The sequence below is a fragment of the Hippocampus guttulatus genome, chromosome 16 (genome assembly GCF_054856545.1).
Source record: "Hippocampus guttulatus isolate MCC_2025c chromosome 16, RoL_Hgut_1.0, whole genome shotgun sequence".
Lineage (NCBI taxonomy): Eukaryota > Metazoa > Chordata > Actinopteri > Syngnathiformes > Syngnathidae > Hippocampus > Hippocampus guttulatus.
Window position 1 is genome coordinate 15,371,695 of NC_141276.1, and position 57,107 is coordinate 15,428,801.

Below are 57,107 nucleotides of genomic sequence, written 5' to 3' on the forward strand. Positions count from 1 at the left end.
ATCTCTGTGGTTGAAGTCACCGATGTGGTTAAAAAGCTTCTCGGTGGCAAGGCCCCAGGGGTGGATGAGATCCGCCCGGAGTGCCTCAAGGCTCTGGATGTTGTGGGGCTGTCCTGGTTGACACGCCTCTGCAACATCGCGTGGTCAACAGGGAGAGTGCCTCTGGATTGGCAGACCGGGGTGGTAGTCCCTCTTTTTAAAAGGGGGGACCGGAGGGTGTGTTCCAACTACAGAGGGATCACACTCCTCAGCCTCCCTGGTAAGGTCTATTCAGGGGTGCTGGAGAGGAGGGTCCGTCAGGAAGTCGAGCCTCAGATTGAGGAGGAGCAGTGTGGTTTTCGTCCCGGCCGTGGAACAGTGGACCAGCTCTATACCCTTAGCAGGGTCCTCGAGGGTATGTGGGAATTCGCCCAACCAGTCTACATGTGTTTTGTGGACTTTTGACCGTGTCCCTCGGGGAGTTCTGTGGGGGGTGCTTCGTGGGTATGGGGTACCGAACCTCCTGGTACGGGCTGTTCGGTCACTATACCACCGATATCAGAGTTTGGTTCGCATTGCCGGCAGTAAGACGGAATCGTTTCCAGTGGGGCTAGGACTCCGCCAAGGCTGCCCTTTGTCGCCGATTCTGTTCATAACCTTTATGGACAGAATTTCTAAGCGCAGCCGAAGCGTTGGGGGGGGTCCGTTTTGGGGGCCTCAGTATTGCATCCCTGCTTTTTGCAGATGATGTGGTGCTCTTGGCTCCTTCAAACAGGGCTCTCCAACTCTCACTGGAGCGTTTCGCAGCCGAGTGTGAAGCGGTTGGGATGAAGATCAGCACTTCCAAATCTGAAACCATGGTCCTCAGTCGGAAAAGGGTGGAGTGCCCCCTCCGGGCCGGGGAGGAGATTTTGCCCCAAGTGGAGGAGTTCAAGTATCTTGGGGTCTTGTTCACGAGTGGGGGCAGGAGGGAGCGGGAGATCGACAGGCGGATCGGTGCAGCGTCTGCTGTGATGCGGACGTTGTATCGGTCTGTCGTGGTGAAGAAGGAGCTGAGCCAAAGGGGGAAGCTCTCAATTTACCGGTCGATCTACGTTCCAACCCTCATCTATGGTCACGAGCTATGGGTCGTGACCGAAAGAACGAGATCCCAGTTACAAGCGGCCGAAATGATTTTTCTCCGCAGGGTGTCCGGCCTCTCCCTTAGAGATAAGGTGAGAAGCTCGGTCATCCGGGAGGGGCTCAGAGTCGAGCCGCTTCTCCTCCACATCGAGAGGAGCCAGATGAGGTGGCTTGGGCATCTGATTCGGATGCCTCCTGAGCGCCTCCCTGGTGAGGTGTTCCGGGCATGTCCCACCGGGAGGAGACCCCGAGGAAGACCCAGGACACGCTGGAGAGACTATGTCACCCAGCTGGCCTGGGAACGTCTCGGGATCCCCCAGGGAGAGCTGGAAGAAGTAGCTAGGGAGAGGGAAGTCTGGGCTTCCCTGCTAAAGCTGTTGCCCCCGCAACCCGGCCCCGGATAAGCGGTAGATGATGGATGGATTTTAAATCATACTATTCGGGGGCTGCACGGCTCAGTGGTAGCGTGGTCATTTCTCAACCCAGATGTTGGTGGCTCGAACCCCAACCATCGCGATCATGTTGACGTGTCCTTGAGCAAGATACCGAACCCCGAGTTGCTCCTGACCTGATGCTATGTCATCAGTAGGTGAATGTGGCAACAGTGTAAAGCGCTTTGAGTACCCAAGGTAGAAAAGAGCTACATAAGTGACAGCCCATTTACCCATTTTACAGCATTATACACTATTTTAGCAGAGGAACTGCGAACATAAAGTCATATGGAAGTACTGGTCACCAATGCAGTCTTGGTTTTACAAAAAACACATTTCAGAAGCGAAGAATGCAGAGGCAAAGAAACAGGAGAGATCGCAATGTAAAAGAAAAGGCGGGGAAGAGGCTGTTTGCTCGAAACAATTTGATTCAATTTTCCGCTCAATAAAATGCAACCATCAGCTCTGCATGTCCATGCGCAAACACACACACGAAAAAACACACACGCACACACACACTGAGAGGGCACGGGAGAAAGTCTGTCTCTTGAGTGGGGTTTTAATTGAAGCAGGTTACGGTGGTCTCTTGATGAAATTGAAAAAATTAATCAGCTGTAAAATGGTGCCGTTTCTTCCTTCTGGCCTTCCTACTATCTCTCGCCTTCACTTGCTCTATATCAGTCTAATATTAGATGCCACACAGGATAATTTGTGGCAGCCAGCTCAGTGGGTGTGGGTTGGTTTGTTTACTGTGTGTTAATTACAAATATTTGCATTTCATATGATGTAAATCAATGTCTACTATGACATAGAGCTTCAATTCTCAGCGAGTTTTTGGGGAGCTTATCTTTCTGTCCATGTATTTCCTCTCTATCATCTATTGACCCTTCCAAAAGATTTTATCCTGTCAACATTCTATCACCAACTATAGTTCATACCATCACAGTGGTACTTAGAATTATCATAATTTCTAAACACAAAATAAAATCTTGGAATTTTGGAACTGACACATGAATGGTCTGGTTCTCTGTGTGGTGTGAAATAAACATGTTTGCAGAAATCCAACTTCGCTTCTTGTGGTCCATAACCCTCCCACTCCATCAATCACTGGAGGACTCCAACAACAGACATCCAAAAGTTTATGAACTGCGGAGTGGTGTGGGCAAGGTTCACCAAAGATCTAATTTCATACAGTCCTATGACACAGGTTCCAGTTTTGTAGAATCAACCTTCAGGAGAAGGGTACCGGTATTAAGCCACATTTTTAAGTCAAAAGGATAGGTGGGCGCATGTGACAGTTGGCTTGTACCTTGGATATTGAGGAAGCACTGAGCAGAGTGGAAGGTGCTGGATTCCAAACTCTGGAGCAATGACGGATGTGAGTCTCAACGGATGGGACGAGGGAAACAGAGGAGGTTAAAACCCAAGGAACACTGAAAAATGAGGAAGTGTGTTTTGAGCTTAGTCAGTCAGATGAGGGGCAGCCCGGTGGTCCAGTGGTTAGTGTGTCGACCTCACAGTGCAGAGGTTGTGGGTTTGATCCCAGCTCCGCCTTCCTGTGTGGAGTTTGCATGTTCTGCCGGGCTTGCGTGGGTTTTCTCCGGGTACTCCCGTTTCCTCCCACATTCCAAAAACATGCATGGCAGGCTGATTGAACACTCTAAATTGTCCCTAGGTGTGAGTGGGAGCGTGGATGGGTGTTCGTTTGTGTATGCCCTGCGATTTGCTGGCAACCGGTTCAGGGTGTCCCCTGTCTACTGCCGAAAGACAGCTGTGATAGGCTCCAGCACCCCCGCGATAATTGTGAGGATAGAGCGGATTAGAAATCATGAAACCCTGACTGTGGATGGTATGACAAAAAATGACTTCTCAGTTACAGAACGGATTATGAGCTTAGATAGGTGCATGTTGGCCCACTCTTTGACCTTTACATTCCTGATCTAGACCAATCAGTGACAGCTGTTACCCTGGCTAGATTGATTTCTAGCTTCTCATCAGCAATGATGTAGTCGAGAAACATTACTGTGGGAACACGGAACCCACACTTATCGGCCTTCAGTTTGTTCTCCAGGAGTCTTTGAAGTACCTGACACATGCACTGCTCAGATTTAGAGAAAATGAAAATGTCATCCGACTTAACGAAGATGAATATGCCAATCATGTCTCACGCGCTGTCATTAACAAGGTACTTGGAAAACAGCAGGACCATTTGTTAGTTCAAATGGCATGACCAGATACTTCCACTTGTGTTCTTCTCGAATGCAGACAAGACAGTAGGTGTTGAAATCTGGATGCGACAATGTGTTTACAGACAACTGTGTCAGTCCAGGCAAGTAACAAAGGAGTTAAACTCAATTGTGCTTTTCATGAAACTAATGTAAATTCCTTACAAATAGGGTGTCATTTAAAGAAATTCAGGAAAACTGCGTTGTCAACCCTTAACGTTTATTAGCAAGAAACATCATTATAACACAGAAATAAATGACCAACACAGTTAGCCTCATTTTCATGGAGTCTTATCCTGAATTGAATCAGGTTAGCACAGGGATGCCCACATTTTTTCAGCATGCACTTATAAAATGGCCCCGTCCAAATGCTGTAACTGCTGTATGTATTTATTTGTTTGTATAATTAGAATTCTTTATATGTGCAGCATATATTGGTGTACCTCACGTAACTTTTTTAACATAACATCTTGTTTTATGTTGTCTTGAGAGGGAAGAAAGTTCATCAGCACATTTGACAATAAAGTTGTATCCAATCCAATCCAAAACTGGATGACCCATGTGTCCAGTACGCACCAGGGGTGCTATCGGCATGTAACAGGCCAATGACTGGCTACCCTGTGTCAGGTTCCGGATTTCTTCGGAAAGAATGGGATCCCACAAACGTAGACAAGGATAAAAAACGTTTAATGATAGAAAAACACAATACTGACAAAGTACAACTAAAGATGTTGGCAACAAAGAGCCAAGATAAAACTAAATGAACCAAAAGTGCCTGCAAGAAGAATAAATCACATGTCATAAAAAGACAAGGAAATGTAATAACGAGAAACAAAACGAGTGGGATTATATAACAAAAAACACTATTTATAGCAGAAAACCAAGTATGTGAACAAAATAGCTGTGAAACATGGACTTGAATGTCCAGAAAATACTAATACTTGGCACTAGAGTCGTGAGCAAGGTTGAATAATCTGACAAGTAATTGGCGTGACAATCCTTTTAAAGGCAGATGATTGCAATACGATACAAGTCCAGCACTGGAGGGTACACCCTCCAATCCCACCAGAAACTCAGAACAATCAGAGCCATGATACCCTGCATGTGAGTCAAGTGACAAATTTCACAATTGCTGACAGGACTTTTTTTCATGTTTTGTTTGGTTTTTTTTTTTTAAGAATCCAATCATTCAATCACATGGTAGGGTCAAGAAGGGTCTGAAAATGGCTGGCACTGAATGAGTTATTCACTCCTGTTGACAGGTAGCTTTATCATTAGCATAGAACTGGGAGGACTGGCAGTGATTGAGTTAATGCCATGAGAGCCATCAACACTCCCTTTGCGAGCTACCGGTAGCTCACGATCTACCCATTAGATCCTAATAGGAACCCCTGTATTGGGGAATGCCATTTCATTAGCTTTCACACAGGTGGAATATTCCTTTTGCCAAACCAATCAAGGTCGCTTCAAAAGACCTGCAGAAAGCAAACTCTCTGAACACAAACTAAAATCCGTATCCTGCAAAAATTGTGAGAATATATTGACATATTTTGCATGGAACCAGAATAAATAGTTTCATGTTGTTTGGTTGATAATGTCCTGCTCTGTGGTAACATTGCCAGCTACCGCTGTATGGATGAGTACAATGTTTGAAACGTTGCTTTTGTCTGTCATTGTCTTTCTTCTGCATACAACAAAACAACAAACAAGTCAACAAACATGGCCCAGTTGGAGAAAGGCCACGCTTCTGAGATTAAATCATATCAGCACCAGCAAATGAAAACGGAAAGAAAGGAAGAAAGGAAAGGAAGGAAAGACAAATGACAAGCAGCGATGGACTGGGAGAAAGGAGAGAACAGAGATGAGCTCAACTGTGTCCTCATCTCATTTTCAATCTCGACCCAATTAATTGGTCTGAATTAATCTCACAGTAGGCCTTGCGCATCCACACCACGCACACCCAAAGACACTTTAGACCTTAACATAAACACAAACGCTTGCCCTCGCATGTGCGCACGTACACACGATCACCGTTGGAAACACAAAGACACCCATGTGAATGAGCAGGCACACACACACGAACCCTGCTGTGAACAAAGTGGCAGGTTGCACAGTTGGACATGAAATACTGTCCAATAGCATCATCCATCTGCTTTCTTTACCCCTCCTCTGCCTCCTTTTCTCATTCGCTCTCCATCATCCATCCCTCTATCATTATACTGTCATCTCTTCCTCCCTTGTCTTCTCATTAAAGGTTCCCTTCATTCACCCCCCGCCCCCACTGTCCTTCATGGAAACACAGTATGCCTCCAGAGAAATGTATCTATGATTTTGCGGATTCTATGATGAAGAGGAAATAATACGAAAGTACTGTATAGCAGCGTTCCCCAACCTTTTTTGCCCCACAGACCGGTTTAATGTCAGACAATATTTTCAGGGACCGGCCTTTAAGGCCGGCTAAATACTACAAAATAATATGATTTGACCTGCATGAAAACTGCGGTATTTTCGAAACATAATAATAAACACGAATCATGACACGAGGAACATCCAGTCTGGCCGCAACGCTCTCTGGTTGCTAAGGTAACGTTTAAATGTGCCTTCAAAATAAGATGCAACACAAATACAAAGTGCATGAAAAATACGACTCACCAGAGTGAGCTCGGTGCGTGGGAGTCTCCCCTTGAGATAAATCCGTATTTTAAGTCAAACTCCTGATACTCTCTATTAAATGTAGCCTTCTTTTTCTTGAAAGTCTCATGGCTGGGCCTTTTTTCCCCTCCCAAAGAAACTTTCCAAAGACGTTTGTTTCTGACTCACTTTGCTAGCTCCTGGGTTTCATTTTACCGGTCACGTGACCGAGAAGCGCGCCTTGCCCTGCTGCCGCTAACATACTGTAGACGGATGTAACAGAGAATCCGGTAATTTTTCAAAATAAAGCATCTTTCAGATTCCGAAATGAATAAAACGGAAGTAATGTGTGGCCCAGAACCAAATGACCCACGGGCCGGTACTGGGAGTTGGGGACAGCTGCTGTATAGGTTTCATGTGTTTTATTTTTGTATTTTGCATACCAAAGGTGTAGTTTCTACCCTTGTGAGGATAAGCGGATGGATGGATGAAAGTGTAGGTTCTGGAGTAGGTATATCGAGTACATTGCAACAAAGTACTTAATTTGATCATGTAATTCATTGCACATGATTAAAATGTGGGTAAACTGGCAGAATTTTCCCCTCCTCTCCTTGAAAATATGTGTTCATTTAACATTTTCATCCTGTGCCATCGTACGTGATAGAAATAAGTACTTTCAAATGACTTTTTTTCAAGTGTTTTTTATTTATTAAAATTTATTATAGAATGTATTATAAATTATAGTATTTATAATTGCATCCTTAAGTAGTGCATATGAAATGTTTGTGTAGTGACTGGAGCCAATCAAATAATCCTCTCAGTTGAAGAACAGTCAAAATTAAAAGAGGGTTGATTATTTACATTTCCAATTAATGTACTGTGCTGGTGGACCATGTAACATTTTATTTCTGTGCAAGTGTTTTTATGTGTTCTTTCATTACTGTCCCATCCCATTACATTACAAGGAGTTGCCTAGCAACAAGTTGCCATCAATTTTTCATCCTCGGCGAGACTGCCAGCACAATACAGTCTGATAGACCTTGTCTTCAATAGACTTTTTAGGCTTGACTTCAAAGTACAACATTCGTCATATCTTTATTAGTATCCAATGATTTTCTCCAGACGTCAAACTATTTTTTTGGTTGTGTGTTTTTCTTATTTTTGAATTTAATTTATTTTAATTTTTATGTTTGTATAATTTAAATGACACATTTGAAAATTGTTACAATAATAATACCTGCTAGTGTTGAGCTTTCTCTACAAGAATAGTTAAAGTTTGATATCATACACGGTTTGGATTTTTTATCGCACTCATTAGCCCAATTAACAGTGTAGATTTTTTTTTAAAAGTGTTTTCTCTTGAGTTGCATTACCTTAAAGAGAAGATTAAAAATATAATAACTCTTTCAAAGGGGCGGCCCGGTAGTCCAGTGGTTAGCACGTCGGCTTCACAGTGCAGAGGTACCGGGTTCGATTCCAGCTCCGGCCTCCCTGTGTGGAGTTTGCATGTTCTCCCCGGGCCTGCGTGGGTTTTCTCCGGGTGCTCCGGTTTCCTCCCACATTCCAAAAAAAACATGCATGTCAGGCTGATTGGACGCTCTAAATTGTCCCTAGGTGTGAGTGTGGGCGTGGATGGTTGTTCGTCTCTGTGTGCCCTGCGATTGGCTGGCAACTGATTCAGGGTGTCCCCCGCCTACTGCCCGGAGATGGCTGGGATAGGCTCCAGCACCCCCCGCGACCCTAGTGAGGATCAAGCGGTTCGGAAAATGGATGGATGGATGGAATAACTCTTTCAAACAAACATAGGAGCCATTAAAATTGACTGTTATGCAAATACCTGAAGACCAAAATGTCAAAACAGAACAACCTGAAAACTGCTATTGTACTTACATTATTTTAACGGGCTCTCTCCTCCATTTTTATCCAGACCAATCCAGCACGGATAAAAACAAACAAACATGGTTAACTCACTTACCATGAGATTAAATGACTACATATTCATATCACATCATAAAATAGTTGTCACACAACACCAAGAAGGAAGTGCGTCGCAACATAACGGACGCGACAGGAATCCCGTGTGAAAATTCCATTCTCGTGCGTCTTTCTGATGCCACCTGCTGGTCAAAAGTCCACTGACATCACCTCAAGTCATCAACACTGTACGTCGTGGACCATATGTTTTCCATATATAGGAACTAGATAATGTAATAGGGTGTTTTTTTCCCCAGCTACCCACAGGTTATACAAACCCTATATATGGAAATTTATAGCACACCCTCTTCAGACAAATGAATATGTTTTTTGTCAGGCCTACAACAGAGTATTATTTTAATAAAATGAGAATATTTGTATGCACCAGTATATATGGCTCGAGGGGGGAAAATACCCCCACCCAAACTAATTAAATTCTCTATATGCTACTGTATATTTTTTTCTGCAAATAAATATTCTGATTTGGAATTTGTGAATTATGTTGTCAGTAGTTTATAGAATAAATAAGTGTCAAAATCTGTAAATGATCCCATTTACAATTTTAATTCATTTTGCAACAGTCTATTAACTTTTCCCAAATCGGTCTTTGATAGTCTTATAAGATATAAAGTGTTTGCAAGCACAAAAATAAATGTAGATAAAGAGAGCTGTACACAGTTCAATATACGCGCAATATAAATATAGATACAGATATATATAAGCATATATGCAACTGGTATAAGGTGGCTGTGCTATTTACAATTGTTTCTGGTTTTCCACGTATTTTATTTTTTATTTAGCAATCTGACAGCAGTCGGTAGGAATGAGCGGCGATATCTCTCCTTCTTGCAGCGCAGGTGTAACAGTCTCTGGCTGAAGGAGCTTCCCATACATAACATACAGTATATACATTATGTAATGTAACATCCTTGAAAGTATCCTTGGAGCACTGATATATAGATAGATATCTGTCTCTCTCTCTCTCTCTCTGTCTATCTCTCTCTCTCTATTTACATTACGTGAATATAAAGTGTGAAAAGTCTTACAGTACAGTACACAGAACAATTTCAAAATAACAAAATGCTATGCGTCCATCCATCCATTTTATCCTCACAAGGGTAGCAGGGTGTGCTGGAGCCTGTCCCAGTCGTCTTCGGGCAGTAGGAGGGGTACACCCTGAACTGGTTGCCAGCCAATCGCACGGCACACATGGACAAACAACCATCCGCGCTCACACTCACACCTATGGACAATTTATAGTGTTCAATCAGCATGCTGTGCATGTTTTTGGAATGTGGGAGGAAACCAGAGTACCCGGAGAAAAACCACACAGGCACGGGGAAAACATGTAAACTTCACAGAGGAAGGCCGGAGCCGGGATCGAACCCACGACCTCTGCACTGTGAGGTTGACGCGCTAACCACTTGTTCACCGGGCCGCCCTCCAACTATACTTTTGACCTAAAATTGTGGCTAAGTACCGGTACCCTTCTCCTGAAGGTTGATTCTACAGAACTGGAACCTCGTGTCATAGGACCGTATGAACCAGAGTACCCAGAGTGAACCCACGCAGGCACAGGGAGAGCATGCCAGCTCCACACAACGAGGCCAGAGCTGGAATCGAGCTCTGCACCTCTCTGGACTGTGAGGCTAACGTGCTAACCCGTCGCCCTCTGTGTCGCCCCAATATAATACTACAAATTTCAAAATACAATGACAATCTTGTGTCATGTGTAACCTTTCCCCTTGTATGCTTGACTCTCCTTTTTCTGACTTTCTCTTTGTCAGTCTTGTCATCGACCTTTTGAACTCATGACCGGCTGGTAGATTTACTTGTATGCACACACCCACAAACATCCACAGACACACTCTTTGACCAGGGTGGTCATTCAGTGATCATTTGACATACGGACACATACGCATGGATCCAAAGCCCTGAGGTGAGGTCAGTGGCTGGCCACAGTGTCTGTCAAATGACCATGGTAACCAAGGCAAGAGTCACTTAACGGTCAAACAATTGTTCTCAGGTCACTTGATCAGTATGTCTATATAATACATGCACATATACGTGCATTATGTTAAGCAGATATGCAGTCTGCAAGTTTATTGCATTTCATTGTATACAGTATATTATATTGTACGTTGCATGCAAAGTTGACTGCGTTAATGTTGTTTCGATAAATCAATGACCTTATGTACATTACTCCAATTACTGCTGTTGTTTACTTTTTACTTGCAACAAATTGGAAATCATTGAATATGTATATGTGGGTGTGTGGCTGGCTGCCATTGTTTGTTTTTTTATTTTAACGTTGATGTCTTGTACTAGGATTTGTCATTTTTGAGGCTTGAGCACAGGGCAGCAGTGTGAATGCCCTCTTGGGAGTCATGAAGTTGTGGTGTTTATGATTGTTCTTCCTGCATTTTCTTGGAACCTCAAGATGCCCGAATATTCACTAACTCACCCAAACTCACTCAGGTGCACCCAGGTGAATGTTAGAAAACAATTCCATCCATCATAACAGGACACAGAAGTAATTATTTGAATCCGTTTTGGGGGGAATTCCAAAGATACTTCAAGCCTGATGAGTACCATAGATTGGCTAAATGTACTTTAAATGCCAAATTGCAGAGCTTTTTTTTTTTTTACGATGCCATCTAATGTGGGCTTTCGAATTTTGAGGATTCATCATGAAAAAGTGGGTGCGAGGTACTGCTAGGCATTGCTCGGAGCTGTAATTATACTTCCCCCCCCCCCCCCCCCCCCCCCATAAGGCAGAAGGTTATAAAAGTGCACTTTTTGGACTGGTGACCTGTAAGTATGCAACGGGAGGCGCTGCACTCACCAAAGTGAATCCTCCAAAAGGACAGTGACCTGGCCTTCACCTCACCTCTGCTTTGGGATAATGACCCAGTCTTCAACCCTGACCTTTGACCTCAGCTGGGTTCACCCAGGGGTCGTCTCTCTCGCGAACGTAGTTCAAGACGGGGTCGGATGGAAGCAATTCAAGTGCCGTGTGATCCACAGAAACTTTTGATCTATCCCACATACTCCCTGACCTTTAATATCTTTTGATTTGGAAGTGATTTGTCCTATGGATTACATTACATTGGACCCCATTTGAGGGTTTTTATACGAGTGTATGTATACAAAGTAGTTTCACATATGGGATTGAAACTGTCAATAGATTTGCTAATATTATTGATAATGCATCAAACATAGTATGGTGTCCCAATTAAGTATTTATAACATATCAAGTGGACACAAGCACATTGGGAATTATCACAATTATAAATGTTGCGTTTTGGTTTGCATCGACTTTCCCGATTGCAGATTTGAGCTACACACACCCCGCGGCATTTCAATATTGTCAAAGAGTTCATAAATTTGCTCTGTGCTCTTCTGGCATTCCACTAACAAGCGTGTTAGCAAGTGCAATGAAATGACTCAGAAGCTATTGAAATGTTGCTTTTGTTTATTTCCATTATGCCTTGTCACATTCAAATATATACTATTATATATAAGTTGAGAAAAAAAGTGATGGAGAGTGTAAAGATACGGGCAAGTGCATCACACACACATTTTTCATATATATATATATATATATATATATATATATATATATATATATATATATATATATATATATATATATATATAAACAAATCATTACAATCAATTGGTCCTCTTCCTTTGTTGAGTAAAATGAATGGTTGGATCTGTGCAACGTGTGGTTACCACATAAGTATTTTGGGAGAAACTGGAGGATTTTTGAATTATTTCATTTTATCATTTATACAGTGCACAGCATTTTGCTCCAGCCACGGTTGTTGTTAAAGTGCTTTTGAAATAAAGTTGAGTCAGCAAAGGTTCATTGAGGGTACAAATTCAAATTCCCCATTAACATTCATGAACAAATACATGAATATAAAACGGCCTAAAACAATTACAAAACAAAAGTCATAATTCTTGGGCTTCAACAATATCGCAAAAATAATAGACTGTTGATAACAGAATGTATAACAAAATCCAGTCGAGATGGACAAACTATAATGCCATTTGATCAATAATGACGCTATCTTCACTGGACTGGAGTCACTTGCTTATCAAATACAATTGTGTAAAATAAAAAGATAAATGTTTTGAAATTGCTGGATGTTCGCTTTTTTAATATTATCAATAATACTGATAGTATGCATGTGTGCAATTGTATGTCTCAGTTGTTACTTTTACACAGTTAAACAAAGTTTTTCTCTTTGATCATCTGAAAATTATTGAATTTATTGACATCAACAGCAAAATATTTCTATTCAATGCCTTTACGAGAAAACTGATTTTGATCGACAGGTTTAGTTTCATGCAACATGAAAGGACATTTTTATTGATTTTATTTTAATTAAGACAACAGGACAAGGACAAAACAAGTGCAGGAAAACCAACTCTTTCACGCAAGGCTGTAGAAATGGCGCATGGATTTGTTTATTTTAAAATAAAAAATAAATAAAATAAAAAGTTTGCATCACACTATTTCAGATAAACCAGGTGAAAAGAGACACACTCACACCGCTGTGTTTCCAGACTTCTTTCCAGTCTTCTTTCAGTTTATTTAGCGGAGTTGGAGTTGAAAATGTTCCTTGTGAACAAGCTGTATATATCCGACCTGAGAGATGAAGGGCGGCACACATTGTGAGTGGGTTCAGCACCAGGGTAACGACTCCCTTCCTATTTTTCATCTCATACACACAACTTGAGGGCACAGTTTCATTTAAGGTGTGTGGGGAATTTAGAGCAACCAAAATGAGTGACCTGAGCAACAGCAAACAAACAAAAAAAATGTATTCAATGTCAGTATAGAGTTTATTATTTCGTAAGACACATAGCGCATTTTTATTTTTCTCCCGCGGTCTGACCCCCCCTCTTCGATGTTTCTGTCTCTGTTCCTCTTGAGCTCCCTCCATACTTTGCCGGGTCATTTTAAGGTCAGAAGGAAAAATGAGACTGCTACCACTGATGATATTTTGTTTTTTTTTCTTTTGCTGGTCCCTCATGTCACACATTTACTCTTATCTGCAATTTACACGTTCTTCACGCTAGTCTTTCCTGTCTAACAATCCTCATTAAAACTCTCCTTTCGAGATTGTCCACTGTGCCAGCATTTACATAAGTAGCTATAATTATTGTGAGTAGTTGTAGTACTCGTGGTAATAATAGTATATTCATCAATGACACAATGACAATTATTATAGCATGTAAACATAGATAAACAGTAAAAGCCATTGGTAGCTGTATTTCTGCAGAGCTCTGCAATTAACACTAAATCACATCAGAATTAATACTGGCACTCGTTTATATTTGTCATGGTTCTGGTTTGTTTTGTCTCCAGCAGGTGGCAATAGAGGGCTCTTCTTCCCGTTCCGCACCTGTTCCTCGTCACGTTATCTTTATATTATCTGTCACCTGTTTCAAGAGGACTGTCAAGCCACCAACACATTTTGAAAAGTTATATCCCGATCTATTATTGATCATATTGACCCTGACTTTACGCTTTACTGAAAAAAATATACTGTTTGGCTTCTTCAATAACAATGAAAAACTGACGAAACAAGTCTTCATTATGAATGTAATAATTATTCGAGATAAATTCTTCCATCTCCACAAATCTAAATGTAGTCGTTCAAAACCACTTTTCCTAATCTTTGAAGCAGAAACTAAGCAGTACCTGAATTCCATTATGGATTCCAAAAACAAGAAAGCGGTTAAGACTTTGGCTATATGCTCTTTATTTGGAAAAATTGTTTAAAATTCCCAGGCTCTTACTTTTATTTATCTCTGTGTATTCTGTACATGTGTTAATAACGTGTTCGTTTTATTTCCTGTGAATTGTAACTTGATTTGTTCAATAAAGTTTTTTTTAAAGACTGTCAATCCATGACCAGTTGGCGATAGTTCGCCTTGCTCTCGTCGAACGTTCAAGTGCTTATTTTTATTTTTATTTATTTTTTACATTCGTCGCTCTCTAGATTGTTCCTGGTCGCGTCGTATTCGGGTTTGTTTTCTCTTGTTTACTTCGTTTTTGTTTTTGTTTTTTTATGTTGTTATCCTCGTCTTTTGTATTTGTATTATTTATTGATTGGCTTTTCCTTGTCGTATCTGGACAAGTGATTTTGCGTGAGTTCTTTTTTTTTTACAAGCTCGTTTTATTAGTAGTACTGTATTATTTTACCCTGGGTTACTCCCAGCGAGTTCTGTTTGTCGGTCTTCGACCTTATTTTAGAAATAAACATTTTGGACTCGATCTTATCCTTATCTGTGTTTGTGATATTCGCTCTTGTTGGTCCGGAACCTTCATAATATTTTGGCCAAACGTGATTTGAACGTACAGTATGCTGTACAGTAGTGTATTTCTGCGTCGTGATCGACCTGATTCAGGGGCCACTGAATGGATTTTAAACGGCAGTTCATTTTTGTTCTACAATGCCAGGTTGTCTCATGTTAGACGACAAGGACAACCCCCGATTCGGCGCTTAGACGGACTGTAAATAAGCCATAATTAAACAGAAAAGGCCACCACCAGTCGGCGCATTCATCAAAATGTGATGCGTGCTTGGAGTGGGGGGGGACAAAAAACGAAAGGCAGCGCTATGAGCAGCTCCACTCACTGCAGAAAAAAGACTTTTAAGAAAGGGAAAAAACAAACCCACTTGTTTCAGAGAAATGTGTCTCTCTTATTTTTTTTGCCCAACAAGAAAAATAATCTTCAAAAGCAAATTTTACATTGGAAAAGTAATCTCAAATTAAGGAAAAATATCAGTTTTTCTGAACGTATATCAGAAAACAGGTGAGCCGTGTCAGTCATGACTTGCAACACCTATATTGATTGATGTCTTGAACAGTTTATGCCAAACTGTTATTGTATCGGTGCACAACTCCCTTTTACAAAACCACAAACACAATTACAGTTCAAGAACAACGTATCTGGACCAGTTATTTCGACTTGTGTTAGCTACTAACTCGAACATGATTTGCACAAAAATTAACGTAGTTCATTCAATGAACATTTTTAGTAGGGTGCACTTATCCAGGTTTACAGTGAAAGCTACAGGTTTGACCACCTTGATTCAAGTTGAAACATATTTTTCAATGTGGATGCAGAAAAAGAGTATGGATTGTTAAAAAATGTTCTGCCAAAAAAATCGATGTATTGCTTTATTTGAGTATGTTTTTTCTGCGATAATTTAAACATTAAATGCGTTATCAATACATACTGAAAAGAAGAGTGTTCATTCGATACTTCCCTTGAAGCGAGTGAGTGCAAAAAGTGCTGAAGGTTTTAAATCATGATGTGAAAGTTTGCAATTGTACGCATAATCATTTGGTTTGTATTCACTTTGATTTGGAAAAAACACATTGAATTGTGCATTGAACTAATCTAATCAACTGGCATGAAAAAAAGTATGTGATGACATATAATTAAGTCAATGTTGTTATATTTGTGTGTGTGCGTGTGTGTGTGTGTGTGTGTTGTGTGTGTGCCTCGATGGGATCACCACCTTATCGTGGTGAGGCACTTTGCGCGTCTCCATGACCCCTAGAGCTATGTCGGCAGGAGTCCCGCACTCCTGGCAGGGTCACCCAAGCCGAACAGGTCGAAGGGTAGAGGCCAGACAAAGAGTGATCCCAAACCGGCACCTGGGGGCAGGCACAGGCGGACTCCAACAGACCGGACTACCGGCAGCCCCCTGCAACTCTTGCCAGGAGAAGGTCGTCATGGGTACCCTCATGCCACCGGAAACCACCTGGCAGGAGTGAAGATGGTGGGAGTGAGGACTGTGCGCCCACACCCTCACCTTAATCCGAACCTCTGCGCAAGCTTCTTGCCCCAACCCCACACCCAATCCCCCACCCTGCATCCCCCTAATCCCCCAAAGTCCTGTGGCGATGTGGAATGGCGGTGGGCACAGGCCAAGGATGTGGCTGGGAGTGCCTAGCCAAACCATGCACACAGGCGGCAATGGAGTGATGGTCGTTGACACTGCGGGATGGAGCAGCGCATCTCTTCGGCAGCTTCCATTGTGACTGAGCAGCTCCACACTGCTCACCCCTGTGATGGGGAGGGACCTAGAAAAAATGGTCTAAAAATTGTCTGCTCTCCACACTCCGGACGGTAAACCGCAATCGTCGGAGCATCCCCCTTGCGGTCGAAAGGATAATAAACGAAATAGAAAAAATCTATGCATAGCTTCGTGGAACGTCCGCACACTGCTGGACCTGGCTGAAACTCCTGACAGGCCCCACCGGAGGACAGCACTTGTGGCCACAGAGCTCGCGAGGTATAACATCGATATCGCAGCTCTCAGCGAGACCAGGATACATGGAGAGGACTCCCTGACAGAAGTTGGTGCAGGGTATACCTTCTTCTGGAAAGGGGTCCCTGAAGGCACTCGTCGAAACCATGGAGTTGGCTTTGCTGTGAAGTCCCAACTGCTGAAGCGCATCCCAGAATCCCCCACCGGCATCAATGAAAGGCTGATGACATGGCGCATTCCCCTGGCAAAGGGACGCTTCGCCACACTCATCAGTGCCTACGCACCAACTCTGAATGCTGAGCAGAATATAAAGGAGGATTTCTACAGAACTCTGGACACCATCCTGCAGCAAACACCGGCTATGGACAAGCTCATAGTCATGGGAGATTTCAATGCAAGGGTGGGCACGGAACACCTGGTATGGAGTAAAGTTATTGGCCAGCATGGAGTGGGAAAAATGAACAACAACGGCCTTCGGCTCCTCTCTCTCTGTGCAGAACATCAGTTGGTCATCACTAACACCATTTTCCAAATGAAGAACAGGTTTAAGACCACCTGGCAGCATCCCCGCTCCAAACACTGGCATCTCCTGGACTATGTGATTGTCCGTCAAAAGGACATACGGGATGTCCTCATCACCCGTGTCATGCGCGGAGCTGAGTGTTGGACTGACCATCTCATGGTCAGATCCAAACTCCTCATGAGCATTCAACCCCGTCATCCAAGGACAGCTCCCAACAAAAGGCTCAACTGTGCAGCATTGAACAACCCCACCACCAGAGCCAACCTCCGGCGACTCCTTGCTGAAAACCTTGACAAGATCCCGGAGGAATCAAGTGACTGGCCAGCTCTGCACCAGGCTATCCAGAGCACAGCTTCGGAGGTGCTTGGCCAGTCAAGGAGACGCCACCAGGATTGGTTTGACTGCAACTCAACCGAGATACATACACTTCTGAAAGCAAAGCATGAGGCCCATAAAGCTCTCCTGTCCTGCCCTACATCTCTCACCCGTAAAGCCACCTTTTCTGCAGTTAGAACAGTGACCCAGCGAGAACTCCGTATCATGGAGGACACCTGGTGGGTGCAGAAGGCAAATGAGATCCAAAATCTGGCAGACTGTAACAACACCCAGGGCTTCTACAATGCCATCAAAGCACTGTATGGTCCCAAGAAGCGGGCAATTGCTCCAGTCCGATCAGCTGATGGCTCTGCACTCCTCAAGGACCACCATGAGATCCTTGCCCGTTGGGCAAACCACTTTGAACATCTTCTCAACCATACCAACCCTGTCAACCCACACATTCTGGACAATCTTCCAGACCTGCCAACAATCATGAGCCTCGACGCCCCACCATCCTATTCTGAAACCCAGCAAGCCATTGCGGGCCTAAAGAACAACAAAAGCGCTGGACCCGATGGCATCCCTGCAGAGGTTTTCAAACACGGAGGTTATCTCCTCACGCGCCGACTGCACCTCCTGATTCAAAACATCTGGGAACATGGGACCGTCCCGCAGGATTGGAAGGATGCTAACATCGTTGTTATCTATAAGCAGAAAGGGGACAGAGCAGCCTGTGGGAATAGCCGAGGAATCTCTCTCCTCTCCACCGCAGGAAAGATCTTGGCCAAAATCATGCTCAGCAGGCTGGTCGAGCACATCTCAGAAGGTGTGCTTCCAGAAACCCAGTGTGGCTACCGGAAGACTAGATCCACCATTGACATGATCTTTGTTTTAAGACAGCTAATGGAGAAAAGCAGAGAACATCACAAGGACCTGTACATAGCCTTCATCGATCTCAGCAAAGCCTTTGACACCATTAACCGTGAGTTGCTCTGGAAACACCTCTCCAAACTTGGGGTCCCACCCAAGTTTCTCTGCATCCTCCAGCAGCTGCATGATGGGATGCAAGCCAGAGTGCTCATCGGAGGACTCCAGTCAGAGCTCTTCAAGGTGAAAGTCGGGGTGAAGCAGGGCTGTGTCTTGGCTCCAGTGCTTTTTAACATCCTCCTCTCTGCCACCACGTGCCTCTTCCACCGTGGCATGGGACATGAAGACGGTGTCCATATGGAATACCGCCTAGACGGAAGCCTCTTCAACATCAGACGGCTCCAGGCTCACACAAAGACAAAAATCTGTCAGATCTGTGAGCTTCAGTATGCTGATGACTGCACTATATTAGCTCACAGTTCAAACTCTATGCAGCACGCCCTCGACACCATTTCCAATCTGTACCAATCCTTTGGTTTTCAGATCAACATTAAAAAAACTGAGGTCATGTTCCAACTCGCTACCCCAACTTCCACATCCCCCAGCTTTCACATTAATGGCACTCCACTAAACGTAGTGGACCATTTCACCTACCTTGGCTCCACTTTATCTTCAAACTGTTCCCTTGACACTGAAGTCCACACCCGTATTAATAAAGCATCATCATCCTTTGGTCGCCTACGCAGCAGGGTCTTTGAAAACCGAAACCTGAAGACCTGTACCAAGATTGCTGTGTACAACGCAGTGTGTCTCTCCACTCTGCTCTACGGGTCAGAGTCATGGACTCCATATCGCCAGCACATTACTACCTTGGAAGCCTTCCACATCCGCTGCCTGCAAAAGATCCTTGGCCTGTCCTGGGAAGATCGAATTCCCCATACAGACATCCTCAAAAGCACCAATTCCATCTGCATGGAAGCAGCCGTGGCGAAAAAACATCTTCGGTGGATTGGACACACCATTTGCATGCCAGACAACCGCCTGCCCCGCCAGATCCTCTATGGCCAACTGAGAGGTGCAAAGCGTTCTGCTGGGGGCCAAAAGCGGCGCCTCAAGGACTACAGCAGGGACCTCCTAAAGCGAGCCAACGTCAACCCCACGCAGCTTGAAACACTTGCACTCAACAGACCAACCTGGCAGATCACTTGTGCTACTGCAATCTCTGAAATACACAAAATTAACCAAGCCAGACGAACCGAGAAACGCATTCAACGACACCAGCGGGCAGCTGGTACCCCCCTGGTATCCGGTTTCCCTTGCTCCATCTGTGGTCGAGTCTGCGGCTCAAGAATCGGTCTCTATGCCCACGAGAAGTGGCACCAGCGACAGAGTTGCTGACCCCCCTCCCCCCCCCCCCCCTACCCATCCTCCCCTCCCTTGGAGCAAGTGTCATCATCAGACATGATGGACGTGTGTGTGTAAGTGGTTCAAAGATCTGGATTCAAGTCTAAATTGCTTGTTTATAGTGTCTTTTCTGAATAAAAGTAGCTCATTCAAAGCTGTTTTTGCTTATTTGTTTTGTTAAGGTATTATTCCTCTCTGTCAGTTGGAAGAAACAATGTGGTATGCTGTTGAAGGTATTTCCTGCTCACTGTGATTACAATCACCTTTAGTGCCCCTCACGGCCACCACTTTTACGGCCCCCTCCAGAGGACATGTTTAACATCAAAAGAGGAACTGTTATCTCAAGTATCTGTGTTGCTGCCGTCACATCAAAGCTCAGACTGAAGAAAATAGGGGGTGGTGGTGGTCTGGTCTCATTTCACCACTCGCAACTTCTTCCAGCCACATCAGGTCAGATGACATGTGACTTTCTTTGTTTCTGGGATTTGCATGAAGGCGTAACTGCCCACCTCTCATGATCATATTGTCTCTATATATTCTCATGACTGTGTTTTTTCTGAAATCTGAAACAACGGCAGAAAAAATAAAGTAAACCCTTCAAAGGTACTGTTCATCGACTCCAGCCTGTATTTGGATAACCAACATCCTCATCATCCAAAATTTAACGAACACGCGGAGGAAGAGAAAGGCCTCTCTCCCCCCTACAGTTTACAATTAAGGAATATATTCTTGAAACAAGAAACCAAATGTTCTCTTTCCTATTGTAAAGCTTTATTTACTACTTTGTATATGAAAGTTCATAGAAAGCTGTCAATTCTCAAAGTTAAAAAAAATTATTTAATCACAAAAATACACCCTTATGTAAACATTTCATACATTAGTTTAGAGAATATCCATCCATCCATCCATCCATCCATCCATCCATCCATCCATCCATCCATCCATCCATCCATCCATCCATCTTCTACCGCTTATCCGGGGCCGGGTCACAGGGGCAGTAGCTTTAGCAGGGAAGCCCAGACTTCCCTCTCCCTAGCTACTTCATCCAGCTTTCCCCAGGGGATCCTGAGGCGTTCCCAGGCCAGCTGGGTGACATTGTCTCTGCAGCATGTCCTGGGTCGTCCTTGGGGTCTCCTCCCGGTGGGACATGCCCGGAACACCTCACCAGGGAGGCGTTCGGGAGGCATCCAAATCAGATGCCCAAGCCACCTCATCTGGCTCCTCTCGATGTGGAGAAGCGGCTCGACTCTGAGCCCCTCCCGGATGACCGAGCTTCTCACCTTATCTCTAAGGGAGAGCCCCTGCTTGAAGGAGCCAACAGGCACCCCTGAATAGACCTTACCAGGGAGGCTGAGGAGTGTGATCCCTCTGTAGTTGGAACACACCCTCCAGTCCCTCTTTTTAAAAGGAGAGACCCCCCCCCCCCCCCCCCCCCGCCCCCCGGTCTGCCAATCCAGAGGCACTCTCCCCGATGACCACGCGATGTTGCAGAGGCGTGTCAGCCAGGACAGCCCCATAACATCCAGAGCCTTGAGGAACTCCGGGCGGATCTCATCCACCCCTGGGGCCTTGCCACCGAGGAGCTTTTTAACCACATCGGTGACTTCAACCACAGAGAAAGGAGAGCCCACCTCAGAGTCCTCAGGCTCTGCTTCCTCCAAGGAAGGCATGCTGGTGGAGTTGAGGAGGTCTTCGAAGTACTCCGCCCACCGGCTCACAAAGTCCCGAGTCGAGGTCAACAGCGTCCCATCCCCACTGTACACAGTGTTAGTGGTGCACTGTTTCACCCTCCTGAGACGTCGGATGGTGGACCAGAATTTCCTCGAAGCTGTTCGGAAGTCAGCTTCAGCCTCACTGAACTCTTCCCATGCCCGAGTTTTTGCCTCGGCGACCACCGAAGCTGCATTCCGCTTGGCCAGTCGATACCCGTCAGCTGCCTCTGGGGTCACACAGGCCATGAAGCCCCGATTGGACTCCTTCTTCAGCTTGACGGCATCCCTTACTGCTGGTGTCCACCAGCGAGTACGGGCATTGCCGCCACGACAGGCACCAACTACCTTACGGCCACGACTCAGTTTGGCCGCCTCAACAATAGAGGCGCGGAACATGGTCCACTCGGACTCAATGTCCCCCGCCTCCCCCAGGACATGGGAAAAGCTCTGTCGGAGATGGAAGTTGAAACTCCTTCTGACGGGATTCCGCCAGACGCTCCCAACAAACCCTCACAATACGTTTGGGTCTGCCAGGACGGACCGGCATCTTCCCCCACCATCGGAGCCTACTCACCACCAGGTGGTGATCAGTTGACAGCTCCACCCCTCTCTTCACCCGAGTGTCCAAAACATGCGGCCGCAAATCCGATGACACAACCACAAAGTCAATCATCGAACTACGGCCAAGGGTGTCCTGGTGCCAAGTGCACATATGGACACCCTTATGTTTGAACAAGGTGTTCGTTATGGACAATCCAATAACGAAACACCACTCGAGTTCTGATCGCGGGGGCCGTTCCTCCCAATCACGCCCCTCCAGGTCTCACTATCATTGCCCACGTGAGCATTGAAGTCCCCCAGCAGAACGAGGGAGTCCCCAGCAGGAGTACTCTCCAGCACACCCTCCAAGGACTCCAAAAAGGGTGGGTACGCTGAATTGCTGTTGGGTGCGTACGCACAAACAACAATCAGGACCCGTCCGCCACCCAAAGGTGGAGGGATGCAACCCTCTCGTCTACCGGTGTGAACCCCAATGTACAGGCACTGAGCTTGGGGGCAATGAGTATGCCCACACCTGCTCTGCGCCTCTCACTGTGGGCAACTCCAGAGTGGAAGAGAATCCAACCCCTCTTGGGTGAACTGGTACCAGAACCCAGGCTGTGTGTGGAGGTAAGTCCGACGATATCCAGTCGGAACTTCTCTACCTCGCACACTAGCTCGGGCTCCTTCCCTGCAAGAGAGGTGACATTCCATGTCCCTAGAGCTAGCTTCTGAAGCCGATGATCGGACCGCCAGGGTTTCTGCCTTTGGCTGCCGCCCAGCTCACACTGCACCCGACCCCTTTGGCCCCTCCAATGAGTGGTGAGCCCATGAGAAGGGGGACCCAGGTTGGCTCTTCGGGCTAAGCCCGGCCGGGCCCTATGGGTGTAGGCCCGGCCACCAGGCGCTCGCCAACGAGCCCCACCTCCAGGCCGAGCTCCAGAGGGAGGCCACAGTGACCCGCGTCCGGGCAAGGGAAACTCCATTTGTTTTATTCTTCATAAGAGGTCTTTTGACCCGTGCTTTGTCTGGTCCCTCACCTAGAACCTGTTTGCCATGGGTGACCCTGCCAGGGGCATAAAGCCCCAGACAACTTCGCTCCTAGGATCATTGGGACACACAAACCCCTCCACCAAGATAAGGTGACGGCTCACGGAGGGGATTAGAGAATATCTTGCTTGTAATCAGAACATTTTACAAATCTTTTGCTATTTTTCTAAGGGCTAGTTTTATATGCTAGTAAGAATTCTAACCAAGTAAATTTTACTTACCATATTGGCAGATTTTTTTTTAATTAAAAACCAAGTTTAGACAATTTTGATTTAAAATGTAAATGTAAATTTTCACCAGAACAGTGACCGTGCTTTTGGGTTTATGCCATCACAGCTCTGTCTCTGTGCAGCTGTACACTGGAGGATCAGAGGCAAGCTACACATTGATAGCTCTCAAGTACCATATGACGAGAATCCCTCACTACTATCTGTTGCAATGCACATTTATTGGGATATTTTTAAATGTATTTTCAAAAATGATTCGTCATGATAATCCCTGAGGGGGAATTAAATCACACTTGGCTTGTGTAGATTTGTTGCACTGTTCATAAACAACCATTATCGCGCACACACACAAGTATACAGATCATCTCGCTAGCATTAGCACTGTACAGCGCACCAAATAACTAGGCAAATAGATTTTACTCACAATCATTTCATTACACTCCTGCCTGTTCACATCATTCACATGAATATATAACATCTACAAACTCATTCTCCATCTTGACGCAACTGCAGGGTCCGTGCAAGATTTACCGCAGGCAGCTACGATTAGCATTAGCCACCAAGGCCATGGTGAACACTAAACAAAATTGCGTGCTAACTAGGGACGTACCAATATCCAAACATCGCAATACGATATTATCACAATATGAACCTCACTCCACCGGTGCCATAGTAGCTGACTGAATTCGTGCGGACCAAGGGAATCCTATTTAAGTATCTTAAATATGCGGGGGAGTGTTGATGGGATGAGATTTCTGTCCAATGCTGTGAATGTCTGAAAGTGAAGAAATTCGATGAAATGGCGGGATGCAAATTGCGCAAAAGCGAATTGGTAAAGGAAACACAGACATTTCTAAAAACCTCTCAAACGTCACAAGATTGACCAAAAAAAGTATCTCGTGAGGTATTTCAGATAAGATACACATTTTTTTTTGCGTTTCCATGTCATGTGACAAGGCCTCCAACAGCCTCGACCGGTGCCACAGCAGGGAAATCTGACTGTTTAAGTGAAATACTGTATGTCAAAGGTCCGAGGTGGCAATGAGGGCAGCTGTGTTCTGAATGTCAAATTGAAGAAATGTAAAGAAGTGCGGGTAAACGATGGGAGGCAAATTGCGCAAGAGCTAATTGGTAATGGAAACACAGAAAAAAAAATCGGTCAAATGTTGCTAGATTAAAAAAAAAAAGATCACAAGAGAGATTTTGAGACGTGCGAAGATAGAAAAATAACGCAAACATATAATGGAAATGCGGCATACATTTATATTCAAATGTACTTTATTTAGAATTATATCTTTCCAGGGGTATGTGGTTCTGATTTCTAGTAAAATTTCGAGGGTACTGTACTGTAATAAGAAAATTTATCAGAAGGTTGCAATGACAAACTCTGACCAGCAGAGGAAAGCGTTCACTGCTTGCTGTGCAAGGCCTAAGAGGAGTCTCGTATTTTAATGCGAAGAGCCACACGCATACCTGTCAACTTTTCGGAGCGCCAACCTATATAAACTACCAAAAAAATCCTTATAAAGAGCAAAAAATCCTTATAACATACCAAAGCATTTTATATGTCAAAATAACGGCAGAAAAAAACCCCACGAAATTTTCAATGATATTTATTGTGGATCTCCATAATACAATGTCTGGTTAATGTCTAATCATCATTCTACTTAGTGGCCTTACTGTGTTCAGAGTTGTATTCCTGCGTTACTTTTTTCACCAACTCCAAATATTGAAAACACAGAAAAAAATAGCCATTCAGCACTCAGGTTTCAACTAGGAACCAACTAGGAACCACGTTTTCAACTAGGAACCACGTGATTTACTGGAAAGTTACCGGAAATGAAAGCATTCGAGTAGACTATCACCATTCTGGGCAAAAGCAAACGGAACTACCCGTTAGGGGGACGACGGAAATTTTCAGAATCCGTATGATTTGTGCGATACGGCCATTTACGTAAGATTCACCACAAAATCCGTATGAACTATGGCTAAACCGTATGAGTTGACAGGTATGCACACGCAAGGTGGAAACAGCAGTGTCGAACCAACGTTGAGAATAAAATGGAGTTAGAATTACATTCCCGTGGGAAAGTGGAAATGCAAATAATTGCTGCGACATCGTCAATTATTCAGGTTCATCGAAACTTACACAGTCAATGTAAATGTAATTGTAAAGCAACAAAACCACAACAACAGTCAAACTAGAGAAAGAGCGAAGTTAAAATATTTGGAATGGCAAATACGTCTGAGGGTACTGGTTGGTTAAGTACTACAAACGTTGCATTTTTCTCATAATTCCATAGAGTGCACTCGTGCAGGGCGGTCCGGTAGTCCAGTGGTTAGCACGTCGGCTTCACAGTGCAGAGGTACCGGGTTCGATTCCAGCTCCGGCCTCCCTGTGTGGAGTTTGCATGTTCTCCCCGGGCCTGCGTGGGTTTTCTCCGGGTGCTCCGGTTTCCTCCCACGTTCCAAAAACATGCATGGCAGGCTGATTGGACACTCTAAATTGTCCCTAGGTGTGAGTGTGCGCGTGCATGGTTGTTCGTCTCTGTGTGCCCTGCGATTGGCTGGCAACCGGTTCAGGGTGTCCCCCGCCTACTGCCCGAAGACGGCTGGGATAGGCTCCGGCACCCCCCGCGACCCTTGTGAGGATTAAGCGGTTCGGAAAATGGATGGATGGATGGATGCACTCGTGCATGCAATAGTTTAAAAAATTGTTTGTTTATTTGCTTTTTTGTTTTCAGCATTTGACCTACTTTGGAACAATACATGTAGTAAATTAGCAATAGTATAGAAAACACAGCATAAGGTGGCTGTGCTATTTACAATGGTTACAGGTTTTCACGTATGTTTATTCAGCAGCCTGACAGCAGTCGGTAGGAATGAGCGGCGGTATCTCTCCTTCTTGCAGCGTGGGTGTAACAGTCTCTGGCTGAAGGAGCTACCCAGTGCTGTCAGGGACGGCTGGAAGGGGTGGGAGGGACTGTCCATCATAGCTTTTAGTTTAGTCACTCCAGTCTCTTTCTGTCCCGGGCCGAGATGCTGCCTGACCAGCAGACAATGCCATAATGGATGGCCGAAGCCACCACCGAGTTATAGAAGGTCTTAAGGAGTGACCCCTGAACCCCAAAAGACCTCAGTTTCCTGAGTAGGAAGAGTCGTCTCTGTCCCTTCCTAATCAGGGCATCCGTGTTGGTAGACCAGTCCAGTTTATTGTTTAGAAGAACGCCCAGGTACTTGTAGGAGGTCACCCTCTCTATGTCCGTACCCTGGATGTTCATCAGTGCAGGTGAGGACTGTTTCCTGCAGAGATCCACAACCAACTCCTTAGTTTTCCCGGGGTTGATCTGGAGGTGATTCAGCTGTCACCAGTCCACAAAGTCCTTGTCAGTCTCTTGTACTCCCGATCGTTTCCCTCTGAAATGAGGCCTGCAATCGCAGAGTTGTCAGAGAACTTCTGAAGGTGGCAGGTTGGAGTATTGTGCCTGAAGTCAGAGGTGCAGAGGGTGAACAGTACAATAATAAAAAAACAGAACAATAATGCAATGAGATGATATGCCATTTGTTTTCACTGTCATAACAGCCCTCCGAGCGAAGACGAACTCCAAACAAAATTTGTTTGGCACCCCTGCCAATTCTTATTTTTATTTACCTTGTGATATGATTTACATACTTTAAAATTATTTGAATTGTACTCAATTGTGTTATTAGTATATGTATATATGAAGCAAAATAGATGAGTGTGCTACTTTTTTCTAATTTTAAAACACATTACTACTGTTTTATGCTTGAATAATGAATAATTATAGTCTGTTTGAGGATTTACGTATCCAACACCAAGCAGGAGCGAGATACAAGTGACAGCTGCAAGATGGCGGAAACATCGACGTAATATTTAATCAGTAATGCGGTATCTAGTTATGTTGCCTGGAACGTTAAAACCAACCATACGTCTTTGCTCGTGCGTCACTTCCGGTATTGCTGTTGGCGGGTAGACCGTTTGCTAGCTCTGCTGCAGAAGCTATTGTATTATTAAGCATAGCCCTTTGGATGGACAAAGAACTCAAACGCCACTGAACATTGAGTTGCTTTTTAGTTCCACCTGCTGGAGCCAGGTCTGTTATTAGCTTGAAACTGTGCCGGAATCAGCATTAGTTAATTAACCCGACGAGAAGCTAATTCAAGATCGCTGAAGTTTTCAACGTAAAGGTAAGGCTTTCGAGTAGAGAGACACGCCAACGCCATGTTGTTCCCGGCTGCAGGGTCTGGCTAGCTCTTTTTTTTTTTTTTTTTGTCGGGGAGATAAAAGTTTGTTTCACGAGCCCGGTGCAATTTGCCAACGCTTGTCTGTGTTCGGTCTCATTATGGAAATATGCAATGCTGCTGTTGGAGCATGTGAAGATTGACCGCGGCCGCCTATCCTTCCTGATTCAATGCAGCATTTGTACTGCCCTGGTGGGATAAGGCTGCCAGCAGTTTCGTGTGATTAAAATTTCAGTAACATTTAAAAATGTTTCTGCTTTACTTGTATAGTGCGTTTTCATGTGTTCAAATGTATTCAGTGAAAGGACAATCTAACGAGTCATACTTTATACAGCGGTGTAACACGCTCTGATCAATGTAAACATTCACGTGGTTTATCAAGTTGGAGTTCATTCATCTATTTAGCACAGTAGACGCAATTGTTTTAATACGTACTAAAGCAACGGCTTGATAAAAAACACTTGAGACGAATTCTGGGGACGTGACAACAAAATAAAAATGTGGTTTATTCCCCAAGCAGGACCAATATCACCGGAAAGAGATGGAATTAAGGAACAAAACACTGTTTAGAATTTGTCATTATGTTCAGAATTGTAGAAGTTATGATATTTTAAAAGCTTCAAAAAGTGGGCAAAAAAATGCCCCCTTGTTTCCCAATTCAAAACAATGGAATGATCTGTGACTGAGTGTCTGCGAAGCAGTGAGCGGCTAGTTAGAAATAAGAGCAAAGAGAGGCTTCCCGACTTGAGATGAGCATAGGGACCATATGTGCCATAAAATCCACTTTTGCACTGCGACCCATGTCAGCCTGTTTTTTTGGCTGCCGTATTCCCACATCATCACTGGCAACAGACATTGTCTGCCTCCATTCATGGTTGAGTGACATAAAAATGACACTGTATCATTTTTTTCCCGCATCGTACAAATTTGATGACACTTTGTCCCCAAATACTAATTATTTTAGGATATAAAATGGCCAGCTAACTCTCAGCACATTTGGCCGGTGAAAGATGAGTTATCCCGCCGTGTGCTCGATAAACATGGAAATACGATGTAAAAATCACCCAATCGAACACATTATATCTAAAATTAGATACGGAAAACGCATTGTTAACAAGCCCAGAGCGCATTTTCCCTAGAAGCATGAAACAGACCTTTGCGACATGATCACACGAAAATGTGGTCATGAAGAATGTTGGAAACGAGTCAAATGTCACACGCCAACAAAGAGCCGGCATAGAGATACGCAAACCTTCAAAGCAACAGAAAATCAGGAGAATTGTTCTCCTCTGAGGGTTGCGCACAATGCATAACTCCCGGAAAAAACCCAAACAGATTTCCAGCAGCCAACACATCATGCTTAATTAAACTGTTTTCGGCCAACCTCCTCTAATCACTACAAGGTTTAATATTAACACACAAAAATTGCATCGGGTCGTTTCTCTCATTCCCATCAAAAAGGACTGTTGCGAGGTCTACTTCTACTGTCTGATGACCTGTCATGTTTCCTAGCTTGAGAGAAAAAAAAAACTTGACCTAACAACTCCTACCGCGGCAACTTGATTGAACTGTAAATGCAGCCCAAAAAAGCGGCCGGCGATGATAACCATGTGTTGGTATTGAGTACAAGTTATATCATTTTAATGATACTGCCTCAATGGTTTTCTCACCTGAGCTATTTTTATTAACACTTTATATATTGTCTCTTCCAATTTCTTTGGATCACTCATTGCCTTCCTTGTTGCGCGTCAAGATGGCAACCATAGCAGTAAAGAAGGGCAATACAGAAGAAGAGGAGGAGCAGCCGCAGCAGCAGCCGTCCGCACTGCCTGAAACTCCAACGGCAACCACTGAAGCGAAGACATCACCGGAGGAAGAAGAGGAGGAAGAATATGTGGTTGAGAAGGTTTTGGACCGAAGAGTGGTGAAGGGCAAAGTGGAATTTCTGCTTAAATGGAAAGGTTTCTCAAAGTGAGTCCATTATTATATTTAAAGAAAGGCAAACATGTGGGACATGAACTGTGTTGTTACAAAAAAATAAGAGGAAACAAGTCAAAATATATTTTGATTTGCATGAAACAGAGTTGACAAGATTGTAACCAATTCAATTTGTCTGCACCTGCCCGTTCAGTGAAGACAATACATGGGAGCCAGAGGACAATTTGGACTGCCCAGACCTCATTGCAGAATTCATGCGGAAGTACAAAGAGAAGGAGGATAAAAAGAAGGAGGGCAAGAGAAAAGTCAGTGATGGAGCAGGAGGACCGGAGGAGAAAGGGAGCAAGAGGAAGAAGGAGGAGGTAAGGGGGAGGAGCTTCATAGGTGTGATTTCTCTGTATTTTGATACAGGCCGTATTGGTGTCTCTATTGACCAATCGCGCTCATAGATGGCCGCTATCGGTGTCCGAAAACCTTGATCGGAATATTCCTAATGCAAATTAAAGTTGAGAGTTTCATTGTGGTGGTGTTTCAAGGTAAAAAGTTGAGAATTGTCAATGTCTGAATATTTATGGGCCTGAGACACGAAAGATGCATCAATCGTCGAATCAAATTGCAAAATGGCTAAAGATTTTCACTTCCAATGTGAAACTGGATGTTTCATGTATTTGCTTTCCCCTTCTCCAGGGCGAGAAGGTCCGAGGTTTTGGGAGAGGTCTACAGCCAGAAAGAATTATTGGCGCAACAGATTCAAGTGGCGAGCTAATGTTCCTGATGAAATGGTGAGTCCACTTTCATTTGCAATTGATAAATGCCCAAGTTATGCACTCCGCTGAAAAACGTTGAGATGGAAAGGCTATCATTCCTAAAATAACTTTGGGTAAATAAATGAAAACATTTAGTTTTGATGCAAAAAAAAACCCAGAACTGGGTGACATAAGATTAAACATCACGAAGATGATAGAAAAGTTGCGGTCGTGCCACTTTCTTCATATCGTGTCTATCGTCATTTGACAACTGCATTGTCACCTACAGCAAACTGTGAACGGTAGTGGAAGCTTGATTTGATCGGCTAAATCAAGGGTGCCCAACCTTTTTTGACCAAAGGTCGACATTTCAGGCAACCGACTGACCGCAATCGACCCGCGACTGCACGTGCACGCATACACACACACGTGCCATGATGCGCAACATGCAGAATGGCCCCGAACACGAACGAAACAGAAAAACAAAGTCGATACAAGAGCTTGTGAGTTTGTAAAAAGGAATCAGTGCCTACCTTAATCGAGACCTGACGCCGCATAATGGGACGCACTTTGGCAGCGTCTTCAGTGCAACGTCACTATCGTTGCTCACGTGTACCGTTTTAAAACGCTTCAAATTCCCATTCTTTGCCAGTGCCCTCGAATTGTACATGAAACAAACTGAATGAGAGTAATAAAAATAACTGCCGATGGCGAACAATTTCCGGTGATGCAGGTCGCGCGCCGCCGTCGGTTAAAGGTGACCTGCTTTGTAATACTACAGTAATCCCTCGCTATAACGCGGTTCACCTTTCGCGGCTTCGCTGTTTCACAGATTTTTTATCGTGCCGTTTTTTTCATGCTTTTTTTATAAACGGTGCATTGTGTTCTGCATCCTGATTGGCTAAGGGACTGACAAGCGTGAACAGTCTCTGCATCTCGTGTCTGTACAGCTTGCCAAATTTACCTTTGCAAATTTTTGGTCTTTGGTTTCATTGTATCAGTGGCGGATGCTGGGGAAGCTCAATTTCAGCCTACATCAAAAACTGTGTCCGTTTATTTATTCGTGAATTCTACTCTCCGTTCCAAAGAAATGAAAAGGATGCCTTCACCATAAGATCGGTGATTGCCTCATTTCGCTGTCAATCAAAAAGAGATTCAGCCTCAGACAAATCATCCAATCATCACGCAGAAAAGCCGATAAACGCCCACTGTCCATAGATTCCCCGAGATGCTGAGTGTCCAATGGGCAGGACAAAACCAGCATTTATCCAATGACTCGTCTCGTTTCAATGCATTGGGACAACCTACACTGAACTCTCTCGACGCCCAGCGTCCACGCGGTCGACGCTCAGCGTACACACAGTTTAAAGTACAGTGAAGCTGCGGGAATGAATGAGAAAAGAGTTGCGTTGTAACCAGTAATAAGAAGCTGATTCGGAACAAAAGTTGAGCGTGTTGTAGTGCATATTTAGTCAATGACATGTCCACACAATTGTACGTACACACATATATTTGATCACTTTTTGACATTTTAGGGGAAGCTGAGCGTCTCTTGCAGTCTTAAAGCAATCGCCTGTTAACCGACTGAAAGTGCTTTTACAATTTACATATACACCCTCATTCAGACAATACTGTTGGTATAAGTGGCAGTCCCACAAAAAAAAAACTTGTACCGTAAGTGTTAAGCATCTTGCCTTTTAACTTCCTCCTTCCCCCCTTGCTTTTCATAACAGGAAGAACTCGGATGAGGCTGACCTTGTCCCAGCCAAAGAAGCCAACGTCATTTGCCCCCAGGTGGTCATCTCGTTCTATGAGGAGCGCCTTACCTGGCATTCTTATCCCACAGAGGAGGAGGAGAAGAAGGAGGAGGAGAAAAAAAACTAGATAAGTGGATTTGGGAGAGGGGGAGAAAGTGAGGAGGTGCAGGGTTTTAATTACAAATACAGTACATAAACATGTAGAGCTTAGTTTATTGTAACAGACACTTTGGCAAGTGATTCAAGTCTAGAGAGTGGGTTTTTAATTGCCACCCTTTTTGTTACGCTGGTGGGGTTTTTTTGTTTATTTGGGGGTGGGGGGTAATTTCCTGTGATGTGAGAATCCAAACTTCCATTTATCAAAATATTCTCTAACATGTGATGACAAAGAATATTTTTTAAAGTGTCAACCATTACATTGTTTCAAGTGTTCTGCTTTCTTGCCAGAAGTTGTGAATAGCCCAAAATGGTGATGCAATGAAACAATCAAAGCTGTAACTCAATCTCACGCACTATGTGCAGAGCTGTCAATTCACGTCGGCCAAGCGCTGGCAAACAAATTGGTCTCTTGACTCAAGGCGTGTGTGTGAGACAAATGAAGATGGCAGACATTTTCACGGTGGCTGCGAAAGATGAGCATTTTCACAACGTACCGTATTTCCACGACCATAAGGCACACTGAAACGTCTTGAATTTTCTCCCAAATGGACGGGGCACCGAATAATATATGTATGCACCGAGTTCCAAAATCGGTGAATGCTGCGCGACTTCGATGACTCCGCTTGACAGACTGATGTTGCGCCGGCGTGCTGCTTATCTAGAGGAAAGTCGGACGTAACTGAGGACAACTTCATTTCTAAGGGGCCGCACAGCAATGAGACCGACGACCACGCGAGGGAACTTGCCCAGCTGTTCGTTTCAGATACAGACGATGAGAATCCCAAAAAATAACACGAATACATTGGTAAATACTTCAATAAAGTACATTCAAACTCAGTTTTGTTCCCACTGCCTTTTTAAAAACATACACGAGCTAGCGTGCATGCATGAGACCGTATTTTTTTTAAACTGGAGTGTGTTTTGCCATGCCTGCATCCACGACCGTATTGGCCCGAATAAGATAAGAAAATATAAGAATATAAGCAAAAAAAGTTTTTTGCATTGAAATAAGACTGAAAAAGTGGGGGTCGTCTTATATTCGGGGTCTAGACGTTATACCCATTCACGACGCTAGGTGTCAATGAAGCGAATGCTGAACTTGCCTCCCCAGGCCAAAGTGAACCCCTGCCACGAAGAATAAAAATAAAAATACCGGTAGCACGAAAAAGATAAATAAAAAATAGCGGTAAGAAGGAAAAGAGATGGAGATAACAGAAAATGGAGAAACATAGTGACAATCTGGAGAAAAGTGGGTCGAAGATCGGCCAGGTTAACCGGCAGCTGAGGAGAAGTTATGTAATTTACATTTCAAAACCAGAAGCCATTCATTTACGAATGTGATTGCAATTTAGATTTAAATGAGGCAAAATAACATGCTTTTTCTCTCAAATATATTGTTAAAATCATTTGTTTCAGATGTACTGTAATTATTTTCTGTATAAAAATTAATTTGGTGTACAAAAAGTTTTTTCCAAACTTGAGTCTTGAAAAAGAGGGAGTTGTTTTATAATCAGGACTGTCTTATATTCGGGCCAATACGGTAATTCAAGTGAGCCTTGTGTGTATGATCCATACAGAAATAGCACCTGTATCTTTTAAAATACGGTGCGTCGTATGGTCGTGAAAATACGGTAAATCGCCTTTGTCCCATTGCCACCAGCTACCCTGTCCCCCTTCTTTTTATTTTTTTATACCAAGGCCGTGTACGTATGTCTAGTGGCCTAAACACAGTGACCACGAGTTATTTGCTGTGTCGTTGATGCCATCATTTCCAATGTGGTGACTCAACTAAGCTTGTACTGTCTTTTTCACCCAATACGGTGCTTTGAAACGTAATCGTTTTTGTTGGGATAATGTGAAAGTTGGGTTTTCCCGGCGCCAAAACATATGCGACAATTTTGTTATCGAACCTAAAGCCAAGTCTTGTCACAAAAGGCTCACGTTTTGAATCGATGAATCTCCCAAGGTTGAATGACTGATGCCATAATTTCCTGCCTTCCCATTTTAAAAAGTGAAGTCCGAAACACTGATATTCAACATGCACAGTGAAACCAAAATAAAAAAGTATCGTTGTAGCAAAGGGTACTTTTGAGTTTATGGTTAAAAGAGACTGGCCAAGCGGAACGCAGCTTCGGTGGTCACCAAGGCAAAAACCCGAGCGTGGGAAGAGTTCGACGAGGCCATGGAAGCCGACTTCCGGACGGCTTCGAGGAAATTCTGGTTCACCATCCAACGTCTCAGGAGGGGGAAGCAGTGCACCACTAACACTGTGTACAGTGGGGATGGGGCACTGCTGACTTCGACTCGGAACGTTGTGAACCGGTGGGCAGAGTACTTCGAAGACCTCCTCAACTCCACCAACACGCCTTCCTTGGAGGAAGCAGAGTCTGAGGACCCTGAGGTGGGCTCTCCTCTCTCTGTGGTTGAAGTCACCGATGTGGTTAAAAAGCTCCTCGGTGGCAAGGTCCCAGGGGTGGATGAGATCCGCCCGGAGTTCCTCAAGGCTCTGGATGTTGCGGGGCTGTCCTGATTGACACGCCTCTGCAACATCGCATGGTCAACGGGGAGAGTGCCTCTGGATTGGCAGACCGGGGTAGTCGTCCCTCTTTTTAAAAAGGGGGACCAGAGGGTGTGTTCCAACTACAGAGGGATCACACTCCTCAGCCTCCCTGGTAAGGTCTATTCAGCGGTGCTGCAGAGGAGGGTCCGTCAGGAAGTCGAGCCTCAGATTGAGGAGGAGCAGTGTGGTTTTCGTCCTGGCCGTGGAACAGTGGACCAGCTCTACACCCTTAGCAGGGTCCTCGAGGGTATGGGGGAATTCGCCCAACCAGGAGGGAGCGAGAGATCGACAGGCGGATCGGTGCAGCGTCTGCTGTGATGCGGACGTTGTATCGGTCTGTCGTGGTAAAGAAGGAGCTGAGCCAAAGGGCGAAGCTCTCAATTTACCGGTTGATCTACGTTCCAACCCTCATCTATGCTATGGGTCGTGACCGAAAGAACGAGATCCTGGATACAAGCGGCCGAAATGAGTTTTCTCCGCAGGCTCTCCCTTAGAGATAAGGTGAGAAGCTCGGTCATCCGGGAGAGGCTCAGAGTCGAGCCGCTTCTCCTCCACATCGAGACGAGCCAGATGAGGTGGCTTGGGCATCTGATTCGGATGCCTCCTGAACGCCTCCCTGGTGAGGTGTTCCGCGCATGTCCCACCGGGAGGAGACCCCGAGGAAGACCCAGGACACGCTGGAGAGACTATGTCACCCAGCTGGCCTGGGAACGCCTCGGGATCCCCCGGGGAGAGCTGGAAGAAGTAGCTTAGGAGAGGGAAGTCTGGGCTTCCCTGCTAAAGCTGTTGCCCCCGCGACCCGGCGGTAGAAGATGGATGGATGGTTAAAAGAGACAACCACTTTTTTTTTTTAATTTCCCTCCAGATCTTGGGAACAAAACTTCGTCAGCCTCACTTTAGCGTTAATCCTGTCACCTCAATCTGAAATCTTCGAATGTAATTTTGGTCAACATTTGCGATTTAAAATTTGACAGGATGTTGAAAGATGGTATTCGATAGGCAAATGGTTGATATTAACTGGCTTTTCAGTTAAACGTCAACCCTCCAGATTGTTTCTCAATGAGATGACGGAAGTCTGCCATCAAATGAAATTGACCCGAAAAATAAAACTTGATGTCTCTTTGTTGTCTGCTTGCATGTTCACTCTAATGTGTGTGCTTTTGAGTTTTGCTTGAATACCGTTTTGTCATTTTGTGTAGTTGCGCATCACCACAATCGGCATAACATTTGGAAAGTCAGCCGTTGTGTGTGACCAGTTTTCTCTCAATTTAACGAGTGTTTGTATGACAAGTTGTTTGATGCTTCCACGCTATTAAGTGCTATTTACTTTCAAGCCACTCTAGTAAATATAAATAACTCTTGTGTAAATGCACTTGTAGAAGCAACACGCGGTTGGAAATAGCCAAGCCATTGATTGTTTGTGCTTAATAGTTTACCAAAACAGGAGTGCCTATTGAGCATCCAGCAAAGTTTGTGGACACCATTCTCAACAGTCGTCATTCATAAAAGGGGATACGGGCACCAATATTTCATTGAACGTCGTTTCTATCTGGGGTGCGCAGCCGTATGTTCCACAGTTCACTTTGTACCTTTGACAATTACTTTGTGATGTCATGTGACATCCTTTGGAAAAACATTAAACAAATCACAAATGGACTTTCAGAAATAGTTGGCCTTAAACGCCCGTTGATTTTTTTTGTTTGTTTTTGCACTGAAATAGCTGTTTTCAAATTATAAAATTGAAAGGCACCTCATGAAACTAATCAGCCCCTGTGCAGCTGTATTTTTATACTTTCAATAAATGCTTTTTTTTAAATGCAAAAATCTTTGTTGCAAATCAGTATTACTTCTGAACGGCCTTGATTCATTTTCTGGTTATTTTGCATGTATCTTGCATTGTCTCAATTGACTGATTCACTTTCAAACAATAAAGTTTTTAATTTTCTGATGTCCTGGGTAAGCAAACTGCTCCAGCTGTGAAGGGTGCCTTGACCAGACTGGAACTGAAGTTTAGTTGCTTCTGAGACCAAAACATGCAACTTGATCAAAATGATCCCATTTTTTTGCTATCCAGAATCAGGTAATTATTTTATGCCAATTCTTCAAAACAATATTGGATTGGATCACTCTGGTCCAGATACATGGTTTTCAAGATATTCAAATCTGGATTACTCGTGCTGGAAATGGGGCAACCATTTTCATGTGGGAAACCTCCAATATAGAGAACAACGGGTCGAAAAGCCGACAGTGGGTCACTTGAAGTGTCTTTGATTTTGAGACTACACAAAAGTAACAAACATCCACTTGGATTTGTAATTTCTTTAATAAACACTCATCTTAATAAACACTCATCTGAGCCACAGCAACAAATAAACAAGTTCATTTTGAATAAATTGGAAGTTTCCACAAAAAAAAAAGTCGGGGGGGGGGGGGCCTACATTTCCAATCGTTCACAAAATACAGAATGTTGTTTCTTGATAATTACAAAGATAACAGAAAAACTGAATTAATCATCTTTCTTATTGGAATCTATCTAGGGGTTTATTTCATGGGGAAAGGATAAATAAATATATACTTTTTTTACTTGGCTATATTAAGGATTTATCTGCTTCATCACTGTAACAGTTGAACAAATCAAGTGCAAACTATGAATACAAGTACCACAAATGATATAAATTTATTATGTGACCAAGTTTTGCAACATTTTAGTCCAGAAATCCACCTTGAAATACTACCCTATTGGGATCAGGATAATCTTTTATTTTTTAATATGATATCCACCTCCTATTGAAACACTTTGAACACAAATTGAAGATTTGATCCACATTTAAACGAAGATTGGATTTCATGATTCCATTTCAGAATCCTTCTTTCCCTTTTGAACAACTCACTTTCAAGATTCGACCAAATCCGTCAACCAAAATCCTGTCATATTATCTTTGAACAACTTGCCCCTTTAAGACACCTTGTGCCAAATGTTGCAAATCTGCCCCAGAACATAACAGAACAACCTCCATTAATCGCACAGGTAGGTCAGTCTTCTTTCCTATGTCTGCCTTATTTTTGCAACAGCAAACACAAGATTGGATGTGACTTGCCCAAGCCCCACTCTGGTTAATCTCAAGTTATTTCAGTGAACACAGACCTTCAAAAATCAAAAACAATTCAAGTGGTCAGTAAACTACGGGTTAAATACATGTTGTTGAAATTGCCTCGACATAGCTTGACATCTCCTGTTATTTCAGTATGGACCATTTGATCTGCTCCTTGGCTGATTGCAGAACCTGGAAGAATCACAAAGAGGTCATAGGTGACATTCCGCATCATCATAGACCTTTCTGTTTGTCTATGCTGCATTTCTTGACACACTTCAAGAGGAGGGAGTTAAGCGTCTATGTATCGCCATAACAAGCCCTAACCACTAGATGTCACACTGACCATAATTTTTATTCACCGAGCAATCGCCAAGACAGAAGAACTGAAGTGGACCCTTTTAAATGAGTACCAGTTACATACTTATAAAATAAAATAAAAAATCTGACTCAATCTCTCATTTGACTCTCGGCAACTCAATTTGCTTGGGAAAATCTCAACACACACACACACACTTTGCTACAGTACATTGAAACACTAGAATTTCACAAATGTGACTATAGCTGCAAACAAAGTGTACTGCTCTAACTCAGGACTGTATGTCTAAAAAGACAGACTGTGTCCACACTGATCTATTATTACAGTACTGCATAGAAGCCAAGTGAGCCTAACACCTGGCATTTTTTGACAAGGTGCTTCAATGTACAGAATATCAAATAAATTCAGTCAACATGGCCAGAAGAAATGCAATTCCTAATAATGCAATGCCTTTTACAATGCAACTCACCATTCAAAAGTTTGGAAGTTAGTCATGATTTAAATAATTCTCAAACAGGATGAAAACATAGTCCATGAATTATACGACAGTGTAGATTACTGTGAGGTGAGTAAAGACTTACGTTAGTTGTCAGAGCCAATTTCTCAGTAAAGTGCTGACATAGTTAGAGAAACGGAAAAAACAGAAACATGAGGCATTTGGACAAACAAACAATCTCAAAATACTCTACAGGCAAGGAAAATACATTGTTTCTTGTGAAAATCTACATTTTCACAAGAAACAATGAAAATGTAGATTCCTGCTTTAGAGCAAAGAGCTACAGGCATAGGCAATCAAGAACGAAAGCATTCTGGAAGAGCGGAATAGAATAAAGCTATCGCAAGTATTAGCGCAACGGAGATTAGTCAGCCTCTTGTGCACTTGATTATGCCAGCGCTGCTTACATGTCATGCTTTCAACCGCTATTATTCAGTAGGTTGTTCAGCAAGATGAAGACTGAGTCAGAGTGCACCATGTTCCGTGCCTCTCTTGGTGGGGCAGCCAATCGGAGTTGTGGCCGTAAGGAGGTCGGTGCCTGTCGAGGCGGCAACCCCCAAACTGGCTGGTAGACACCGGCGGTAAGGGATACCGTCTAGCTGAAGGAGGAATCCGACCAGGCCTTTAGGGCCAGTGGGACTCCAGAGGCAGCTCACGGATACCGGCTGGCCAGGTGGAGCGTGGCTTCGGCGGTCACAGAGGCAAAAACTCGGGGCGTGGGAAGAGTTCTTTGAGGCCATGGAAGCCAACTTCCGGATGGCTTCAGAGAAATTCTGGTGCACCGTCCAACGTCTCAGAAGTGGGAAGCAGTGCACCATTAACACTGTGTACAGTGGGGATGGGGCGCGGCTGACCTCAACTCGGGGCATGTGAGTTGGTGGACAAAATACTTCAAAGACCTTCTCAACTCCACCGACACGCTTTCCTTAGAGGAAGCAGAGTCTGAGGACTCCTCGGTGGGCTCTCCTATCTCTGGAGTTGTAGTCACTGACATGGTTAAAAAGCTCCTCTGTGGTAAAGTGGATGAGACCTGTGCAGAGTTCCTCAAGGTGAAAGGTAAGTGGTGGGATCTCCAAGTCTCACTGGAGCAGTTTGCAACAGAGTGTGAAGCGTTTGGGATGAAAATCAGTACCTCCAAATCTGAAACAATGGTCTTCAGTCAGAAAAGGGTGTAGTGCCCTCTACAGATCGAGGTTATGATCTCACCCCAAGTGGAGGAGTTAAGTATCATGGGGTCTTGTTCACGAGTGAGGGCAGGAGGGAGCGAGAGATCGACAGGCGGATCAGTGCAGTGTCTGCTGTGATGCAGACTTTGTATCTGTCTCGGGCATTATAGGTGGGGTACACCCTGAACTGTTTGCCAGCCAATCGCAAGGCACACATAGGCTGTGTCCAAATTAACAGGTGGGGCTTCCAAAGGGCACATTTTCGGCCGCATGATGTCACTTCTGTCGCTACTCGACCGCATGCGGTGTCCAAATCCACATTAAGCCTGTGCAAATTCACCACTGTTTATGCGGTCCATGGAGGTTACATAAGGAGGAGCCTTTAAAGGCATCCAAGTACCCAGCCTGCGAATTGTCTCTCTCAAAATATGGAAACGGTGTGCGGTCGAGTTGTGCCAGAGGTGACATCATGCAGCTGAAAAATACAGCTTTCGAAGGACACAGCCTGTGAATTTGGAAACAACCATACACAAACAAACATTCACACTCACAATCACACCTCGGGACAATTTGGAGTGTTCCACACTGACCTACCGTGCATGTTTTTGATATATGGGCAGAAACTGGAATACCCAGAGAAAACTAACGCAGACATGCAGAGAAAACATGCAAACTCCACACAGGAAAGCCGGAGCCCGGATTCGAACCCACGACCTCTGCTCTGTGAGGCAGATGTGCTACCCAGTCTGCACCGTGCCGACCCCATTATGAACATGCGACTGAGAAATGCAGTTAAACTAGTAACGCAATGTAAAATGCTGCTTCTGACCAACACAGCAAGTTTAGTTGCATGTTTGCGTGTGTGTGTGTGTGTGTGTGTTACCTGTGCGACACTTTGTTCAGATAATGAACTTTCATCAACCTATAAAAATGAAAAGAAACAAAAAATGGTGACAGACAGAAAAAACCCAGAAAATGTAAAGCACAGAAATCTTTACATGGGTCAAATCAATCATATTTATTGGCTTATATTAGCAGTAAGCAGTCAAACTATTTCCACACAGGTTTGCATCTCAGGCCACCACATGCTCAAGACATAAAAATACCAAAGAATGTATTCCTAACTACACACAATGATTGATTTATTGATTTGTTTTGCCAAGGCCTTAAATTACTATTTCAAGTGATTAAGTACCTCAGTGGTAGAAAATGACCAAACACTGCAGAGAGTGCCCGGTGTAGACCTTAAGTTAAGCCTGTGCGCACGTAACAAATGTTGAATTTTCAGGGTTTGTTTAATATTGCAAACAGTTGCAAAGACATTTGCCAAACTTTCCCAAATAGTTTTAATGGTTGCAGAAGAGGCTTTCATGTCACCATCAAATTTTGAACATGATTGATGTTTCTTTGTGATATGGAAAAAAAAAAGTGTTTGAGACCATTAAAATTGTTGGTGAATGTCTTTACAACCTTGAACGAACCCTGACCACAAAAAATAAATAAATACATTCGCAAGGTGCACACACACTTGCAAACTTCGTCGCTCAGTGCAATGGCCTTTTAAGACAGAGCAATTTATCTTCGAGCAGGTCTAGATGGGTTTTTTTTTCCAATGTGATTTCACAAACCCAAGACAGTATTAAGAAGGGATACTCATCCCAAGTATTAACCTTTCAGCTTTTGTTAGTCATGGCACTCTATGACCATGCATCCATCCTCTCTCCACTGGACTACCTTTTTCACCCTGGTTTTCTCTGTCTAGAGCAGCTGGTTCTTGTCTGTTTGTGCCTGGAGGTTACCAGTGATGTGATCAAATAGGACAAAACCATAGGCAGGTTCTGACACAAGCTGATGCCAACCACAGACGACAGGGAGAAGATAAGTTGTAGAGTTTAAAGGAAGGATAACAATAAGAAAAGAGAAGAGGCCAATTATGAGAGTGGGATTTTCAGAGCAAGAACTTACCCTGTAATTGACCTTTTGGAGGACTTGTTGTGCATCACTCTCCAGGATCACTCTGTAAAAAGAATAAACTTCAATTCAGGTACTTTTGTAGAATCATAGTCAAGACAAACCGATATGTATCAGACATTGTGAATGAACTGCAATATTAAGAAAATATCTATATTATTGTCACAGGCAGTTATGCCACCAGAGTTCTATGGGCCTATTGTTTATGTCGCAGATGCGTATTTATCCACTCGTGGCGGCGGTTCGACTCAGGGATTAAACTTGCTTTTCTAATAGCGCCGGTGACCCAAAAACTAGTAATCCTGTAGAAAAGGCCATGAAGTGGAGAAATCTTTATTGCTTTGGTGTTTTGAACATCGACATGGGGCTAGAGACGTCGAATCAGGACTCTCCAATGTATTTTCATGACTGTTGTTTTAGATCCAACAAGTGTACCTCGGAAAAGTTTTTATGGTTGTAGTATTGTTGATGTTTTGTGTTATGTGTTGTATTTTTGTTCTTTCATGTAGAATGTTCTGTAGAGAGCTTTGTTATAGCTGCAGCTGTTGTGAAAGAGCTATATAAAAGTGTGTGTGGGACCAAAGATATTTATCCCGGATACTTCCGGGTTGAGTGAACGCTGGCGCGTTTTGGCTGCCGCTGCTCAACCCGTATTGTTTTGTGTTTTTTGTTATTGTAAAGTGTCCTTGGGTGTCTTGAAAGGCGCTTATAAATAAAATGTATTATTATTATTATTATTATTATATCAGGATTCTTACCCCCCGTCAATGATTTCATCAACAATGAGAAAGGCACCTTCCATGTTTTCCAGGAAACACCTACGCTCCACATTTTTCCTGTAGAAAACAACAAATTCATTCATTCAAATTCATGTTCATGATAGAGTTGAGTAGGGTTGCTCTGATTTCTAACATTTAAGCAGTTTGGATACAGTTGCGAAATTCCACCAGGTTCAACCATTTTCACATATTTGGCTAATGTACAGCTTGTGCTGCACCTACTCTCCTCCAAGAGCTAATTACTTTGTCATGATCAAAATCAAATACATTGTCACTGACATACAGTAAAATACTCAGGTATAGTATTATTTAATATGTGGATTAATTACCTCAGGATTTGATTGAGGCAGTCATATAGGCAGTTGAGTACAGACATCAGCATCAACTTGAGGAAAAGAAAAAGATCAGTTTAGGATGACCTATTTATGGTGGTGTTAATATGTTACAAGAGGACAATCCGTGGAAATCCAACATTTTGGTTAATCTCGTGATGGAGAAAGACAAACTTCATATTATCATGCTTCAACGTTTCATTTCAGTAAATGCTTGATTGACCTCGAATGCATATGTTCTCACAGCTTGTACACAGTGGAGCACACAAAAAAAAAGGCCCAACTTGAGCTGAATGAAACCAAGGCCTCATTAACTGATAATATAGACAGGAAGGTTCAACTTCGGGAGGGCAGCATGACAAGATGTCCTTCAGTTTGTTACAGTGTCTCAATTCATGTGAAATCTACCCATTGAATTAACAAGGCATCCATTGTTTGCACCGGAAGATGTTTTGGCCTCCAGGTGTCCACTGAGGGGCATATCGGTGGGCTGGGCTGGGAAGTGTGACATGCAAATAAGGAGGAATGTTTTTCTGATATTTTACTTGTATTTTGCATATCCTGTGAATAAAAAGTGGTCAGCGGGGGTGCGAAGGTGGGGTTTTCGATCTGAGAGGCAACACGACTTGCGTTGCCTTCGAGGAACTTCACCCCCTTAGCTGATCAGCAAAAGACAATCCGTTCCTGAGTTGAGTTGAGTCGAGTCTTTTCATTCAAAGTTCAAGCTGTCCAGGTGAATTGCCTGACATCTAGCCAAAATTGAGCACTAAAAGAAGCCCTGCTTTTCCAAAACGTTGGTCAGTAAGTGGACATTATGCTTTTGGGAAATAAAAATGATTTTTTTTATTGGGCCGGACGACAGTCACCATACTGTTCGCCCATCGCGTTGGCTCATGTTGCGTTGTGATTACATCCGACCGCTCCATTTTGTGAAGCTGCTTAATTACAGCTGTTCAATTACAGAGCAACGGGGATCCTTCTGGGTGCAGGTAACAGTGGTCTTACTTCAGGGTCTATTTTTATGCTGTGTAAGCAGCCAAACCCAGACAATAGATTCTCATAGTTAGTTTCAACTTCGGGAGCATTTTAGCATTTAGCATTTTAGCTTATTTTCCCATGCTATAGAGCAGTGGTCACCAAACTACGGCCCGCGGGCCGAATCCGGCCCGCCTCCACATTTGGTCCGGCCCCCCTGAACAATACCAGAGAGTCTTTTGATTTATTTTTCATCTATGTATATTTGTATTTTATCATAAAATTTGGCTTTTGCAATAAAATATTCCTTAGTTATGAACTATTTTCATGATTAACTATTAGCTAGTAACAATTTCATAAACACATACAGTATAAGGTGACATTTGTTCCATCCTTCTGCGGTCTGTGCCGTTATCTGGCAACCCCAGAAAAAAAAATCCTAAACCCGTCCCTCTCAAAGAGAACGTAATCATGGCGAGGTAAGAGAAAAAAAATTATTCAGAATACAGGGAATTTAACCCAAAATGGAGAAACGATTTTTTTTTCAATGCAAAGAAAAGATTGTCTGTCTCATCTGTCGGTGGCAGTATTCAAAGAATACAATCTGCGGAGACACTATGAATCCCGTCACAACAACAAGTAAGATTTTTTGCATGGGCAAATGAGAGCAGACAAACTGTCAAGGCTAAAAAGAGGAACGTTAGCTCAGCAAAATACATTTGTACGCCAAGCTCAGCTGAACCAGCCATCTGTTTGGGCTAGCTTTTGGTTTGCTCAACTGATAGCAAGCAGCGGTAAGGAGAGTTTGTCAAGAAATGCATGAATGCTGTCACAGAGGTGGTGTGTCCCGAGAAGAAAGACGTCTTTAATACCGCGAGTGTATCAAAAAAAGTTATTTGATTTTGTGTGGGTTTCTGGGAAACAATACATTTTTACGTCAGGTACTCTTGCAGTCACACTTTTACTGTTACAAACTGACCCCCGGCCCCCCCATCAGAGAAGCCAAAAGTTATGTGGCCCTCACAGGAAAAAGTTTGGGGACCACTGCTATAGAGCCATTTCACCATTTTCAGGTATGTGCTTGTTTCTCTTCCTAGGATCGCTGGAGCATCTCTTGCCATATTTTCAAAATCAATAGGGGTGTTCACACGGCACACATTTGCTCCGGCGCTGCACCGATGTATTTTGTTGCGATATATTTTGCACCGCAGCAAATTGTGTGGAGCGTTCACACGTACAAAGCCGCTGAGCGTGTCTGCACCGGCACAGCGTCGGTGCAGCCCCACTTGCGTTCACACGGCATTTTCTGCAGCGGAGCAAAACGACAGAAAACAAATGAGCTGTCGTGTTGGTTCTTTTTAAAACGTATACACAACTCAAGCGACTACTGGACAGGCACGTCCTTCTCCTTCTCGGTCTCCGTGCCTTCTGCTCGAGAGTGACCGCCCCCGAAAACGTAAATCAACGATGACTTCAATGACACTCAGAAAAGCAAAAACGTAATGCGCCAAACAGAAAATCAAGAGAGGGAATCACAAAATAAATTATATGGGGGTGGGGGGTTGTGAACACACAACAAAGGAACAAACTACACAAACAACTCTGAGACAGTCCAGTCTCCTACAAAATGAAAGATGTTACCAGCCAAGTCTTGTGTCGTTATTAAACAAACACATGACGGAAGTCCGACAACGCATTCTCGCCGTACGTAAACTCTTCACAAGCATTTGCTCTGGAGCAAATTTAACCCAGTTGCGTTCACACGTGCTGCTTCGCTAACAAGCATTTGCTCCGGAGCAAATTTTTAAACCACCTCCCTGAGGTGGATCAAATTTGCTCCGGTGTAAGCTGTTTTCCGGGGCTACGCCGGAGCTAATTTGCACGTGTGAACGCTCTACTGGGGCAGCCCCAGCGTAGCACCGGACCAAATCTTGCCGTGTGAACACCCCTAATGCTGTGTTTTTGACCCTTGAACACACACGTGATTGATGTTTTGCCCAAGGGCTTCATCTTGTGGCCTGAGTATGTCACCAACTTGAAACTGGATGCACCCTGCCTGCGTGCATCCAGGGAGTTGTAAATAGAGTCAACCTACATTGGAAGAACAGGAGAAGGGACTTGCATTTATCACCAATGTCTGAGTTGGAGGTGCTATCACGAGGGTTGGTGAGTTTGCTCACGGTGGAAAAAAGAACATTTTGGTTATTTGAGCTCATGTGGATGAGTTTTGAGTCATAGGTAAAGAGGGCATGGATAAAGACGGATTTGTCAAGTGGAAGGTCGTCAATGTTTGCTTGTAGATAGCGTGAGTCAAAACGTATGTCAAAATGGCGGGTTCTGGATTTTAGGTGGTGAAGAATGTCAGGAGAGAACCAGCAAGCTGAGTATTAAAAGGAAACGGTTTCATTTAAGTAGGCTAATTGATCAAGGCAAGTGGAGGGAGAGTTGCCTGAAATGGGTGGGGAGGGGGTTGGGGGGACAATAATTGAGGCTGAGAAATTTTGGAGCTGGATGGATGTGATGTTTCAGAAGGATACTACACATCTTTCTTTTGGAACTGGAGTGGGAAGGTGTATATCAAAAATGATGGCCAGGTGGTTGGAGATGTGGCAGTTGAGGCTGGTGAGTTGCTGAATGCTGAGACCAGTGCAGCAGACTAGATCCAGATGGAAAACAGGCAGGACAGCAGCCTCCAAGGACCGAATTGGGACACCCCTGCTCTCATTGAAATAATAGGCAACAGTGTGCGCAGGGGACTGAAGGGGAGGCATGGCAGGTGGAAAGATTTTAAATGTAAGAGAAGACCGGGGGATCTTTGTACGGTCAGCAGCCAGTGCAGAGAGAGATGGAACCTCTGACAGTGGTGATTGATAGTCATTCATGTGGCAGTGTCTGGATAGTGTGCTGGATGTTGTCAGCAAGCACTGAGCTACCTTGCTTGTTTGGGTGGGCTTCATTTGTGTGGTAGAACGATGAGTGTTTCCAGAGAAGATTAGAATGATCAATGAAGCTCGAATTGTTGGTTCAACAGGCAGATAGAAGCCAACTGCTCAAGGAGAGGATCCTGCAAGAATCCTTACTCACGGTTGTAAGGGCGGATTGGAATTGGGAATGCATCCTACCTCATTCTCTTGACAGCTTCCGACCACATAGAGGAAAAGATCTATGCTGCTTTTATAGACGATCGTCATTCCCTCCAGGAAAGCTATTTCATCTGAGGGGGTTGGGTGGTCAGAAAGGGGGAGGGGGCATAGTGAAAAATTAAATCATAACAAAATATACACAGTATATATATGGTACAGTATATAAGGTACATTATGTATGAAAACAACAGTCCTACACTGAATAGTTTCATGCAAGGTTGGCCCGTTTAATCACAAAGGCCTGAGCCTGTATTTGAAACCTGAACGGTAAGCCACCATGCCGCCTTGCTTAAATATGATCAGACTGAGCTATTGTTGTTTTATAAAATAATTTCAAATTACAGAAATATTTTTTTGTTTGTAATACGGATGTGGAAATATGTTTGCATGTGTTGAATTTAATGACAACAATATCTGACAAAACGAGTGCGATATTCAATATAATTCCAAAAGGCAGCATGGTGTACAAAAAGCAGGAAGTGACAAATTGTAACCTACTGTCTGCTTTGTGAGTCTTATTGAAAATGTTCTTCTCAAATTTCCTTTGGTCCTTCATGGAGGGGTAAAGCTCTGGGTCATAGTACTAAGATAGGGCAGACGGAACATGGAAAGAATTTAAAAAATGAGTTGGGAGCATTCACACCGTCACTGAGTGGGAACCGATCCCATGGTGCCCGCTCACAAGTGTGTACTATACATTTGATAAGTTAGCAATCTTTTAAAAAATGCCTTTCAATATACAGTATAATTTATGAACCTAGTCGGAGGGTACTGCATTGTATATATTCCAGAAACCTCTAGTCTAGTATAGTACTATAGTATGGTAAAAACATCAAAAATCAATCAGGCCACACAGTATTTATTACCCTATTCTCAATGTTTATTATGGTTTTCAGTTTACCTTTGAGAGAAGTCTGTTGCCATCGTTGTCAAGAATGAAAACAGCTTTCACTGTGTAGAGGGAAGGTTCCTGCAAAGAAGCATGATGCAAAGGTTTCATTTTTGCATAGAGAGAGGAAGTAAAACATCGAGGAGCCGAGAAGCATTCCTGCCACCCACACAAGTTTTATTAACATCTGATCTCCATATAAAACTCAAAAGGATGAACATGCTTTTTTTGAATTGATATGAAACAAAAGTTGCCCTATATGGCGTCAGAAGTACCGTATTGGCCCGAAGATAATACGGCCCCATTTATAAGACGACCCCCTCTTTTTCAAGATTCAAGTTTGAAAAAATGACTTTTTGCACACCAAATTAATTTTTATACAGAAAACAATTACAGTACATCTGAAACAAATGATTATTACAATATATTTGAGAGAAAAAGCATGTTATTTTGCCTCAATCAAATCTTAACATCTGAACATTTAAATATGTAAACTAAAGTGCAATCACCTGCGTAAATGAATGGCTTCTGGTTTTTGAAATGTAAATTACATCATAACTTCTCCTCAGCTACCGGTTATCCTGGCTGATCTTCGACCCACTTTTCTCCAGATTGTCGCTACGTTTCTCCATTTTCTGTTATCTTTTCTATTGTTTTCTTCTCTTTTCTTTCTTACCACTATTATTTATTTTTCTTCTTCGTACTACCGCTATTTTTATTTTTAATCTTCGTAACAGGGGTTCACTTTGGCCTGGGGAGTCAAGTTCAGCATTCGCTTCAATGATATCTGGCGTCATCTAGCGTTGTGAATGAATAATGTCTTGACCCCGAATATAAGACGACCCACACTTTTTCAGTCTTATTTCAATGCAAAAAACATCGTCTTATATTCGGGCCAATACGGTAAAAACACACTATCATGGCTGGCCGCTCACTTTCGACATCCCGGTGAACCACACTGTAGAGAAGGAGACCAGCACAGTAGCAACGCGCACAACGGGGCACGAGAAGTCCACTTTTACTGTTGTGCTTGGTTGCCATGGTAATGGACAGAAACTGCCACCAATGGTGATTTTTAAGCGGGAGACGCTGCCTAAAGCAAAATTTCCAGCCGGAGTCATCCTTCAGGCTAATAAAAAAAGGCTGGATGGACGAGGAGAAAAGGAGAGAGTGGCTGAGTGAAGTGTACGTAAATAGACCGGATGGGATGTTTTTTTGCCACGCCTCACCATCCCTGTTGGTCTTTGACTCCATGCGCACCCATTTCACAGCCACTGCGAAAAAGCCAAGTGCAGCAAACAAACTCTGAGTTTGCCATCATTCCGGGAGGCTTGACGAAGGAACTCCAACCGCTGCACATCGGTATAAACAGGGTGTTCAAAGTAAAGTTGCGAGCGGCGTGGGAGCGATGGATGATGAGATAGCGAACAGCTTTACTAAAACTTGGAGGCGGCGCTGGGCAAGTTACCCCACAATTTGTGAATGGATTGTGGATGCTTAGGCAAGCGAACGTGTCCGCTTGCACTGTTCGTGCTTTAGCAAAAGCATTCCAGTCACTCATTTCAGAGGAGCCGCACAGCAACGAGAATGACTGACAATGACTCGAGGGAACCTGGTGTGTTTGATGGAGAATTTACCCAGCTGTTCATTTCGGATACTTAAGATGAGGACTTTGATGGATTTGTGGCTGAGGATTGACGAAAAAAAAAAAAAAACACGAGTACACTGTTAAATACTTAAAAGTACAACCGAACTCACGTTTGCTCCCGCTGCCTTTTTAAAAACATATGCGAGCATGCATGGATACTACTATGTACCGGTATATTTTTTTAACTAACGAATGTTTTACCATGCCTGCTTCCAATAATACAGTGGGCCTTGTGTATGTGTTAAATACAGAAATAGCACCTGTAACTTACAACAACAGTCCTCTTCCAGAGATAATACGGTACTTTCAGTCAAAAATATGATGCTTCAACAACCGTATTTTATTAAGATTGTATTGTAATGCCCTTCAACGTGGACAGAAGGATGGACGCAGTCACTGATGCAATCTGTTCGATTTTAATAAACAAAAGGAGCAATAAACACACATTCATCGGAGTTGCTGTTAGCCCGGTGTTTCTCAAATAGTGGGGCTGCGTCAAGGGGGGCGCGTTTGACCTCGGGAACATGCTTTTTTATTTTTTTGTCCTAAAATAACGTGCAGTTGCACCTCCACTATGTTAGGGGGCAGTGGCGCTCTCATTGGCAGAGTTTGCGCAGGGAGCATTCTAAGGGAGGAAATAAGACGAGGCGTATATAACATTTGATAGTGATGGGTCCATGAGGCCTCATGAGGCGTGTCGACACAATGACACACTGTGTTGATACTGTACTGATACTGTGTCGCTGACCACTGCCACCTGCTGGACCTTCAAAATCCCTGCAGCCAACCCACTTGACAGACTGAACAAACTGATTTGATGATGACATGTATATAATGCACTACCTCACTCTACCCACAATAGCCACAAGCGCCATTGTTTATGTTGTTGTTTATGCTTTTTATATTGTTTATATTGTCTATACTGTTTTAGATTACATGTCTTTTTTATACAGTGTAGCTGCTATCCTTTCTTAGCTGTGTGTGTTTAATGCACAGCATGTTTGCATGCATGTATACACTGAGGATTGAGAGGAAGAAATTTAATCTATGCTGCATGTCATACATAAAGCATATTTGACAATAAAGATGACATTGACCCTTGACAATATCATTCACATCCATGCATTCATATTGTATCATTCAATGTGTTTCAATAATGTGAAAATCATGTGAATGAGGATGCTTGTGGGCTTTGTCTTCACAAATTTTGATTTAGAAAAATAAGATGCTCCAGTGTTTTAAATTTCAGTCTGTTGCGTTTAATGCATGCTATTTCCCCTGTTGTGGAGAACACTCACACACAATGGAATAAGACATGTCAAAAATCCGAGACAAGGAGATTTTAATAAATACCATATTTTCCAAAAGGAGATCAAAATGGCTCTACACGGCGGACAATTTGTATTTGTCCGGAAGCTGCTCCATAATATGCACGTACTGTAGCAACGTCACTCGAGTGAAGTGCGTCTCAGCAGTCGATAGTCTGCTGCTCTCTGCTGTGAGCGCGAGCACGTACTCGCGGCGCCGACCCAACCCACGCCACATATTAAGCTTTGAACTACGACAACAGCTAAACTAGCCTAGCCGATGTAATGATGGTCAGCAGACAAGGTTTACGTTTTATGTGACTTTTAATAGCAACGTGGCAGAGTCATCAAACATGCAGTGTGTTCACTCGCAGTCACTTTCTGGAACTCCCCCTTATAGGCGGGACCTCTCAATCAACTGGAGTATGACGTACAGTACAAACGTTCATAAAGCACTTCTCATATAATAATAGCCTATTATATGACAGCCGACATGACGCTCGAAGTCAGACGGACACATTTTTTCTGATAATCAGTGTGTTTTCCGTATTGCCCAAACATATATTTTTATTCGAGCGAGGGTGAGGTCTGGCTTGTTTCGGCAATCGGCATCGTGTCGCCAGACGCACTTCCTTAGGATACACTGTGCGGGCTTTTGCTGCGTCAACGCCCCCTGCACTGAGTCGACACCCCCTGGACTAAGTGGCGCAGCTTGGACTGTGCCAAGCAGCCGATGCAGTCTAAACTGCACCGGTGCAGTTCACGTGTCAATTAGCAGCCTGGACTGTGTCAACGCAGCCGATGTGTCAATTAGCAGCCTGGAATGTGTCAACGCAGCCGATGCAGTCTAAACTGCGCCGGTGCAGTTCACGTGTCAATCACGTGACGTAATGAAGCAGCACATGCACCGACACGTGGTTTGCTCTGTGAGCCCGGCGCATGCGTCAACGCATCGGTGTCGCTGGACCCATCACTAGCATTTGGCTTCACTGTGACTGCGGTGGCAGACGAGGAGAGATCGGTGAGTTTACTGTGTCTAAAAATGTTGGTTGCGGACAGCATGAAGCTAAATAAATTAAAGCGCCACTTCTTAAAGACATTACACCCCAATCACGCTGATAAGCTGCGAGAGTATTTTTTTCCAGCGAAAACGTGCCGAATATTGCCAAAAATCATGCCGCTTTGTGACTGCTACTTCAGTAAACTGAAATACAAGTCCCGGGCTACACATTGAGCAGGAGCCGAGAGTTGATGTGTCCTGCTTCAAACCTCGCTTCGAAAAGCTGTGCATTGCAAAACGTGCTCATTGTAGCCATTAATCCAGACATTATCTTTGATTAAAAAAAAAAAAAGCACAAATACTTTTATATATTTTTGTTTTGCTGGTTAAAGTTTTTTTTATAATATTGTTCTCCTGAGATAATGTTGGTGATTAGTTTGAATGCATTATTAGTTATTGATTTTATGTAATTTTATTTTTCAGTGTTCGTATGGTTTGACATGGTCAGTCAAAAAATATTTATAGTTAAATTAAGGATTTAATGTAATTTTTGAATTTCAAATGCACTTTAAATCTTTTCTGTTCCAGTTACTAAAGCTATTCTTTGTTGTAAGTTGGTCTGTACTTATTTTTTATTCACTTATACGTTAATAAAGATACAGTGTTATGCAAAGGTGTTCTTTTACAATTTTATAGACAAATGATACTATTTATAGTCATGCGGGGGGGGGGGGGCGAGATGTTTTCCTCTTCCTGGGGGGGGCATGACAGAAAATAATTGAGAACCACTGTGTTAGCCACAACTTACGCCCATGCGCTCTACACTCAGACTAACTTCCGGAGCCAATATTCGCCCAACCTGGCTCGTCCCTTCTTTGTGACATCACACAAACACATGAAACAGATATTACAGTATACAGTATTCACTCGGCTTTGGCAAAACGAGACGACGAGGGAAAAGTAAGCAAATGCCGCTACGACAAGTGCCTCTCACATTCCTGTCAACTTTTCGGAGCGCCAACCTTTATAAACTACCAAAGAAATCCTTATAAAGAGCAAAAAATCCTTATAACATACCAAAGCATTTTATACGTCAAAATAACGGCAGAAAAAAACCCCACGAAATTTTCAATGATATTTATTGTAGATCTCCATAATACAATGTCTGGTTAATGTCTAATCATCATTCTACTTAGTGGCATTACTGTGTTCAGAGTTGTATTCCTGCGTTACTTTTTTCACCAACTCCAAATGCTGACCCATCGGCTCGAAGTTACAGCATCCATTCATATTTACTTTCGAAATGAAAGCATTCGAGTAGACTATCACCATTCTGGGCAAAAGCAAACGGAACTACCTGTTGGGGGGGGGGGGGGGGGGCGGAAATTTTCAGAATCCGTATGATTTGTGCGATACGGCCATATACGTAAGATTCACCACAAAATCCGTATGAACTATGGCTAAACCGTATGAGTTGACAGGTATGCTCTCAGTTTCTGCTATTATATTAACTTTGCATATTCACTCGGATTTTGCAAAACAATAAGAAATGACGAGGAAAAAGTAACATGCATGGCAAATCTCGCTTCAACAAATGCTGCTCAGTTTCTGCGTAAAGCATACAGAGTCTGTAACAGGCCGCTTACGGTACAGCATTTTCGAAATAAAGATATTCTATTTCAAAACAAACACGGCAGCAATTACAACGAATAAAGATCAGATTATTTATTCAACCCAACATTTTGGATTGAAGACAGCTGGGATGGTCTCCATCCAGCACGCCTGCGACCTTTGTGAGGGTAACAGCCTCAGATAATGGATGGATGGAATGTAGTGACCGTTTTATGTTGAATCCAGATTCATATGTTGATGTAACAAAAGACTCTTTCACTTTTCCATTTGTCAGAAGAGCTTTTTAGACTCGGGACAAAGTTCTGTTATGCACTGACTAGCATAGATTCACAGTCAGAGTGTATCACAGAACTTAGACCAGACACTTCCAACTTACTTCCAGCCTGTATTTAAGTTTACCTCATGGGGAACAAGAATGAAGATTAAGATAAATAACATGAATATTTTTTTTCCTCCTTTAGTCATCTGAAGTAACATTCTCATGTATCAAACAGGACTGAACTGATAATTGTTGTTTTTTTATACTGTTCCTGACATATGGCATTAAACTTAAGAGGAAATTTATCGTTATAATGGAAAATTCAGCTCCATGTCATAATTTCTTTATTGTAATCATTTATTAGATCATCATGACAGGAAATTATATTTTTATTCTATTATGATTTTGATAAATGCATTTCAGATACAAACCCAATTCTAATGAAGTTGGGACAGTGTGTCAAACATAAAAACAGAATACAATGATTTGCAAATAATGTTCAACCTATATTTAATTAAATACATTACAAAGTAAACATATTTAATGTTCAAACTGACAAACTTTTTTTTAAAGCAAGAATTTTACACACAATTTTTACACCCTTCAAAGAAATTAGATGTATATCTGGAAATGAGAGTTGGCACTTGGTATTAAGCAGAGGTGGGACAGAAGGACTGAACCAATCTCTTCTTCGTCAATGAACGCAACCTACAGCTACTTGTTTATGTTCAAACTTAGCTTGTAGCAGACGTGTGTGACGTCATGCACGCTGTGATCATGACGTCTCTGATCCAGCGGGGAAAGTAGACTGATTTTTTATTCTTTCATCGATAACTGTTTCAAATATGAAAGTGTATGGAGGAATAGTTTTGATCGTGTTATTGTTCTTGTTTTGTTACGTGTTCTACCTTATTACATTTGTTATTTTACGTTAAATGTTCTGTAAAGCACTTTGTTCCAACTGCAGGTGTCATGAAAGTGCTATAAAAATAAAGTAAATAAGATCAATTGTTTAAACACACGCAATAAATACTGTATGTTTCCAGGGTTTAATATAGCAATCGTTGGATCGCTAGAGACCCAACCGGCCCTATACATATTGTGTTTTACAACAGCACCAGACTATATTTATAATTCCACACGTACTGCTCGATGAAAAAGATAAGCATGCAGTCACGCTGAGCTTCAGTGAATGTGGGCGATTGAGAAAGCCAGCTCAAACAGTCCATTCATTTATAAAAAGCAAATAGTGCTAGTTAAGTTAGATGGCTGTGAATATGGCAAAGTACATATTTTCACTCATACATGTATTTATCATGTTCAAGCCATTCTTTGTGATGCACATCATAGAGAGGCTTCTGACTTCGATGCGACAGCTGCTGCAATCCAGCCTCTAAGAGTTGGAACGCTTTTGCTGCATTTTCTTTTTCAAGTACTGGTATTTGGGAAATGAAATGCAATGATGGTGTTTGTCTTGTATTTTGGAAAAAGTGGGGTCTACACCAAACAAAAGCAGCTTCGCTTCAAGGCATTTAGCAGAGTGCAATGTGCAGTCAACTAGCCCATTCACTATGAATGTGCTGTTGAGACGCAACGACAAGGCACTATGGCTCATCGCAGGGTTTCTTGACAACAAATGCATCTGTATTGAAATACTTTACATTTGGACAGCAGCACACCACAGATTTTGGCGGAGTTGTATCATAAAAAATCTTGGAGGAAATAATAATAAATGCAATGGCAAGCTCTCAGAGACAAGACAGGTGACTTTATGTAAATGTAACTACTAATCTACCTCCACCACAATGATGGTACTACGTTGGTTGAAAGTCATATAAATTTTCATTTAGATTTCTTTTCACAAAAGAAATGTATTATGCTTCACATATATCACGTCTCCGTTTTCTGCTCATTAAGCAAAGCCAGAGCTTTTAATGAGCTATTAAGTCCAAATTCGTGGGAAAATGCCACCAGCTGTCAAAACAGTACAGTATATCAATATGGACATCATTAAGCTGTCCTGCACTCGGTCTGATAGGAAACACAGCGAAAACCAAGTAGTCCAGTGTGAAACGGGTTTCAAACTATCACTAATAAAGCCCTTCATAGCGTATCAGTCAACATCGGATGGATGAATTTGCTTTCATGGTACGGGGTCACCAAATGTTCCAATATGTACTGAGTGATCCTGTGAAGAATGCTAACAGTTTGCTTGAAGATAGTCTTATGCAAGAAATCGAGCTGGCTGAGGCCCATGGATATATTTTTGGTGTATTTTTCATTGCATGTGCTTCTTCATTCCTGAACATTTTCACGTTGACATATGAAGTATACTGAATTGGAATACAGAGCTAGAGAGAGAGAGAGAGAGAGCTTAGAGAGAGAGAGAGAGCTTAGAGAGAGAGAGAGAGAGAGAGAGAGAGAGACGTGGACGTGGCACAAACTGCTCTCACAAGTCATTTGGACACAAGCAGACATTCTAACAGCTCGTGTTAATAAACAATGCTATCCTGATACCAACGCACTTGTAGCTTGATGCAAAACATTTCCTGTCTTAGGAACTGTTACGTTCGTCCAAACACTGTGAATAAGTGGATTACGACTGTTGCGCAGAAGGAGTGCAAAAAAACGCAACATAAATTGGTCGCGATGTATCGGCAGTAGCTCTGCTCCTATTTTTGTGCGTCAAAAGTAAGCGACACAAAAAATAAAATCACAGCTGTTCGTCTATCCAATTCAAAGAAATAACTGCAATACAATAACATTGTACTGAACTACGAGGTTGCTACCGTATGCTACCTGCCAACTACAGCTGTCGTGGGCAAACAAATGTTAGACGAGATAGCTATAGCATTAAATATACATATATATATATGGCAACAGTCCACCACCAAAGTGAACCGCTCGTTCGCAGCCCCGTGAAACAACCGAGAGCCTCACCAGAGACTTGGAATCCATTGCCGACGCGCTCTTTCGTTCGGTGTGTTGACGTGGACACCTCTGAGCTGTCACATCACCTCGCCAACCGCTGCTAGTTTTTTCCTTACAGGGCCGCCCTGGTGCGTTCCCGATCACGCTGCAGCCAACCAGATAAAACCATATGCGCGAGGAGCTTAACAGGGGGCGCTCACGACCTCGCTCTACGGGCTTTTGGAAGAAGTCTTGTGTGCAGAATCTTAAATCACGTTAATTTCGCTACTAAAGTAGGAAAACAGCGAGGTCAAATCATTCATGCTTGGTGTCGACTGACAATATTTTATTTTGACATCAAAAGATGAGCATTAGACAGCAGAACAACAGTTGAGTTTTAAATGTCCCGATTGTGTTTGCAGTTGGGCACAATACTATGGTGACCCTGAAGTGCAAA

General features: G+C 43.3%; 2 protein-coding genes across 5 annotated transcripts; one reads left to right on the forward strand and one right to left on the reverse strand.

Annotated features, from left to right (window-relative positions):
- Window positions 1-27,286: 27,286 nt before the first annotated feature.
- Window positions 27,287-36,677, forward strand: LOC147193331 (chromobox protein homolog 1-like). The gene is made up of 5 exons (XM_086133191.1): window positions 27,287-27,518; window positions 29,326-29,543; window positions 29,704-29,872; window positions 30,198-30,292; window positions 31,990-36,677. The coding sequence occupies exons 2-5, from the start codon at window positions 29,326-29,328 to the stop codon at window positions 32,138-32,140; spliced, it is 633 nt and encodes a 210-aa protein (XP_085989317.1). The 5' UTR covers window positions 27,287-27,518; the 3' UTR covers window positions 32,141-36,677.
- Window positions 36,678-37,036: 359 nt separating this feature from the next.
- copz2 (COPI coat complex subunit zeta 2) lies at window positions 37,037-56,824 on the reverse strand. Of its 4 annotated transcripts, none has more exons than XR_015103203.1 (10): window positions 56,681-56,824; window positions 47,907-47,975; window positions 47,504-47,588; window positions 46,985-47,076; window positions 42,885-42,940; window positions 42,535-42,612; window positions 41,771-41,822; window positions 41,540-41,653; window positions 40,689-40,727; window positions 37,037-38,016 (listed from the first exon to the last, which is right to left on the reverse strand). XR_015103203.1 is itself a non-coding variant. In XM_086132972.1 (10 exons), the coding sequence occupies exons 1-10, from the start codon at window positions 56,696-56,698 to the stop codon at window positions 37,969-37,971; spliced, it is 570 nt and encodes a 189-aa protein (XP_085989098.1). In that variant the 5' UTR covers window positions 56,699-56,824; the 3' UTR covers window positions 37,037-37,968. The 4 variants fall into 4 exon arrangements, 2 of the variants coding, with proteins under 2 accessions (XP_085989098.1, XP_085989099.1); XM_086132972.1 differs by lacking the exon at window positions 41,540-41,653 and adding an exon at window positions 38,725-38,757; XR_015103204.1 differs by lacking the exon at window positions 37,037-38,016 and adding an exon at window positions 38,736-38,757.
- Between the last annotated feature and the right edge of the window lie 283 nt (window positions 56,825-57,107).

Bases quoted from the DNA above. Each gene is read 5' to 3' on its own strand.
- LOC147193331 (XM_086133191.1), top strand. From the start codon at position 29,326: ATGGCAACCATAGCAGTAAAGAAGGGCAATACAGAAGAAGAGGAGGAG. The intron at 29,873-30,197 runs GTAAGGGGGAGG...CCCCTTCTCCAG, and splicing joins GCAAGAGGAAGAAGGAGGAG to GGCGAGAAGGTCCGAGGTTT. The intron at 30,293-31,989 runs GTGAGTCCACTT...TTTTCATAACAG, and splicing joins CTAATGTTCCTGATGAAATG to GAAGAACTCGGATGAGGCTG.
- copz2 (XM_086132972.1), bottom strand. The intron at 42,941-46,984 runs GTAGGATGCATT...CTTTTCCTCAAG, and splicing joins GAAGCTGTCAAGAGAATGAG to TTGATGCTGATGTCTGTACT. The intron at 41,823-42,534 runs GTAAGAATCCTG...TTCTTTTTACAG, and splicing joins GATGAAATCATTGACGGGGG to AGTGATCCTGGAGAGTGATG.